The sequence below is a fragment of the Equus przewalskii genome, chromosome 9 (assembly GCF_037783145.1).
Source record: "Equus przewalskii isolate Varuska chromosome 9, EquPr2, whole genome shotgun sequence".
NCBI classification, from domain to species: Eukaryota; Metazoa; Chordata; class Mammalia; order Perissodactyla; family Equidae; genus Equus; species Equus przewalskii.
This window is the reverse complement of record NC_091839.1, coordinates 6645809-6712291: the sequence shown is the minus strand read 5'-3', so window position 1 is coordinate 6712291 and position 66483 is coordinate 6645809. Positions and strand designations below refer to the sequence as shown.

At 56.0% G+C, this 66483-nt stretch overlaps 5 protein-coding genes and 1 long non-coding RNA gene across 11 annotated transcripts; 4 read left to right on the top strand and 2 right to left on the bottom strand.

Moving 5' to 3' along the window:
* The first annotated feature begins 11793 nt into the window (after positions 1-11793).
* Positions 11794-24727, top strand: ATP4A (ATPase H+/K+ transporting subunit alpha). Its single transcript, XM_070557383.1, has 21 exons — positions 11794-11976; positions 12071-12130; positions 12560-12763; positions 13923-14036; positions 14276-14528; positions 14804-15072; positions 15696-15894; positions 16260-16369; positions 16447-16581; positions 17090-17282; positions 18284-18459; positions 19563-19699; positions 19786-19936; positions 20031-20199; positions 20289-20443; positions 21608-21731; positions 22086-22231; positions 23300-23433; positions 23829-23930; positions 24019-24110; positions 24290-24727. Exons 1-21 carry the CDS (start codon positions 11887-11889, stop codon positions 24316-24318), a joined length of 3042 nt encoding a protein of 1013 aa, XP_070413484.1. The 5' UTR covers positions 11794-11886; the 3' UTR covers positions 24319-24727.
* A 2783-nt stretch (positions 24728-27510) lies between these two features.
* TMEM147 (transmembrane protein 147) lies at positions 27511-29292 on the bottom strand. 2 transcript variants are annotated; one of them, XM_008533924.2, is made up of 7 exons: positions 29094-29292; positions 28956-29025; positions 28433-28492; positions 28213-28349; positions 27992-28076; positions 27793-27914; positions 27511-27709 (listed from the first exon to the last, which is right to left on the bottom strand). In XM_008533924.2, exons 1-7 carry the CDS (start codon positions 29168-29170, stop codon positions 27586-27588), a joined length of 675 nt encoding a protein of 224 aa, XP_008532146.1. In that variant the 5' UTR covers positions 29171-29292; the 3' UTR covers positions 27511-27585. The 2 variants fall into 2 exon arrangements, with proteins under 2 accessions (XP_008532146.1, XP_070413483.1); XM_070557382.1 differs by lacking the exon at positions 28956-29025 and having other exon boundaries at positions 29094-29266.
* A 17-nt stretch (positions 29293-29309) lies between these two features.
* Positions 29310-34639, top strand: LOC139073460 (uncharacterized). Its single transcript, XR_011522218.1, has 2 exons — positions 29310-29447; positions 29752-34639. It is a non-coding gene; the product is annotated as an uncharacterized lncRNA (long non-coding RNA).
* Positions 29449-40300, bottom strand: GAPDHS (glyceraldehyde-3-phosphate dehydrogenase, spermatogenic). 4 transcript variants are annotated; one of them, XM_070557381.1, is made up of 12 exons: positions 39149-39337; positions 37718-37945; positions 36479-36620; positions 35623-35719; positions 35324-35430; positions 32313-32403; positions 32111-32229; positions 31632-31713; positions 31182-31333; positions 30856-31018; positions 29749-29846; positions 29449-29667 (listed from the first exon to the last, which is right to left on the bottom strand). In XM_070557381.1, exons 4-12 carry the CDS (start codon positions 35680-35682, stop codon positions 29595-29597), a joined length of 945 nt encoding a protein of 314 aa, XP_070413482.1. In that variant the 5' UTR covers positions 35683-35719; positions 36479-36620; positions 37718-37945; positions 39149-39337; the 3' UTR covers positions 29449-29594. The 4 variants fall into 4 exon arrangements, with proteins under 4 accessions (XP_070413482.1, XP_070413481.1, XP_008532143.1 ...); XM_070557380.1 differs by lacking the exons at positions 37718-37945; positions 39149-39337 and adding exons at positions 38088-38202; positions 38521-38631; XM_008533921.2 differs by lacking the exon at positions 37718-37945 and having other exon boundaries at positions 39149-40300.
* Positions 40301-43122: 2822 nt separating this feature from the next.
* On the top strand, positions 43123-47738 carry SBSN (suprabasin). Its single transcript, XM_008533916.2, has 4 exons — positions 43123-45081; positions 46479-46541; positions 46648-46692; positions 47568-47738. The coding sequence occupies exons 1-4, from the start codon at positions 43219-43221 to the stop codon at positions 47589-47591; spliced, it is 1995 nt and encodes a 664-aa protein (XP_008532138.2). The 5' UTR covers positions 43123-43218; the 3' UTR covers positions 47592-47738.
* Positions 47739-53901: 6163 nt separating this feature from the next.
* Positions 53902-66104, top strand: DMKN (dermokine). Of its 2 annotated transcripts, none has more exons than XM_070557379.1 (18): positions 53902-54229; positions 54833-55012; positions 55116-55172; positions 55434-55484; positions 55653-56030; positions 57138-57200; positions 57423-57473; positions 58946-58990; positions 59138-59185; positions 59353-59400; positions 61640-61696; positions 62019-62066; positions 63519-63566; positions 63682-63723; positions 64014-64082; positions 65090-65113; positions 65221-65267; positions 65799-66104. In XM_070557379.1, coding segments are annotated over exons 1-18 (1383 nt in total). In that variant the 5' UTR covers positions 53902-54103; the 3' UTR covers positions 65800-66104. The 2 variants fall into 2 exon arrangements, with proteins under 2 accessions (XP_070413480.1, XP_070413479.1); XM_070557378.1 differs by having other exon boundaries at positions 58943-58990.
* The last annotated feature ends 379 nt before the right edge of the window (positions 66105-66483 follow it).

Genomic DNA, 66483 nt, shown 5'->3' with positions numbered 1-66483 from the left:
AGGCCTTCTTGTTCCCCTGGGAAACTTTGGACTGGATTTGGATGTTAGCGCCCTGCCCCTGCCCCGTGGAAGAAGTCTTCCCTCTGCCAGCACTTCTGAGTGCTTCTGAGAGCAGCACACATGATGCCTTCCACGGGGCTGCATGTATGTGGTGGTGTGTGTGGGCTATGCCCTTACATGGCCCCATGTACCAGCAGTTCCTGGAAGTATCCTGTGGGCCTCATCCTTTCATTCATTCAACAGCCCTTGTTGCACACTTTCTGCATTGTAGGCATTGGTCTAGGGCCTGAGGGTTCAGTGCTGAACACGACAGATTAGGCCACTGACTCACAAAATACATGCTATCTTGAGAGGAGCTAGAACTGAAATAGGAAAATGCAAATTAACAAGGTTGCTTCGGATCATCATAAATAATATAAAGGAAATAAAACAGAGAGGTTGGGGGATGGGAGGAGACACATATGATAATATGTTCAGGAAAAGCCTCTATTAGGAAGTGAGATTTGAGCTGAAGCGCGAGAAAACAGATCCAAGCAGACAGAATAGCAAGTGTCATCTTCCTGAGGTAAGAAAGAGTAGGAAAAGGAAAAAAGCCAGTGCGCCCAGAGGACAGCCATGGCACATGTTAAGAACGTGGAATTGTGCACAGGAAGCAGATCACCCGCACCATGAGGTCATGGTGTGTCCACGGCAAGGAGTTCGGGTGTTAAGTGTGAAGGGAAGTCATTGGAGACATTAATCAGGAAAGTGCAAGATCTGATTTTCATCTTAAAAGGTCAAAATTCCATACCTGCAGGACGTAGAATGTCATGGCAGGCCATTTTCCTTCCATAACAATTATAGATAAAAGGATAAATTAAAAATTCATATTTTAAAGGACTCTAAGAGCTATGAATATAAAATCTCAAGAAATTAAATTCCAGTGAGTGAAGGATCCATCTTAACTAAGCAGAAATCAGCAGTTTTCCTCCTCTCTGGGGATTTTTGCCAAATGTTGGCACAGGTGGATGAGGGACTTGGCCTGTGACTGAGGGACCGTTCTGGGGAGACAGAAAGCAGCAAAACTTTTCAAGGCCAAGCGGTGCGACAGATTGAAATCTGGAGTGCCCCCAAACACACAGCTGAAAGATACAGTATCTGAAATTAGGAAGTGTTTTGCTGGGCTTAACAGCAACCTGCATGCAGAAGAAAAGATCAGTAAATTCAAAACCAATTTAATAAGAATTATCCAGACTGAAACACAGGGAGGAAGAGGAAGGAAAGAACATAACAGACACTGTTGAATCGTCTAACAGAGTTTATAGTTGGAGTCCTAGATGTAGAGGAGATCCCGGACAGGATGGAGTCAATGTTTGAAGAGCTAAAGGCTGACAAATTTCCCCAAATCATGAAAAAATCATTAACTCATAGACTCAGGAAGCTCAGAAAAATCCAGAGAGAAAACATATATAATTTATATATGATGTTAGTTTTTCCAAAATTGATCTATAGATTCAATTGCATTCCAATAAAAATCCCAGCAGGTTTGACAAGGCAGTTATAAATTTTGTAGGGGAAATGCAAAAGACCTAAGTAAACAAAACAATCCTAAAGAAGAACACAATCAGAGCATTGACTCTGCTATGTTCAAGAAGTACTGCGAAGTTAGTAAGATAGCGTTGTCTTGGCATAAGGACAGATAACAGACCAACAGAGCAGAAGAGACAGAGTACAGCAAGAGATCCACAAATATAAGGTCAATTGATCTTCAACAAAGTCATCAATACATTTCGGTGGGGAAAAGAAGTTATTTTCAGTAAAGGTGCTGGAACAACTGGATATATATACGAAAACAAAATAAAACTTGACCCCCTGCCTCACACCATATATAATATCAATTTGTGTTAGTATAAGCTAAAACTAGAAAAATTTCTATAAGTAGTGTGATAGTATTTTCATGACCTAAGAGTAGGCAAAGATGAAACAGGATACACACCCTATAAAAATAATAAATTTTACTTCATCAAAACTAAAACTTCAGCTGATCAAAAAAAAACACCATTAATAAAATAAAAAGCAAATTGGCCATATCTGACAAAGGACTCATATCGAGAATATATTTCTTAAAACCTCTACAAATCAATAATAAACAGATTAAAAACTCAATTAAAAATGGGCAAAATACGTGAGCAGCACTTGGCGGGAAGATGAAATGGTACAAGCACTTGGGAAAAGTGTTTGACGAACCCAACACACATTTATCTTATGACCCAGTAATTACATTCTAGATATAAAACCAAGAGAAATGAACATACATATCCACAAAAAGATTTATATAAGAACATTCATAGCAGTTTACTTCATAATGGTCCAAAACTGTCAATGACCCAAATGTCCATCAATGGATAAGCTGGATAAATAAATTTGGGGATATTTGTTCAATGGAATATTACACAGCAATAGAAAATGAACTGTGGGCACATGCAACAAAATGAATGAATCTCACATAATATTAGGAGTGAAAGAAGCCAGACACAAAATAGTACATACTGCATGATTCCATTCTATCAAGTTCAAGAAGAAACAAAACTAATTGGTGTTTATAGCAGCCCGTATAGCAGCAAATTCTTGGGGTGGTATGGACTGGGAAGGTCATTAGGGAACCATACAGAGGCAGGAAGTGGAATATATTGATCTGGGGGGTGCTTATATGGGTGTAAATACACGAGAAAAAACATCGAGCTGTACACTCAAGAAGAGTACACTTTATGCACTCTACTGCACATGAGTAATCCATCCATCAAAAAAGGCAAAAATACAAAAATCTCTGTAACTGCCATGTGAAGAGTAAATTCCAGGGTGGGAAGGTGTCCCAATGTTGACGCCCATGAGGAGGCTGCCAAAATCTTCCAGCGGTCAGAGTGGCTTGGACCAGCAGAGAATGGGTGCGTATGGAGAGAAGTGGTCAGTCTGGAATCTGTTACAAGTTGGAAATGACAGGAAAGACTTCTGGATAACATGGAGTATTGAAGACAATAACAGTAAAGGAATTTTTTTAAAAGGCATAAACTTATGAGGACAAAGAGAACCAAGGAGGACAAGAAATGTCTGTATGGTTCGGGGAGCCGGAGACCAGAGATCTGAGTCGTAGCTGAGTCAGCACTCTTGACAAAGCTGATGTGCGAGCCACAGGCAGGAGCTGAGCAAGAACAGTGTGGTGGAGGGGCTCAGGCACAGCAGAGCCCATGTCCTGATCTTGGGCTGACTGTGGGGCAGTCATGCCGGGGTGGGCGTGGGGGTCGAAACTGAAACACAGGTGGAATATCTTAAAAGGGGCAGTTAGATTCCCCAGATTGCCTGTCCCATCCAACAGAGTCGGAATAGTTGTCACCCCATGCAGACAGAAGGCTCAAGTTTCATCTCCTGGAGGGGCTGAGCCTAGATCAGGCCTTGGAACAGGGGTCAGCTTAGCTTGGGGGAGGCAGGAATGTCACTTGACGACAGTTGAGATAACAAGCTGTGAGCTCCCAAGCATCCTCTTCCCCTTCCAGGATGTTGGGGACCAGGCTTGTATCCTCTGGTGGCAGCTGGAGTCTCCCCATCTGGGGAAACCGACCAGCCCAGGAAAACACCCACAAGCACTGACTTTTAGGGGTCTGCCACAGACAGACAAATACCAGCCCGATAAAACTACAGCGAAGCCCACCACTCACTAAGTTCCTGGCATATACACAGAGCTTTCCAGGCAACATCTGGTGCTTCTTAAGTATGAAAATATAGTAACTTATGAAAATCCCTAATATATAAAGCACGGAGTCCAAAACAACGAAATGAAAAGGAAGCAAAGAAGGGAGTGAAAGAGAGAATGAATGATGCAGAAGGCCGAAAAGAATACTTCTTTAAAAAATGTAATATCCTCAAAGAAGAAGAACAGATAATGTACCCACGGATGCAGAATAGGAGCCTGTGAAAATGGAGCACTCGGAGAACAGGAAAGACCCCATTGGAATGAAAAATGTGATGGCTGAAATAAAAATTTCAAGAGAAGTTTTTGGAAAATGGAGTTGAAAATATCTCCCAGAAGATGGAACAAGAAAGGCAAGGAGTAGGAAAAAGCTAAGAACATCGGGAGATCATCCCAGGAGGAACAGGAATCACAGAGAGAGAGAAGAGGGAGAAACACGGGAGATTATCAAAGAAACAATACAAGAAACCTACTCAGATATGAAGGATGTAAGTCACATGCCACCTAGGGAGGAACAAAACCAAGGGCAAAGCTAAATATACAAGGTCAAATGTCTGCGTAGAGGGAATACTCAATGCTCGTGAAGCAAATCAAAAATGAAGTTAGAAAAATCTTGGTCCTGGGGCCGGCCCGGTGGTGCAGCGGTTAAGTTCGCACGTTCCGCTTCGGCGGCCTGGGGTTCTCTTCTTATTGGCTGGACGTTGTAAGAACCTTGACCAAAAAAGGCCCATGCCCTCGGGATTTCGACTCTTGGATCGGATGACTGGATCAAGAGGCCTGCATCCCTCATCCTCGGCTTTTGGACCCCAGCCTGAGCTTTTGCATTCTTCTCCATCCAAGAATACCTTTTCTAACTCTCGTTTTCTCAAGCTTCACTGCCAGACGGGGAAGTTGGCTGCCCTAATCGTCAAATGCAGCCCTTAAATTCTCACGGTTTGTATCCAAAATCTATGTGAGTTTTGCCTTCCACTCCGCCATCCGTGCCTTCCTTCAGTAAATGGTGAAGCATCCGCTGTGTGCCAGGCTCGGGCCGGGCACTGGGGACACTCACAAACACCGCACGCTGCCCTCCCCCATGAGGCTGCCTTTGCCTCCGCCTCCTGAGCACCCCTCCCCCTTCCTGGTTCTTCTCACACCTCCCCAGCTGTGCTTTCCTCTTTAACAGTGTGGCTCCCAGCGCCTGGTCCCGGCCCTGCCCTCCCCTCCGCGCTCTTCTCCCTACCTTTGCCAGACGCTGTCTCACATCCCATAGCTTCAGTTTACATTTCTACCTGACAACACCCTCATCTCGGTTCCTAATTCTAGCCTCTCCAATCAGCTCCAAGACCCAGTTGCCCCACAGCCTCCCAGTGTCTCCCCTGCACGCCCCCCATTCCTAGATTGGCCTTAGCACTTCCTCTGACCTATCTCTCCTCTGGGGTCCCATCTCGGGAAGGCCTCCTCACCCCCAGGCCAGAGCCATGGGCCTCGGCTGGACCCCTCCTTCCCCAGCCTGTGTCCCCACAGGAGCACCCCTCCCCCCAGCTCCCCTCTCCTCGTCTCCCCGAGGTCCCTTCCCCAGCCTCCTCCCTGGGCTTCTAATCCTGGTCTCCCCCTTGATCCACCCTCCACCTAGCGGCCAGGGGCATCTTCTTACAGCTCAATCCTGCCCATGCCCTTCCCATGACCAAACCTCAGATGCCCTCAACTGCCCTTAGACTAAAATCCTAACGCCTCACCCCGGCCTACAAGGCCCTACGTGAACGGACCCTCCCTCACTAACCTCGCTCCAGCCTCCCCACCACCTCCTGGCTAGACCCTCACAGTCACCCTGTTCCCACCCGAAGGGCTCTGTGCTCGCCGGGCCTCACCTAGATGGCTCCCGGCTGTCTCCTCATCTTTAGTCTCGGTTCAAGCGTTCCTTCCTCAGCGAGCCTGCTCCCGTAGCCCGGGTAAGTCAGGTTCCTGCCTCTGCCTCTCTCCTTGAGTTCCCTATTTCCTTCATGTTCTTCTCACAATTTGCAGTTAAATATTTGTTTGTCTGATTACCGAGCACAAGCACCGTGGGCAGGACGTTCTCTGCAAAGCCCAGCACTCGGCTCAAAGCTTGGCGTCAGGAGATGCTCAATAAACATCCCATGAGTCATTGGACGGAGGGTAGTTTTAACATGAGGCTCTGCCACTGGGTACCTGGTGTGATTCTGTGCGTCCACAGCTCTGTGAGGACTCTCCAGCCAGGCTGCCTGGGTTCTAATCCTGACTTTGCCACTTACTAGCTGTGTGACCTTGGGCCAGTCATTTAACCTCTCTGCGTCTCAGTTTCTTCACAGGAAAATAGGAATAATAACGTACCTCCCTCATAAGGTCGTCAGGAGGATGAGATGAGCTCACACACATAAAGCACTTAAGACAGGGCTGAGCGCAGGAAGTTCTCCAGAAGTGTCAGCTGTTGTCACCGGTGTCCTCTCGTTGCGTCTGTGCGTGTCCATCCCTGTGTTTGTGTTGGGGTCATGCGTCTTTGGTGGACAAAAAGCTCCATCCCAAGGCAGGACTACATGTCCACCAGTACTTGTGGCTGTGATGGCCGCCGAGTGTCCCAGACCCTGAGGTTTATTCATTCAACAAAAGTTTACTGAGCGCCAACTGCTAGCTGTTCTAGGCACTAGGGATCTGTCAGAAACAAAACAAAACAAAGCAAAACAAAAACCAGGCAGAAATCCCTGCCCTCATGGAGCTCACACTTCTATCATGGGGTGTGAAATGTGAAACAAAACAGGGTGACTTATGTCTAAGGGCAATCAAATGGGGCCGGGGAGCCGTCAAGGAAACGGGTCTCATGCACGTCCTCGTCCAGGAGAACATGACCTTTTGAACTGAGTAACGCTGCAAGAATCCTGCAGCTCGGCACAGTGACAGACTTTTGCCTTCCTCTGGCAGCCGGAGCAAGCAGTTCTGTTTAGCCAAAATTGCTTCCTGAGCCAACCGCAATGAACATTCTCCGTAACACAAGCCCCCCTTCTTTGTCTATAAAACCCCTGCCTCTTACTCCCTCGTGGGACACTATTTGGGTTGCTACCTGGATCTGTGTGCCCCGAATTGCAATTCTTTGATCCCAGATAACTGCCTCACCTCTCTACCTCTCATTTTGGCTCCTTACTTTGAGGTTAACAGGTGATTCAGAAAATACACAAGAAACCCAGTGAATAAGAAAAATGATCGTGTGGTAGGTGATGGCTGCAATGGGGGAAAAGTGGAGAAGGAGAGGGCTGGAGCGCACTGTGGTGACGGTGCCCATGAGGCCAGTCGGGGAGGCCTCTCTGGGAGGCCGTCTTGTAAAGACCTGATGGGGGAGGGGGAGCCGCTCAGGTGTCTGGGGGCAGAGGATTCCAGGGCAGGAAACAGCAAAGGCGGGAGGCAGGAGGCTGTCTGCTGTGTCTGGGGCACAGCTGGGAGGCCAGTGTGGCTGGAATGGACTGAACCAGGGGACAGTGGGAGGAGGTGAGTTCAGGGAGGCAACAGGCCAGATCCCCGGGGCTTGGCTGCCGATGTGAGGACTTAGCTTTTACCTGGAGTGAGGTGGAGCCCGGGGAGGCCTCAGCCAGGAGGCCCTGACCTGATGTGGGGTTCACAGGCTCCTCTGGCTATGTGAGTGGGGAACAGAATGTGGGGTGTAGGGGGGCCGGGAGCAGGGAGACAGGGGAGGAGGCTGCTGCGAGAGTCCAGGCAGGAAGGGACGGAGGCTGAACCAGAGAGGGGAGCAGAGAGATGATTGGGTTCTGGAGTTGAAGATTCCCAGATAGGAACAGCCTGGCAATTTCCTGAGGACCTTTCCACGTCTGGACATAGAGGGGAGAGGAGCAGGACACATGAGACCTGGCTGCCAGCTCAGCCAGACCTTGCCCCCATCTTGTTGACCCACTGCCTGCTCCTATGCCAGCTTGAAGGGGTGGGAGAGGCAAGGTCCCCGCGGCCCAGCCCCTAGCTTCAATCTTCCCAGGGTCTGGGGCGGTGGGGGGCAGGGGGCTGACCTGCCCAAGAGGCGAAGGGCATTGCTGAGTCCACTATCTTATCAGAGAGACCAAACACACACCAAAAGTCAAGGTCACAATGAGTTCTTTCCCTCAGCAAACACTCCCTGAGGCCTGCCTGGGCTGGCCCTGCGCTGGGCAATGCAGGGTACACAGCGGTGACTGAGACATCCTGGATCCTGTCCTCACGACTCCAAGGAGGAGATGAAACGTCACCAAATAGTGACAGCCCAGGGTGGTCAGCCTTGTGATGCAGGAATCACAGGTCAGAGTGGTCAGGGCTGGGATGGGGAACCCCAGGGGTCCGTGGGAGCCCAGGGGAGGCACCCGACCCAGCCTGGGCCAGGGTGGGGGCCAGGGAGAAGGTTTCCTCAGGAAGTGCCATCTGCGCTGGAGCTGGAAAGATGAGGAGCAGGTGGACCCAGGGAGGAGGCCGGACGAGTGTTTCAGGCAGAGGACGCCGCATGCGCCAAGCTCTTGAAACGATCATTTGACAAACAGAAGGGCTGGGTGGCTGAACCCTGAGCAGGAGAGAGGAAGTGGCACATGGGAAGAAGGGGGGACAGCCGGGGTCTGAGCCCATCAGGCCTTGGTGGGTGCTGAGTCCCTAAGAGTGTGTGTGTTCACGATTCCAGGAGACTCGGGTTCAAATTCTCCTTGAAACCCACTCTGTTCACTATCCATTTAATTGTCTGTCCTCTGCCCTCTCTCTCCCAGGAAAAAAGAAAAATTCAATTCTGACTGTTAATTGTTCTCAAAAAAGTCTCCAAGGACCTGTGTGCCCCAGGCTCAGAGAAATCTTGCACTACTGTCACACTTACAACATTCTTGTGAGAAGTCTTCACCCCCAAGTCAAGCCAGGAGTTGCCCATCGGCCTGAACCAGCATGGCACACAGTGCCCCTGGCTCTGCTCCAGGGCGCCGATGCGGGCACACTCTGCTTCATCCGGATCCTGCCTGTGGGCCACGGCCTGTGTTCACCCCCCAGAGACAGGGCTAGGGTCGCTTGGACACACGATGAAAGATAAATGCATAACAAAGACCCTGAAAGACGTGGAACTTGAGTACCCCAAGGCTGCAATCAGAGGGCTGGTAAAAACCTTTAACCGTCAATGTGGCTGGGCACAGACGAGTCAGAGTGGACAAGGCCATGGGGCTGGGGCAGTGTCGCCTGGGCCAGCAGCCCCATCGAGTGGTCAGATGTGGAGCGTCTGGGGGCTCGGGCAGTGTTTCCTGACCTGAGGTCAGAGTTTCCACGACTTTCATCACCAGTACGGCTGATCGCCAGCTGTGGCTGTGACAGTATTTTGAATAGAAAATAAAGAGACCATAGAATAGCCCTTGGTCGTTCCTGAAGCCTCTTGATATGCCCCAAATGTCTCCCCTCTTCCAGACTCAAAAGTGAGCCCATCCTGACCTGACGCTCTGAGGACGCACCAGCCGCTGTGTTTCTGCCGCAGCGCACGGCGCAAATCCAACCGTGAGGAGCCGTGGGCAGCCATGCCAAGGGCAACCTACGGGATGACTGACCCTCCTCCAAACTCGAGGTCAGGAAGGACAAGGAAACGTCGCAGACTGCGGGAGATGAAGGAGAATGACAACCAGACGCAAAGTGTGGTCCTGGACCAAGAAAAGGGCACGAGGCGAAAAACCGGGGAAACTGAAATGAATCCTCTACGTTAGTTAGTAATGTCACATCAGCGTTAATTTCCTGAATTTGATCATCAGACTGTGGTTATGAAAGAGAGCGTCCTTATTCACAGGAGACACACACCTAAGCGTTTACAGATAAACAAGCATCGTCTCCAACTTAGTCTCAATGATTCGGGCAAAACTTTTAAAAAAATGTATCTATCTATTATTGATCTACAAACCACAAATGTGGTAAAATCGTTAAATTCAGGTGAAGGGTAGGTGGGTGCTCATCTTACTAATTCCTATAACTTGAAGGTCTGAAATATTTAAAATAAAATGTTGAAAATGAACATAAAATAGCTAAGAAATGAGAATTAAGGGAAAGCAAATGAAGCAGAGAGCAGAGGACAGCCCGTGAGCTCTGACTGAGGTCTGCACAGCGTCGTGGGTCAGCCACCTGCTGCCAGCGATGCAGCCTTGTCTCTCCTTCTGTGACTCAGGTTGGGGGGTTCCCTGATCTGTGCAGACACGACCCCACATCTGCCCCAGGTCCTGGACAGTCAGGGGTAGGGGGCTGGGGGGCCAGGGTGGAAGGGCTGGAGACAGCTCGGGGCCCCTGAGGAGTTCCCAATGACCGAGACTTCCTGACGGCCTGATCCGCGCTCCAGGCCCGTTAGTGAGTACTCCCAACCCCCCGAGGAGATAAATCTCGCAACCATCCCACAGCGTTTATTGTGCATCTACTGTGTGTCTGGAGGAACTGTTCTGGGTGCTCGGCATACACAGCAAACACAGCCAAGTCTTCCTTCTAGTGGGACAAGACTGACACCACAAAATTAAAAAAAAAATACAACATCAGGTTGGGATATGGGTGTGAGGGGCGCAAGTAGGGACATGGAGCCTGATGGGGTGCATATTACAACCGAGGACTCTCGGAAGAGGTGACATTTGAGCTGAGACCTGGAGGTGAGAAAGAGCCATGCAGATATCTGAGGCAGAGTCCCAGGCAGAAGGAACCACAAGTGCAAAGGTCCTGGGGCAGGAATGACCTTGGCCTGTACAAAGCACAGCAAAGAGGCCAGTGCCTGTGGATCCGTAGTAGAGTCTGAGCCAGGAGAGGTGAGCTGGGGTCAGATTTTGCAGGAACTATTGTGGAGTTTATTCTGAGGAAGAACGGAAGCTTTGGAGGGTCATCAGCAGGGGAGTGAGACAGCTGTGTTACAGGCGTGGCTCAGTGGCATGAAGTCCCCCAGTGAGCAAGGAGACTCATATAGGGGCAGTCAGTGTGCCGGCAGCACCCCCTGCCTCCTCTCTTGGGGTCTCCTGTAGAGGGGGTGACCAGCCGGGTGGGGGTAGAGAAGAGCTCAGGCTGATCAGAAGCTTCGACTTTCCCAGGTGACCTGCCCCAGAGGACAAGGACATCACCAAGGCAATTATCTTATCAATATACCCACACTTGCCCCTGGAGACACGTCCACCCCACCCCAGGAGGCTCAAGCATTCCACTGGGCCAGCCCCTGGCTGCTTTCCACAGAGGGCCCTGCCTGGGGGACTAGGAGGGGGTCCCTAGCCCTCAGACCTGGCACCAGGCACCAAGCTCCAGCGGAGCCCTTGGGCACATCTCCCCACTTTGCACCTTCGTTTCCCGGTCTGGGCAGGTTGGGGTGGAGACGGGAATGACCGAGCTATGGTGGTTCCGGCCGTACGTGTGGAGGACCTCTGGGGTCCTCCTTGAACCTCTCTGAGCCTCAGTTTCCCCCTCTGCACAATGGGAATGACAGCACCGCCTTCACAGGTCTGACCAAAGAGGTCACATATCAGCAGGCCTGGCACGTGCAGGCCCTGTTGCTGTGGAGTCTGAGTTTTCTCGTTGATGGGACCGCATGAAAGCCAGGCTCTGGGGTCACACCTGGGTTGCAATCCTGTCCCTGATAGTTAGTCCATCGCAACCTTAGGCAAAGTCCTTAGCCTCTCTGTGCCTCAGTTTCCTCATCTGTAAGGGGGAGGTAAGAATAGTACTCGCCTCAAAGGGTTGTTAGAGGTGAAATAAGTTAGTGCGTGAAAGCCCTCAGCACAGCGCCAGGCATGTCATGAGTACCACGTGTTTGCTGTGCCCCTCATTGCTGCGATGGATACTCCCAGTGGCTCCCTGACCTCAGTGGCAGGCTGAGACGGGGTCCAGGCAGGTTGGGGCAGTCCAGCAGGGAGTGCCCAAGCTGCCTGGGCCTGGAGGTCACCCCAAGGAGCCCCGTAATCAGCTGTAATCAGGCTGAGCCTGCTCCACCTCCTCCCTCCCCAGCTATATCAGGCCGGTCCCGACCCCAGGCTCTGTCTCAGCAAAGGAGGGCAGCCGCACGGGGCACCATGGGGAAGGCGGTGAGGGGGGCCCAGGGTCGGGGGTCAGGGGTCAGGGGTTGGAGGCAGGGATTCCAGTGGGATCTGATGCCGCCCCTGTCCCCCCACCCCTAGGAGAATTACGAGCTGTACTCGGTAGAGCTGGGTCCTGGCCCTGGTGGGGACATGGCAGCCAAGATGAGCAAGAAGAAGGCAGGCGGTAGAGGGGGCAAGAAGAAGGAGAAGCTGGAGAACATGAAGAAGGAGATGGAGATCGTGAGCAGGGGGCCTGCGGGCTGTGGGGGAGGCTGGGCAGGGGCGGGGCGTGTGAGAGCCGGACAGCGAGTGTCCTGTCCACCCCCCACCCTAGAATGACCACCAGCTGTCAGTGGCGGAGCTGGAACAGAAATACCAGACCAACGCGACCAAGGTGAGATGGGGGCAGAGGGAGGGGTGGGTGCAGAAAAGGGGCGAGGGGGAGAGGAGAGAGAAAAAAGGGAGGAATACATTAGAGAAAGGGCCAAGTGGGGAGAGAGAGAGAAAGAGAAACAGATACAAAGAGACAGAAAGACAAACAGAGGCAGAGAGAGGCAAAGAGAGGGATAAGAGAGAGAAGCAGGTAGAGATGGCAGAAAGAAAGAGACAGAAAGAAAGACGGGAGAGAAGAGAAAGACAGGGACACGGAGGAGGGAAGGGGCAGGAACAGACGTGAAGACGGAGAAAGAAATGGAGAGGCACAGGACAGAGGGACAGAGCGACACAGGGAAAGAGGGCAAGGAGACAGAGACAGAGAGGGCATGGGAGAAAAAGCCCTTAGCGGCCACCAGGCCACCACAGCCCCACCCGGCTCTGTCCCCAGGGCCTGTCGGCCAGCCTGGCTGCAGAGCTGCTGCTGCGGGACGGGCCCAATGCGCTGAGGCCGCCGCGGGGGACCCCGGAGTACGTCAAGTTTGCACGGCAGCTGGCAGGTGGTCTGCAATGCCTCATGTGGGTGGCTGCTGCCATCTGCCTCATTGCCTTTGCCATCCAGGCCAGTGAGGGTGACCTCACCACTGACGACAATGTGAGTGGTGGGTCCTGGGGGCAGACACAGGACACAAGGACCTGGGGAACAGAGGACATTGAGCATGGGACTCAGGACATGAGGGACATAGGCTGGGGATAGAGAAACATGGAAATGCAGTTCCTAGGCACGGGTCATGGGGGATGAAGGACATTGGGATATGGGACAGACCCAAGGACAAAGGTCAAAGGGGACATGGGGAGAATGTGTCTCAGAGATGGAGGATATAGGCGGGGCTAAAAAGACATAGAAATGCAATACTTAAGATATGGGACTTGGGAAACAGAGGACATGGGACAGACCAAGGACAGAGGGCACAGGGGACACTGGAACTCAGACATGGGACACAAGGGCATGGAGACACAAGGAACAAAAGACTCAGGACACAGTGCACGGAGAGACATAAGACATTAGACACAGCAGCACAGAGACATAAAGAAGACCTAGATGCGGGACAAGAGCATGTTGGATATATGACAGAGGTCAGGACAAGGGACATGGGGACTTAGGGACATGTGACATTGACAGGGGCACAAAAAGTCACAGGATATGTGACCTGGGAGGGGGATTCAGAAGTACACAGAAATGAGGAGACACTGGACATCGGGACTTGGAATTTGGAACACGGGACTCTGACTGCAGAGGACACAGAGTATGAAGCACAGGCTCTACTGCACACAAACCCATGGAAATGGGGACATGAGGGCACAGGGACATGGACATAGAGGATGGCACCCAGATTATGAAAACATGGAGAATGGAACACAGGGAGAACAGGACATGGGAACACGAGGAGTCACAGGACCCTGGACATGGGGGACACAAGACTTAGGGGAGGAGCGAAAGAGTAGACATACGACCAAGGCGCATGGTGACGTGGGGCACAGTCGTAGGGTGTGGGGACATGGGGACCTAGAATTCAGGGGCAAGAGAATTTGGGGTAAAGGGACACAGGGACACAAGACCCTGAGAATACATGACAGTCGAATGTGGGCTATGAAGACCATGGGGACAGGGGACACAGGAAATAGTGCGTGAGGCTTCCTAGTTGGAGGGGGGAAAACCTTGGCGGTGACCCTGGGGGCACCAGAAGATCAGGGAGCAGGCGGTGGCCTGTGCAGGGAGCTTCCAGCCCCTACTCATCAGCCCCCACCCCCAGCTGTACCTGGCACTGGCCCTCATCGCTGTGGTTGTGGTCACCGGCTGCTTCGGCTACTATCAGGAGTTTAAGAGCACCAACATCATCGCCAGCTTCAAGAACCTCGTACCCCAGGTGGGTCCCCCGGCCCCCCAGCCACTTCAGGTTCCAAGTCTCCACGACGGTTGAGCCAGGTTCCAGGTGTCCCTGCGGCCCCCTCCCCTCAGGCCCAACCTGCCCCTCCTCTGTGGCCTCCATCTCTCTCCATTGGTCCTCGGCTCTCCTCAGTTTCCACCTCCCCCCATCCCCATTGCGCTCAGCAACTTCCACCCCCAGCCCCTGCCCGCCTCAACTCTGGTGTCCCTGCCCCACAGCAAGCAACCGTGATCCGAGATGGGGACAAGTTCCAGATCAATGCGGATCAGCTTGTGGTGGGCGACCTGGTGGAGATGAAAGGCGGGGACCGAGTGCCAGCCGACATCCGCATCCTCCAGGCCCAGGGCTGTAAGGTGGACAACTCCTCGCTGACCGGAGAGTCTGAGCCGCAGACCCGCTCGCCCGAGTGTACACACGAGAGCCCCCTGGAGACCCGCAACATCGCCTTCTTCTCCACCATGTGCCTCGAGGGTCTGTGAGGCCCCTGCCCTCCCACCCAGCTGACCACACTGCCTCCACACTCCCCACTGTGCTCCACTGCTCCTCTTCTGAGACCCATGGCCCCCCTTCACATCACCGCCACCTCTTCAGGGCACACTGCCTCTCTCGCTCCCATTATTGTGACCTCTTCCCGGGTCACGCTGCCTCCACTGCCTTCCATTACTGCCCCCTCTGTCGGTTCACACCACTGTGCAGGCCCCCCACTGCCCACCCAGCCCTGAGGCAGCCTCTTGGCCCCACTGCAGGCACAGCACAGGGCCTGGTGGTGAACACAGGCGACCGCACCATCATCGGGCGCATCGCATCACTGGCTTCGGGAGTAGAAAATGAGAAGACGCCCATTGCTATCGAGATCGAACACTTTGTGGACATCATTGCAGGCCTGGCCATCCTCTTTGGCGGCACCTTTTTTGTGGTGGCCATGTGCATCGGCTACACCTTCCTGCGGGCCATGGTCTTCTTCATGGCCATCGTGGTAGCCTATGTGCCTGAGGGGCTGCTGGCCACTGTCACGGTGAGTTGGGGAGGCAGAGGAGGGTGCAGAGAGCTGAGAGGCCTGTGCATGTGCCTGTTCACTCAATGCACGCTTCCCTCCATCATCTCCCTACCTGTCCATCTATCCATTCACCTCCCACCCACCCACCTCCCTTCCCATCACGCATCCTCCCACTCTCCCACCCCCTATCTCTCCACCTATCTATCCATTCAGCAAACACTACTCTGGGTCATGTCCCGTCCACACGGAGGACTCAGAGACCAACAGGCAGGGTCCTCCACCAGAGGCAGCTGAGGCCCAGCGTGGGCAGCCTTCAACAGTCCACACCCAGCCGGAGACCTGCCCCAGAGGAGGCTCAGGGGACTTTTGTTTTCTCACTTTGATTGTGCAGATAAGAGAACTTAGAGAACCTCAGCTCTGGCAGCTTGGCTGTGTTTATCTGGGCAGATGAGGGGGGCATCCCAAGCACAAAGCACAGACTGGACAAAAGCTTGGAGGCAGGAAAAAGCCAGGCTTTTGCTGAGGAATGCAGCATCCGTGGTCCTGTGGCTGGGATAAAGGGTCCCCAGCGCTGTGCGAGGGTGAAGTGGACTGGAAGCAAGGACTGGTCCCCAGGCATGCGTTTCTCACCCTTGTCCCAGGTCTGCCTGTCCCTGACAGCCAAGCGGCTCGCCAGCAAGAACTGCGTAGTCAAGAACCTGGAAGCAGTGGAGACACTGGGCTCCACGTCAGTGATCTGCTCTGACAAGACGGGGACCCTCACTCAGAACCGCATGACTGTGTCCCATCTGTGGTTCGACAACCACATCCACTCGGCTGACACTACGGAAGACCAGTCAGGTGTGGGGCGGGAGGAGGCAGGGGCTGGGGCAGGCAGATGGTGGAGACCCAAAGGGCAGCTATGAGGTTACCCTGAAGGGAGCCTGGAGAGGGCTTTGCACTAACGGAGAAGAGGGTCCTCGGTCCAGGGAGGGGGGCTAAGCCGTGGGTCTGTGGGTCTTCCAGATCTCCGAAGGGACTTGATCTCGGGTCTCAGAGGAGACTTGATATCGGGTCTGGAGAGAAGGCTCCGTCCGGGGTATTGAGGAGGGGTTTGGCTCCCACCCAGGTCTGGGAGGGGATCCTGTCCTGCCTTTAGGGGGAGGGGCTCAGTTCTGGTATGGGAGAGTCCCCTCGCGGTCCCAGCTTGGACGCCTGGCCTCCAGGGCAGACATTTGACCAGTCCTCGGAGACGTGGCGGGCACTGTGCCGCGTGCTCACCCTGTGCAACCGCGCTGCCTTCAAGTCGGGCCAGGACGCGGTGCCCGTGCCCAAGGTGAGAGCCGGGGGGACGCGGGATCCCTGGAGCCTGGTGCAGCTGGGCTCGCCCCTGACGCCGGCCCCCGCTCCCAGCGCATCGTGATCGGCGACGCGTCCGAAACGGCGCTGCTCAAGTTCTCGGAGCTGACGCTGGGCAACGCCATGGGGTACCGCGAGCGCTTCCCCAAAGTCTGCGAGATCCCCTTCAACTCCACCAACAAGTTCCAGGTGCGCGCCCGCCGCGCCCGGCCCCGCCCACAGCAGACCCCGCCCACAAGAAGGCCCGCCCGCAGCGAGCCCCACCCACACCTAGGGGCGGGGCTTCCCTCGGTAGCCCCACCCCCACCCCCGCCCCACCTCTCCCGCCCAGCCCACAGCCGAAGCCCACCTATGGCCGGGCCGCGCCCGCAGGCCCTCCCCCGGGGGCTCTCCGCCTGCTCTCAGCCAGCAGGCCTTCGGTGGGGGATAGCTCGCCATCCAGATCCCGCCCCACCCCGACTCTGGATCCTAATTATGTCCATTCCCCGCGCCCAGACCCCTAACCATGCCCCTCGGCCCGCCCCGATCCTCAGCCTCTACAAGAACCTGCCGAGCACGCGGCCCCTCTCCTTCAGCCCCGACCTCACCCCGGCCGGCTCTCCGGGCAGCGCCCCGGGCCGCAGCCCTGCCCTTCCCCCAAGCCCCGCCCTCCCCCCCTTCCCTCGCCCACGACCCCGCCCCCTCCGCCCGCCCACAGCTGTCCATCCACACGCTGGAGGACCCGCGGGACCCGCGGCACGTGCTGGTGATGAAGGGCGCCCCCGAGCGCGTGCTGGAGCGCTGCAGCTCCATCCTCATCAAGGGCCAGGAGCTGCCGCTGGACGAGCAATGGCGTGAGGCCTTCCAGACTGCCTACCTCAGCCTGGGCGGCCTGGGCGAGCGCGTGCTCGGTGAGACCCCTAGAGTAGGGGGTAAACCAGTGTGCGAGGAGCTAGCACAGACCTTGCCCGACCTTCCGTGTCCAGCCCCGACCCTAACCTTTCCCAACCCTGGCTGACAGCTGACCGGCCCCAGTCCACACACACTTTTTTTTTCCAAGTCGGTCTTCCCTTTTTTTGTTTCCAAGCCAATGCTTTTTTGGTGAGGGAGATTGGCCCTGAGCTAACATCTGCTGCCAATCTTCCTCTCTTTCTTCTCTCCCCCAAGGCCCAGTACATAGTTCTATATCCTAGTTGCGCGTTCTTCTAGTTCTTCTGTGTGGGATGCCCCCTTATGAGCGGTGCGTAGGTCTGCGCCCAGGATCTGAACCAGTGAACCACGTGCGGCTAAAGCGGAGCCCACGAACTTAACCACTCGCCACGGAGCCGCCCGCACACACTCACCTTTGACTTTCCCTGTCTCAGTCCTGACCCCTGTCTAGCCCCAGTTCCTTCCTTGACCCAGCCCCTCCCGACCTGTCCTCGCCTGACTTTCCCCATCCTGACCTGACCTGTGATCCTTTGATTTTCCCCAGCTTTGCCCCAACTGATGACCTGCCCTTACTTTCACCTCCACCTTTTAGGGTCCCCCTCTTGACCCTTTGACATTCCCCAGTCTTTGCCTCAAGACTTTCTCCAATCCTTGTCCTGCCCTCTGACCTCCTCCAATTTTTGTCTTGATTCTTTAAAGTTCCCTAACCCCTGCCTCAACCCTGGAAGCCCAGACCTGTGGTCCAGTTCTGGATCTTTCATTTTACTTGCTGTGTGACCACTGGCAAGAATTATCCCCTCTCTAAGCCTCAGTTTCCTCATCTGCAAGATGAGCATGCTAATAGCCTCATAGGGGGTTGTGAGGATGTGAATGATGGACTCAGCACAGGGTCAGGCATCCATGGGTATTTTACTCCTCATCTGGCCTTGCTAGGGAGGGGTCTGCCCAGGATTCCTCTCTGAATTCCCTGTTTCCTTGTCAGGCTTCTGCCAGCTCTACCTGAGTGAGAAGGACTACCCACCTGGCTACGCCTTTGACGTGGAGGCCATGAACTTTCCATCCAGTGGTCTGTGCTTTGCGGGACTCGTATCCATGATAGACCCACCCCGGGCCACCGTTCCTGACGCTGTGCTCAAGTGCCGCACAGCAGGCATCCGGGTATGACACTGAGGAGAAGACTGGGCAGGGGTGAAAAAAGGATGGCAGTATTTGGGGAAAAGGAACCCTGTGACAGAGGCCCACCTGAAAATAGGTGGAACCAAAAGGAAATATATTGCTTCATGAAACTGAAAAGTTCTAGGGAATGAGGCTTCAGGTATAGCTGGATCCAGGAGTTTGGCATCATTAAGAATTTGCCTTTCTCCACATCTCAGCTCTGCTTTTCTCTCTGCTGGCTTTATTCTCAAGCGGTCCCTCCATTTTGATGGCAAAGATGACCACCCCTCAGCAGCTCCAACTCACGTCCCACCTGTTTAGCCACTCCACAGAGAGTGCCTCTTTTGCAGGTGTAGCAGATTGGGTCACATGCTCATCCTTGAACCAGTCACTGGCTGGGGGATGGAATACATTGGCCAGGTCTGGGCTTATTTGTCCAAACTTGGCCATGGACCTCACTCCAACATGAGGAGATGGATGGTTCCCTGCAAACAAATCAAGGGTGAGGGAGCCAATGCTGAGCAAGCAACACCCAAGTTCTTCCCACAATCTGAAAGGCCCTGTAAGATCCAGGCCCTGTTACCTTTCTAAGCTCATTCCTCAACCCTCCAGTCCTGCTGGCCTCACTGCTACTCCTCCAACAGTTCAGGCATTGTTCTCATTTCAGGGTCTTTGCATTGCCTGTTCCCTCTGCCAGGGACACTCTTCCCCCAGATCCCCACGTGGTTGACTGTCTCACCTTGTTCAAGCTTCTGCTCGAATGTCCCCTTGTCAAAGAGGCTTTCCCTGGATACATTTACGATCGAAGCACCACTTTTCCACCCGACATTTGCTATTCACTTTACCCAGCTTAATTTCCCCCCTTCCTTCTTACATGCTATATCGTTCATTTATTTATTTTGTTTCGTTTCTGTCTCCCAGACTAGAATGTCAGCTCCATGAAGACAGGGACTTTTGTCTGTTTTGTCCTTGCTATTTCCCAGGCATGTAGCAGGGGGTGATGATTGGTTGGATAAATGAATGAGTGTATCAGCAGACGTCCAGCAGAGAGGATGTGGAGAGTGGGCTGATCTGAAGGGGTCAAGGTCTGCTGGTCCCCTCCACAGGTGATCATGGTGACAGGTGACCACCCCATCACGGCCAAGGCCATTGCAGCCAGCGTGGGCATCATCTCGGAAGGCAGCGAGACAGTGGAGGACATCGCTGCCCGCCTCCGTGTGCCTGTGGACCAGGTGAATCGGAAGTAAGCCCCCCTCAGCCCTCCCTGTCGTTCTTCCCGCACCCCACGCAGACTGTGCCCCAGCGACTCCCTCCCACCTCCCTCCCTAGAGATGCCCGCGCCTGCGTGATCAACGGCATGCAGCTGAAGGACATGGACCCATCAGAGCTGGTCGAGGTGCTGCGCACCCACCCTGAGATGGTGTTCGCTCGCACCAGCCCCCAGCAGAAGCTGGTGATCGTGGAGAGCTGCCAGCGGCTGGTGCGAGCCTGCTGAGAAAGGGGGGCAGCTGGGCTGGCCTGGCCCTGGGGTGGCCTATCACTGACCACTCCCCACCTTTACCCACTCCCTGCAGGGTGCAATCGTGGCTGTGACAGGGGATGGTGTGAATGACTCCCCAGCCCTGAAGAAGGCAGACATCGGCGTGGCCATGGGCATCGCTGGCTCAGATGCAGCCAAAAATGCAGCCGACATGATCCTGCTCGATGACAACTTTGCCTCCATCGTGACAGGCGTGGAGCAGGGTCTGGGCCGGGTCAGAGACAGGGTGGGCAGTGTGGGCACAGGAGGAAGTGAGCTGCAAGGAGGCTGAGGTGCCTGCTGTACCCCACAGGCCGGCTGATCTTTGACAACCTCAAAAAGTCCATCGCCTACACCCTGACCAAGAACATCCCCGAACTGACGCCGTACCTCATTTACATCACTGTCAGCGTGCCCCTGCCCCTGGGGTGCATCACCATCCTATTCATAGAGCTCTGCACCGACATTGTGAGTCTGCAGCCCCAGCCCCCGCCCCCGACACACACACACAGTGCCCACAGATGTACGCCCATGGACACTCCTGGACAGAGTGACAAAGACAAGACATGTGTTCAACAGACAGCCCGATGGGGACACACAGGCAAGCAGGTAGACACAGACAGAACTCCAGACATGGACGCACAGGTGGACACTCAGGTAGGCACGGGCAGACCCACAGACAACATGGGCTCAGATCTGGATACACAAACAGAGATATTAACAGACACAGATGTCTGGCTAGATAGACTTGGATGACAGACAAACATCCCGCAACAGACATGGACAGATAAACCCCAGCAGATAGACCCCAGGCAGACAGATGGAAAAGAGCCACAGATACAGCCGCAAACGCAGCCAGATGCACGGCCATGCTGACACATTTATTCAGTATCATGCTGTGCCCACTCTGGGCCAGGCACACGTAATTTACTTAATTTTGTCCTTAAATGACTCTCTGAGATGGGCTTCATTTATTTATCATCCCCATTTTCGGGCTAAGCTATTGAAGCATAGACAGGTTGAGCAGCTTGCCCTAGGTCACATGGCTAATAAGTGGCACAGCTGGGATTTGAGCCCAGCTTCAGTACACTCTGCTGCCACTCTGTAGTCACAAATGGATGGGATGGGGGAGGGGGAGGACACAGAGTGACAGAAGAGACGCAGAGATAGAGTGACAAAGAGACACATAGAGACAGAGACACAAAAGCAGAGACAGAGTCACAGAGAAGGAGACCAGAGACAGGGACAAAGAAACAAAGAGAGTAAGGGACAGAGAGAGAGAGAGCAACAGGGGAACAGAGAGGTCAAGACCAGAGTCCGCAGAGAACAGAGAGATGGGGGGAGGAGGAAAAACGGAGGGAAACAGAGAGAGACAAAGAGAGCGTGCACAATAGTAGAGATAACTGCAGATGCTCTGATGGAGATGGACACAGATGTGGACTGGACATGCCAACACTCCCAACAGGGGCCAGCCAGATCCTGTCCAGGCAGGAGTGGCTGTGTGGTCACTGCAGGTCCTGTCTCCTAACCTCAGTCTGTCCCTGCCCACTGGCAGGGGATGGGGGGCTCTAGAAAGTAGGGGACAGGGGCTCAGGTAAACCCTTAACCGGGGTTCCTTCTGCTCCTGGCCAGTTCCCATCTGTGTCTCTGGCATATGAGAAGGCCGAGAGTGACATCATGCACCTGCGTCCACGGAACCCAAAGCGTGACCGCTTGGTCAACGAGCCCCTGGCTGCCTACTCCTACTTCCAGATCGGTGCGTGCCCGCGGGCCGGGAGCTGGGCCCTCCTTCACGGCTGCTCGGCTGCCTTGGGTGTCTAACTTGTTCTGGATCTCAGTGTCTGGTTTGCTCCTGGGTCTCTGTGGTCCCGTGTCCTTTCTCTCGCCCTGTTCTCCATGACCCTGTTTCTGGGTCATTGCCTCCTTGTCTTTTTTGGGTTCTCTGGGTGTGTTTCTGTGCCCTGTCTCTTGCATCCCTATCGATTATCTCTTGGGATCCTTGTCTCTGTCTTTCTCTCAATGTCTGTCACTGTCTGTGTCCCTGACTCTCTCCTGTGTCCCTGTCTTGTCTCCATTGCTGTCCCCTTGTGACTCCTTGCCTCTCCCCCAGGTGCCATCCAGTCATTTGCTGGCTTCACTGACTACTTCACGGCCATGGCCCAGGAGGGCTGGTTCCCACTGCTGTGCGTGGGGCTGCGGCCGCAGTGGGAGGACCACCACCTACAAGACCTGCAGGACAGCTACGGCCAGGAGTGGGTGAGCCCCGCCCTGCCCCACCCCATGACCCCCTTGTTTCCAATGCCGCCTACCCTGTATGGCCCACATTCACTCCTCCATGTTTGCCTGAGCTCAGAGCATCCCACTCTGCCAGTTCAGGGGTAAGGGGCCTTTCTCACCACTGTCTCGAGCTCCCAACTCCTGCTTCTGCCGATCACAGCTGCAGACGGGTCCTCCCTGCCCTGACAGTAGCAGAGCCCCTCAGGTGGGGAAGCAGGCCGTAGTGCTATTGTCCCTGCAGCATCACTTACACAGAGTATTTGTGTGTGGCCGACCTTAATGAAGGTTTGGGGCACGGAGAAGTCAAATCTGGCTAGCAGGTCTGGTTAGCTTGCCGCGTGGAGTTCCAGGTCAGGATATTCCCCTCTAGCACTACTGTCATGGTTAAGAAGGCAGAGCTGGGAGCCAGACTGCCGGACTCGTGGCCTGCCACGGCTCCCTGCCAGCCGGGGATCCTGATGCGTGCTGACATTTGAGTGCCACCCAGCTACCTCATGGGATCACTGGGAGGATTAACTGAGATAATACTTGGGAATCACTCAGTACCTGGAGCTTAGTAAGTGTTCCTCACACAATTAGCTAGTGTTAAAATAGTTATATTGAAGAAATGGACTGAATAGTAGCTGCCCCCTTTAAGTGGGGCATGTGCCCTGGTCCCCAGAGGCCTACCTGGCCCGCTCCACTCATTTTTGCCCTCTTCCCTGGGCCCCGAGTCACACTGGACTTCGCAAATCCTGCCTCAGGACTCCCACTCTTTTCCCAGGCGCCTACTTTCGGGTGCCCAGGAAACCCTCCATCCTTCCTCTCATTCTGAAAGCAACGCCTGCCCCACCATTGCCCAGGCACGGACGTCCGAGCTCTGCTGGACCCAGGTTTCCAGGCCCCACGCTCATGCAACCTGACAGATCCCGCGTCTCTCCTCTCCTCCCACCCCAGCTTATGTGTCAGGCACAGAGCAGTCAGGGGCGCAGGGCCCAGGTCTGGGTGCCAGCTGGCTGCAGGGCCAGCCCACCTGGCTCAGGCTGCTGTCGTCCCCTCCTCCCACAGACATTCGGGCAGCGCCTGTACCAGCAGTACACCTGCTACACGGTGTTCTTCATCAGCATCGAGATGTGTCAGATCGCCGACGTGCTCATCCGCAAGACGCGCCGCCTCTCGGCCTTCCAGCAGGGCTTCTTCAGGTGTCCCTGCTGGCCAGCCCGTCTGCCCTGCTCTGGTCTAGACTCCCATTAGACCCTGACCAGGGCTCACTGCGGCCAGCAAACGCCAGCACCACTGTGAGGATGTGTGGTGCCAGGGCTAGCATTCCTCATCAATAGCTAGCCAGGAGCTCCATCATGTGCCTCTCAGCCGCCCCTCCACGTTTCATTACCTAAAGGCGTGATGCTGACAGGGTGGGGACCCACTGTTGGAGGTGCTGGCCACGCCCGTGTTAAATGCTCAGAGCATCTCCCTGCTGCTGACATCTGACCTCCTTTGACCCAGTACCCTCATTTCCATCTGGTCCCCAACTCCTCATGGCCTGTCTTTGTCCTGAGCCCCAGTCTGAGCCTGTCTCATCCTGCCCCCGCTGCAGGAACAGGATCCTGGTGATCGCCATCGTGTTCCAGGTCTGCATCGGCTGCTTCCTGTGCTACTGCCCTGGAATGCCCAACATCTTCAACTTCATGCCCATTCGGTGAGGGCTTGTGACGTGTGAGCAGAGGGAAGGGCATGTGGGACACACGTGAGGACAGCCTTCACCTTGTCATCTCGCCTGTCCTCAGGTACCAGTGGTGGCTCGTCCCCATGCCCTATGGCCTCCTCATCTTCGTCTATGATGAGATCCGGAAACTTGGAGTTCGCTGTTGCCCAGGGAGTGAGTGTGCAGACTGGGGGGCGGGAGGCTGAAACATTCTCAGAGCAGCTGCCCTGACCTCTGATCTTCAACACTTGACCTCCAAATCAAACCTCCACTGATGCGTAACCTCTGAGCCCCAGGCCCCCCCTCCCTGACCCACACCCCCCCCAGCACTGAGTCTCCTCTCTCTCCCCCAGGCTGGTGGGACCAGGAACTCTACTATTAGAGGGACCGCTGCCTTCAAGCCATCCTTGCATCCACCACAGCTGGGGTGGACACATGGGACCCTCTGGATGGCCACCAAAACATCTGAGCAATTGAGTCCTAGCCCCACCTGTGTCTGTTCCTGTAGCCCACAGCACCCCACCTTGGAGGGACCCCATTCCCCTCCACCTTCCACAAGGTGCACCCCCTCCTGGAGGAGCAGTCCCTAGGTCAAGTCCTCTGTGCTGGCCTTGGGGAAGCGCCCTCCCGAGGGGGTGGGGGGCTTCGGTAGGGAGTCTGAGCTAGCAGCTCCTGTCAAGTGGGTCTGTCCTGAGGACTTCAGGCGGGAAGAGGGCTGCCTGAAGCCCTTCTTTGAAAACACTCACACCTGCATGATAGTAATAAACCAGCTCATACTGACTGTGCTTTCATTCAGTGCTCAAGTGTTTTTCCTGAGCCCCTGTGATCTCCCACAATCCTACATCTTAGGGCTGCATCTCCGGTTCCTAGAATGCAATGCCTGGCATACAGTAGGTACTCAATAAATGTTCCTTGGGGGACTGAATTCCCATTTCTCTGCCTCAGCACAGCATGTAAAGGGAAGCAGCATGTGGACACAGGCACGCTCCAGATGGTGCTTCTGACACACCACTGGTCTGCACACCGCCTCCGGGCCCTCCCAGCACCCATCCTCCCTCTCGGGAGGCTCCTTAACACAGGGTGTCAACATCTCTTCCACTCAAGCAGCCCCCGCCCCACCCTTCACAGGGCTCTCCGCTCCAATCCCACGTGCTCACTCCTTCGCGCTGCAGTGGGTGCCCTATCACCTGTCAGTCCCGACCAACTCCTGCAGGCTAAAGTCACAGTCCCCTCCTCACACCCTCTCACCTGAAAAATGAACCCTCCCCTGTCGTCAACCCATGCCACCCCGTCCACCCCCGCTCTGGCCATTCCTTTTCCCAGTCCTGTCTTGCCCCTCTTCCCCTTTCTTTACTGACTCTCTCTGGCTGGGCACCAGGCTTCTCCCTCTTTTCCAACAGCCCCCCTCTGCTGCCCCCACCTCAGCTGTTTCTGCAGCGACACCTACATCTGTCTCCAGCCCCCTCAACATGTCCGAGGGGACCCATGCTGGCCTCTGCATCCTCCTCTGAACCCGCTGCCATCCACTGTCCCATGTGTTTCCTTCTCCTTGGGAAACGTGGTGGGCCCTCGGGGGGTTTACAAGCCCAAACTTGAGTTACCCTGGACTCCTTCACTCTTTCCTTAGTCCTTACGCACCCGCCACCTCCCCACAGCCTGTCCCCCAACCCCTCAAAAGAAAAACAGCCCACTGGTCACCACTTCTCTACTCTGCTTCTGCCCATCAGCCCTGCCCTTGTCCAGACCTGGCCTTCTGGCCTGAGTCTCCCCATCCATACAAGAGCCATGGAGATCTTCCTAGAGCCAAGTCTGACCCTGTCATTCCTCTGCCTAGAACTCTCCATGGTTCCCCACTGCCCCTAGTCATTTTCCCAGCCCAGCCTTCAGAGCATTCTGTGATCTGACCCCTGCTGACTTCTGAAGTCTCACAAGCCCCCTCAAATTGTTCCAACCAGTTCTTATGTTTTCTTGGAAAGGCCAGGATCTCTCTGACCTCAGAGCCTTTACACAAGCCTTGACATCTGCTTTTCTCTTCTTTGCCCCACTAACTCACCCTTGAATCTCAGCTCACAGAGATTCTCTTCCAGAGAGGCTATCCCAACCCCAGCTGGGTCAGAGGGCTCCTCTGGGCCCCCTCAGCTTGTTTTCCCATCACAGTGCTGACCACTGGTCTAGCTCATCATCCTACCACTCCAACCCGGCTTCACCCATCACAGCCCAGATCCCTCTGGCCTGTCCTACCCCTACTTCAGCCCCAACCACTCTGGTCTCTCTGAGCCCCAGGAAAGCTGGGACTGTTTCACAGATAGTTGGCCACCAGGAGGGGGCCTGGCTCAGAGACCCCACTGAGCAAATAGCTGTTGAATAGTCATTTCTGCAACCTTCACTTGTCCCAGTACTTGTCAAGGCCTACGTGGGGCGTGGGATGGAGGTGTGGGAAGAAGTGATCCCATTACAGATCCAGCCAGTCGGGCTGGGGGAGTGCCCTGTCTACTCCCTCCTCACATCAACGTCAGGGTGACCAGTCAATCACTTGCCTCCCCAACTTTCCCCCAACACACCTGTGGACCCTGTCTTGACAAGGGACAACGAGGGAGCGGGCAGGCTAGATGGTGGCTGCCCCGTCTGAGGGTCAAGGGTCCTTCTGAAAACACCAAGACTCACAGCAGAGCTGTGCTCAGTGCTTTCCTAGGTCCAGGATTAAACAACATTATGGCGGGACCTTGACAACTGGGTGGAGGGAGGGACAGATGCCCTATCCCACAGCCTGGAGGAGCCCACTGGGAACACCAGGGTGGGGTAACACCTTCCTGGGTGGGCAGAATTTGCATCAAGGTGGAGCTTAAGTGTGACATTTAAACCCTGGCTTCTGACACATCCCTCTCAGGGAGGGGAAGGGCATGGGGCAGGGAACCAGCCCCACTAGACTAGGGGAGGGCTGAGGTGGAGGGTGGCAGCCAGGACAACAGCCAAGCTGGTGGGCTCTGCTCTGCCATTGGCTGAAGCTGTCTCTGTACTCCGCCCTGAGAACACTCAGGCCAGGATCTGATCTGAGGAACTCAGAATCACCAAAGTCTGCCTCCGAGGGCAAACCCAAGGGTCAAGTGGTTGGACTATTCAGTGTGCAACGGAGAGCCTGAGATGGGTGTGAGCAGGGAGTGTGAACTAGTGAGACTGGGGTTTCAGACAGGTCTCCTTGGCTGCCATATGAAGGATGGATCAGAGGGCGAGATTAGGGCCGGGAGCCTAGGAGGTGACCAGCCAGGGAAGAGCCATGTGGGAGAGGGCCAGGTTAAGGCTGTGAGGAGAAGCCCGCAAGAACCGTGTCCTGGATTCTAGCTCCCCTCCATCACCCGTTCCTTGAGGGCCCTGGTCTCTGCCACTACTCAAAGACAATAGACTTCAAGCCCTCGGTCTATCCTGGGAAAACAAGGAGCCAAAGAACCGCTCCAGGAACACAGGGCTAGTCAGTGCTGCCTAGTTTCCCAGTTCGTCTACCTGGCTCCACAGCCACGAGAGCCTCTGGGACCCAGGTGAGCATGAGACAGCGCCAGAGAGAGATGGAAGTTGAAACAACTTTCCAAACGTTGTTTACTTCACTGAAACCTGGAGACAGGGGAAAGGTATGTGCATGCCTGGGACACCAAGCCTAGGAGTGCACGTTGACAACAGCAACATACAGGGCCAGGGTGCTGAGGGCCAGCAGCCCTGTCACCACCGCTCGGGCCAGCAGTGCTGTCCAGCTGCCCAGGGAACAGATGTGGACGAAGGTCCTGTGGGGAAACATCACAATGAGGGAAGGAGAACAGATAACCCACCCCCATTTGGACCCAGTCTCAAACCCCACCCAGCTCACTCCATGACAAAGGCCTTGTAGACGCTAAGGAACATGAGCAGGAGGACTGCCGGCCGGAAAGTGTGGTACAGGTCGTAGCGTGTTATCATCCAGACCTGGGCAGACGCAACGATGTAATGGACCTGGAGGGAGGGAGGAAGTCAGGGCCGGAGTACAGCCACCAGCGAAAAGGCACGTGTGGGAGAGCAGGACTGCCTACCAGACTGATGTTGGAGTCAATGCTCATCTGGATGTATTTCCAGTCAAACTCAATGCCCCGGGCTCCAACCCAGAGGGGGATGCAGCTGAGGAAGGCAAACGGAGGGATTCTCCAGCACCAAGACACCCCCAGCACCCAGAATCTTAACCCCCGCCCTCCAGCAACCCCTGGAACCCAGGTGTCCTTTCTCTGGAATCTGGGCTCCAGGCTGCTGCACACACCGGGACATAATGAGCTCGGCGGTGGCCCAGCCCAGGGCAGCAACCATGATCTTGTACTCCCCCTTGCCGGCATTCCGGGACATGACAAGGTTTAGGCCTATCAGGTCTGCCACGTCCACGCTGGCCTTCATGAACTCCTGCGGGTCAGGGTGAGGCTTGAGTAAGCACAGGTGCCAGGGGGCCCCACTCCTGCACTATCCCCCTCCCTTGCCCCACTCACCCCAATGAAGTCATAGATGCCGCCTTCCCAGGTGGGAAAGAAAGTGGCCAGGAACAGCATCTGAGAACACAGAACAGAGAGGCCACCTCCAGGTAAGGGGGATCAACCACGTGGTCTTTGTGGGATGTTAGTGTGCATGTGAAGGGCAGGGCATTGGGGTTCTGGGGGCAAGACGACAGGGCCAGGGGAGATACAGGGTAGGGCCCTGGAAATCTGGGCTCTGGTGATCACAGGGGGCCGGGGTCAGGCCTGGAGGTGCAGGAGCTGCCTACCAGTGCAGTGTGAGCAGCACCGCAGGCACCCTGGGGCTTCATTAGCGGCTCTTAACGTACCTAGTACCCTCTTAACCATACAACGCAGTTTTCCCCGTTTCACTGAAAGTGCTATGCAAAAGTGCTTGCAGACCTCGCCTCAGGTCCCGCCCCTTGCAAAGTCCGCCTTCCGTGGGCTTCTGGGGCGTCACCCGGGGAGCCGGGCAGCCGGGCAGCCGGGCGCGGGCGGAACGTGGGTCCCGCGCGCTCACCTTGCACAGCTGCACGAAGAGGTAGGTGACCCCGGCCTGGACGCACTTCCAGAAGGCGTTGTACTCGGACCTGCAGGAGCGGGCGGTGAGGGCTGGCCCGGGCCCGCGCCCCCCGCCCCGCGGCCGCCCCACACTCACAGGCCGCTGCACTTGTAGGTGATGAAGTAGGGAAAGTAGGCCAGGGCGAAGCAGTTCCCGAAGTGGAATAGGGTCATGGCGCCTGCCGCCCGGCCCGCCGGACCGCGCTCTCCTCGGCCGGCCCGGCGCCCCCTCAGCCGCGGGCCGCGCGGCTTTCTGGGAGCGAGCCGGCCGGCGCCGGCGCGGTGACGTCACGCAGAGCGCGACGGCGGCGCCGGGACGGGCAGTGGGAGCCTGCGCGGCGCGTACCCGCACCGGGCCGTCTCGCAGGGGGGGCTCCGGCCGCAGGGCGCGGGCCGGCCGGGAGCCGGATGGGACCCCGCCGGGAGCGGCGCACAAACACGCGGCGCAGGCGTGAGCACTCCGGATTTTTATTTCACCGCTGGACCAGAGGCGGGGCCCCTCGCGTGGGCGCCCACTTCCCCGGGAGCCGTGCGCCGGGACGGGGGATACGGGTTCTGGCTCGGGAGCACAGGGGATCGGGAGAGGGGTTGTCCCGCTTCACTTGTCCCGGCTGAACATGTAGCGGAGGAGGTCCACCACCCGGTGACTGTAGCCATATTCGTTGTCGTACCTGGGGAGTTAGGAAGGGGGTCAGGGGCATCCTCCTTTTCAGCTCAGTCTCCCCCACATTCTCCGATCCCCTCCCCCGTACCAGGAAATGAGCTTCACGAAGTTGTCGTTGAGCGCGATGCTGGCGTTAGCATCGAAGATGGACGAGTGGGGGTCACCGAGAAAGTCCGTGGAGACGACCTGGACGTCAGAAGGTCAAAGATAAGTGTGGGTCACAGAACAGAGACCTTCAGGAGCGCAGGCTCCGACTCTCAGGCACACTGTCCATCCCTCATCTACTGTATCTCATGGGGCCTTGCTCTGTCTAGGTTCTGGAGGCGAGGAAGGCACATGGGGGCTTTGCCTTGGGTGGGGTGGGGGGTGCAGGCCAAAGGACACAGATGGCAAACCCTCCGGATGCTGCCGCAGGAAACATCACTTCCCGGGAAGAATGCAGGCACTTGGAGTGGGCCAGCACACAGGCCCTCTCCGAGGGAGGCAGGAGGCTGGGTCTGGATGACTAGGAGGAACTGGCCAAGTCAGCCCTGAGCAGTGCCTGAGGTGGAAGGACCTTTGGCACAGAGGCCCTGAGGGTTTGGCCCTGGTGTGGTGGAAGGCCAGCAGGGCAGTGGGGGAGATGTGATCTGATCTCATTACAGTGAGAAATCCTGGTGGCTGTGTGAGGGTGGGCCTGCAGGAGCTAAAGGACAGAGGTAGCACTACTGGGAGCAAAGGGACAGTGACTTCCATTACTCACAGGGAAGGCACCTGGCCATGGCCTGCCCCAAGGAAGTGTTGAAAAATGGGAGCCATTGTCGTGTTCACTAAGCATATTTTGAGCACTTGCTATGTGCAAGGCCCTGGGAAGCCAGCTGGAGCTATGGAAGTTGAAAGATGGTCCCCAGGTCCCTGCTTTCTTGGAGCACACATGCTAGCAGGGTCCACAGCTAAAGGAGCACAAAATGAACAGTTTGCTGAGAGAGGTGGAAGTAGAGACTGGAAGAGGTGAGAGCAGACTGTGTGGCCACCAGGGGGAAGAGCTTTCCCGACCAAAGGAGCAGCAAGTGCAAAGAGCCTGAGGCAGGCAGATCTGACCTTCCCAGTCTTGCAGTTCCTATCTTGATACATTGTGAGCAGCTTCTTAGCAAGTGGAAAAGCACACTGCCTCCCCAGAGGGCTCCTCCCAGGGTCCCTTCTCCTCAGCCCCTACCTCATCCTCCGTGTAGGCAAGGATGCCAGCTAGGGGCCCCTTGGCTGCTGCTTTTATGGCCTCCTTGATGGCTGAGTATGGGGCAGGCTGGGCTAGGCGGCAGGTCAGGTCCACGACAGACACGTCTGGGGTTGGCACCCGGAATGCCATTCCTGTCAGCTTCCTAGAGTGTCCCACATCAGGGCTGGGAGTTAGAACCCGGAGACTTTTCCATCTATCCCCCCTTGCCTCTGCTTTCCCCTCAGTAGACCCCTCAAGGATTGGGGGCCAGTCTAGTCCTCCTGGGGTAGGTCCCCCACCCTGGCTACATCCTCCTGCTGTCATACCCTTTGAGGCTTGGGATGACTTTGCCCACGGCCTTGGCAGCCCCTGTGGAAGCTGGGATGATATTCTGGTGGGCGCCCCGTCCGTCTCTCCAGGCCTTCCTTGATGGCCCATCCACGGTCTTCTGGGTGGCAGTGTAGGAATGGACTGTAGTCTTTGGGAAGAAGAGGGCTGAGGTAAGGCCTCCTCGCTCCCAAGCTCCCTGGCCTCTCTCAGGCCCAAGGTGGAGACCCAGCTATGGCAGGTGGTGGGGCTACCACCACAGACCCCGGAGGGGCACATGTAGGCATGGTCCAGCCTTGTCTGTGAACTGCACAGCGTTTTCAAACACTTCACCACTGCTGGGCCTCTCCTGAAACCAGTCTCTCCCTATGCAGTCCACACACTAAGCAAGTCCTGAGAACAAGAGAGAGTTTCCCTGCCATCCCTCCTGACCCCTCTCCCCTACTCACCATCAGCCCTTCCACGATCCCAAATCGCTCATGGATGACCTTGGCGAGGGGGGCCAGGCAGTTGGTGGTGCAGGAGGCATTGCTGCAAGGGCCCGGGGGGGCAGGGCTGTGTGAGGTGAGTCGCAGAGCCAGCCCTCCACCCTCACCTGTCTTTTGGGGTATGTACACAGGCCTGGCTTTGTGAGAAGTCAGGATGGGAGGAGAGGGGATCACTGGGGATGCCTTCAGACTGAGGAGGCACCAGAGGTCGGAAGCTGCCCGAGCACATTCTCCAGAGGTGGTGCATGTCTAACAAATAGTTTTAGGGTAACATTAACCTGATGGCTAAGGCTTGGGGGAGGGGAAGCAGATCCATGTGCAAGAAGCACCAGGGGTCCACTGGGAGTGGGGGCGGGGAGGGTGAGTCTGATCCCGCCCCACCACAGGCTGGTGTGTCCTCTGGGCACCACCCACACACTTCAGGATGTTGCTGCCCGTACCTGACAATTTTCATGGAGCCAGGGTTATAGTCCTTTTCGTTCACCCCCATGACGAACATGGGTGCATCTGGCGAGGGCGCGCAGATGACCACACGTGGGGCGCCTGCCTCGATGTGGCTCTAGGGGAGGAGCACAGGTGTCCTGAGGTGCTTTGAGTGCCACTGCCACCCCAGCCAGCCCTGGGCCCCTCTCCCCTGCTTACCGAAGTTTCCTCTAGGGACAGGTACGCGCCTGTGGCCTCCACCACAAAAGGGCTCCCGACAGACCTCCAGGGAATTTCTCTGGGCTGCTTGCTGGGGAGGGGTGGCAGCGCCGAGTCAGTCTCTCCCCAACATGGCCTTGCCCTCAGAGTCCACCGCTTTTGCCTTTCCAAAGGCTGACCAGACACCTTCCTGCCTGGCCTGCCACCATCGGTCCCTTCACCCCACGCACACTTGGCTGCCCCAGATGGATTCCACCCCGCTGGTCTTGCCTCAGCACTAACCCGCCTTGTGGGCCACTTCTTGACTGTACCACCCCTGCCATACTTGGGTACAAGCTGCCACCTCCCCAACTTAGGCCTCAGCCCTCCCAGGGGGACCATCCCTGACTCCTCCCAGCCAGGTCAGGCCCTCGGTTTGTATACTTCCCAGAACATGGACCCCAGGAGGGCAGGGCTTGCCCCGCTGCTTCTGGTCTGCAGCCCTGGCCACCTCACCACGGCCCTCCCAGTCCCTCTTATCTTTACTACTCAGTTCCTCCAATAGGGAGCCTGCTGCCAGAGGCCGGGCAAGTCCCTGGGGAAGACGCTCCCTTGAGAGAGCAGTTCCGGGGGGAGGATTGAAGTCTGGGGCAGCCCTGCGGCCAGCAGGGGCTAGTGGTGTACGCTGGGAAGGTAAAGGAGATTTTCTGTTTCCTTTTTATAAATTTACATTTTTACTTGATACTTGATCAAATGTTTGGATTTGAAACATATTAAACATCTAGTATTGCTGTCTTCTACTTGCCTTCAACAAACAAGCTGTAAATTAATAAACCACATACTAGTCTTTCCCTCACAAGGTTTATCACAAGTGCAGTGTTTGCTTCTGTGATCATTTGTTAGCATCTGTCTCATCTTCTAGGCCACTCTGTGGCAGCAGGGCTGGCCATTGAGCCTGTTCCCCGCAGAGGGGTTTGATCGAGGTTTGTGGGGATTTGTTTTATTAGCCATTCTACACACGTTTACTAAACACCTGCCAGGTGCCCATGCTCAGTGCTTTTTCTGCACTGAACTCAGCCCTCCTGGCCTGAGGGTAAGGGCTGTTTTTATTACTGGCATTTTCCAGAGGAGCCAGCGTCAGGGCAGAGGGGATGGAGGAGAAGGCAGAGCCGGCTGGGATCACAGGCCAGCTGGCCTAGGACTTGCACTCCTAGCCGCACTGCCAGAATGAATGAATGAATGAGCAGCTGCCCCTTTTCTCCCTGGGCCACCACACATGCTTCTTTGTCCCCCATCATCTGCTCTGTCAAGGGCACACTTATCATCTGGCTTAACCAGCTCTTCCCTGATGCCCCCCGTTTCCTGCCTTCCACGCTGGAGGGGCACTTCAACAAACACCTCCACAACAACTGCTCAGCTGGCATGGGGCAAAGAGTTGGCACCCCAGGAGACCCCAGCCCCTTCTCCAGGCTGTTGTGGGCCCTGCCCTCCTGCCCAGAGGGCTGTTTTGAGGATTCTGTCCACTCCTTCTTCAAGGAAGTGCTGAGTCTACTCAGAGCCAGGCCTGCGCCTGTGCCTGCGAGTGCCAAAGCAATGACGGTGACGCAAACCAACAGGGCCTGCCTGCAATGAGGGTGGGTATGACTAGCATTCCCACCAGATGCCCTAGGAAACTGAGGCTCGGGGAAGTCCCTCCCTTGCCCAAGGTGCCCAGCTTGGAAGGTGGAGCAGGTTAAGGTCCACACACAAGCAGCGTGGCTTGTGCCGAGCCCTGGAGAACGCCCACGGTGCAGTGATGGAAAGCAAGACGGGGTCACCAGAGAAGGCAGCACCTGAGTGGCACCACACATTGATGGACAGCTGTATGGGGACAGGGAAGGGGGGAGAATGGTCCAACGGGCAGGAATGATGGTGCCCAGGCTGAGGAAGGAAAGGACACGGTCTGTCTCAGTGATGACTTCTCTGCTGGAATTGTTTGTAGTGTCATGATTCCAAACTTGGGTCAAGGAGCTTCTCCCATCTCACCCACTCTCCGGTCTCCCGCTCCACCCATCCTGCCCCTCCCTGAGCTCACCCTGACCACCTCACCACCAGACCCCTGCCCTCGTTGTCACTCACCCCACTCCCAACAAATAAAAGGGGCTGGGCAGAGAGGACCTGCAGGGAAGGCTTGTGAGCATGCACATGCAAGTGTGTGCAAAAGTGTGAGGCGGCCATGGGGCCAGCAGTGGCTAATTATATTTGAAAGATAAAGTAGGTGTGCTGTTTCCTATTTTATAAGTTTTTGTTTTGATATCCTGAAAATGTTTGTATTTGAAGCTCATTAAACATCTAATGTTACTGCTTTTTACTTACAGATTCCAAACATCTCTCTAAATGAAGGAAGAGTATTAATACCAGTGAGAACTATGTGAAGTGGGTACTAAGGAGTCAGCATTGCTGGGTGTAAGAGGTGCTGGCTCAGGGTCCCAGGATGGGGATGCCAGTGTGGCTGAGGTGACCTGGGAAGGCCAGGAGGTGGGGCACAGAGTGGTTGGGGATCCCCTCAGCATCTGGGATTTTATTCGTGGGGTGAAGGGAAGCCACTGGAGGATTTAAGTAGGGGAGTAACCAGGTCCAGTCGATATTTTAAAAAGGCCTCTGTGGCTGCTCTGTAGGAACTGAGTGGAATGGTTGGCTAGATGGCAATGCCATTTCCTGGCAAGGGAGATGAATAGGTTGGGGGTTGAAGGAGAAGCAAGAGTTGAGTTTTAGACATGTTGAGCTGATATGCCTGTGAGAAAGCAGGCAGATATGTGTTAAATAAAAAGTATTCTTGAGTACAGTGGAGCATCTTTCTAGATTAGTACTTCTTAACCATTTTAGGGCTCAGGGTCTTCTCTGAGACCCTGTCTCCAAACCAGTATCTGGTGGCAGGCACATAGACAATTTGGAGGGTTGTGGACCCCACGTGAGAGGCTGATCCCATTTCAGTCATCTCTACATCCCCTGCATTAGTATGTCGCAGGTGTGCATCAGAGAGCCGCCCTTACCACTGGAAGACAGTGATCTCCTGCTTATCCACGACCAGCCGTCCATTCTTGAACTCCACATTCCCCTTGTATCGGCCGTGGGTGGAGTCGTACTTAAACATGTACACCTGCGAGACACAGAGGGGCTCATAGTCTTGGGGTGGCAGGACTGGGAGAGCAAGCATCCTTAGGGAGTTCCCACCTTGGTGAAGGTGCCTCTTTGCAGCTGGGAGTCTTCCATGGAGCTCCCCTCAGCCCCTCCCCACCAGACATGCCCCTCCCGATCCTGCCCCCCACCGCCACCCCAGCCTGCTGCTCACCATGTATTCTGGGTCAATGAACGGATCATTCACTGCCACCACCTTAACGCCCTTCTCCATGCAGGCACGCAGCACCAGGCGACCGATGCGTCCAAATCTGACCAGGGACAAGTGTTTTGGGGGTTGTCCTCAGAATCCTCAGCCAGCAGGCAGAGGAGGGGACAGGAGGGAGGTGGTAACAGAGGGGAGGCTCACTCAAGGGGACTGGGTGGGACTCCTCAGTCTGGGAAGAAGGCAACCAGCCCTGTGTGGGCCTCTGTCATCTGTTACCCAGGTGACCTCTCCAGCCTCCTAACCGCTTTCCCTGTTTCCTCTGCTCACCCATCCCCTACCCCTATTCCTACCCTTGTGCTGGGCGGATCTTGGAGAACTTCAGGTCATATTATCTTGGCCTGAAAACCTCCATGACTCTCTTATCAGTAAAGCCAGATACAAACTCCTCACCGTGGCCCTCTGGGGCTTCCACTGCCCTCCTCCTCTCCCTTGCTTGCCCCACACCAGCCACACTGACTTCCTGCCTGCCCTTAGCACACTTTTGCCTGCTGCACAGCTGTCACTCAGGCCTCAACTCCAGTGTCTCTTCCTAGAGGCCTTCCCTGCCCCCCGGGGAACACTGCCCTCTCCAGTCTTACTCTGCCCCTGAGTTCGATACTGTTCACAACACAGCACTGAACTGTCGTGTTCTTGTTGTCTTCCCACCGCAATGTGAGCTCTCTGTGGGGAGCCCTATCTGCCTTCTCCCTGTGTTTCTCCAGGGTGGGCAGAATGAAAGCACTGATAGAGAGGAGTGTGGAGAGGCCCTAGTTAGTAACTGAGGGGGGCTGGGTCCCAAGGCTTCAGGAACGGGCCCGCTCACCCATTGATGCCGACTGTCAGCTCCTGAAGCAGAGAAGCCTTCTTGGCTGGAGGAAGCACGACTTCCTCGACTGGCTTGGGCTCGGGTTTGGGCTCCCGCTCTGCCTCAATTCTGGGCTCCGGTGGGGGCGGTGCTCTGATCACTGTGGGGGGAGGGGAGCAATGAGTAAGAGAGAATGACCAGCTTTGCCGCTCAGGCTCAGGACCTGTTGCTGGCTCCTGGCCCCTGGTGGCCAACCATCTAGCCTAGAGTTTCCCAAACCTCCCTGATGCACAGAATGAGCAGGGGCTGGGCATGTGGTACAATATCAGGGCAGGGCCTCTTCCCTGGAGAATCCATCTCAGCAGGCATGTATTTTTAACAACTGCTTGGGGTGATATTCTCTGTGCCTCAGTTTCCTCCTCTAAAATGGAGATGATAGTAGTACTCTCGGAGGATCACTGTGAGGATTATGTGAGGTGATGTATGTGGGGCTTATGAGAGAACCTAGGGAACATTCCACATACGTAGTATTTCAAAGATCATTTCCCAAGCTTGTCTGATAATTGATCTAGCCCAGTGGTCCCCAAACTGTCCTGAGGATGAGAATCACGGGGAGGACTCTTCCCCGGGGGAATCTGACTCAGTAGGTCCCCACTGAGGCCAGGGGATCCTACAGCCTGCAAGCGCTCCGGGGGATTCCTACCCCGAGAGAAGTCTAGAAAACACAGGTGTATCTTAACATATGCAAGAAATGGAATGCCTTATCAGCTTCCACCGCTCCACGCACACACACTTCCACTCCCACACCGCGTTTAAAAGCACCTGTGCTTGGAGGTGTCTACCTGAGCTACAGATGGGGGGGGAGGGGGCGCGTGGTGGGGACAGCAGACAGGGCCCTGTCCGGCAGAGGGTTTCAAGCTGGGGATCGGGCCTGGATGTCAGCCCTGGCTCAGCCACCTGCCAGCTGTGTGGTCTTGAGCAAGTTAATAAACCTCTCTGGCCTGTTTCCTGGTGTCACATCTGACCCTCCACCTGGGGCCTGCTGTGAGGACAGTGAGAGCTCAAGGCCTAGTAGCTGCTGGTTTTAATAGTGGGGAGGAAGTCTGATACTAAGAGGATTCATGTGGAAAGGGAGAGGAGGGGGTCGGAGAGAGGTTGGAGGATGAAGGTGAGAGTTGTGTTTGACACCAGAATCAAAAGCGCCTTGGGGTAGGTGGGCTAGGAGCCGGGACCAGCTGGCCTGTCTGTCTCCCTGACCTCTCCGGGCTGCCACGGACGGACCTTGTGGCCTCAGGCTGGGCAGTGGGTGTTTCCATGAGCAGTCAAGTCCATAAAGGTATTAGTCAGTTTATTGGTGGCAGCAGCCTTGTGGTTATTGGTGGCCCGAAGGATGTCTGCATTCCTGGGGGTTCTGTTTCTACTCTCACTCAAGGCGGAGATTTGTTCTTCTAGGTTAAGAGTGGGGATCTGAGCCCAGTCGGAGACCTTTCGAAAGAAAACTCAGGTGGTCTTCCTTTTCCACTTCCCCCAGGCTCCCCTCCCCTCGAGGGGTGGGGTACAGGGGCTGGAGGACAGCTGCTGTGCTGGGAAGGAAGAGCCCGGAGGAGCTTCAGTGACGAAGCGTCACCTGGCAGGTGAAGCCAGGGCAGAGGAGCGCCCATTTCCCGGGCCGCCCCGCGTGGGTGCTGAGCTCCTCACGTGCATCAGCTCTGAGTCCCGGGAGGCGCGCGCTGTCAATCCACCTCAGAGGGGAAACCAGGCCCGCGGGCGCAGAGATAGTGCTGAGCACGACGGGGGCTTCCGGGGGCGCCGGCGTTACACTGCGTGCGGGGCCCCGGAGCCCCGCCCGGCCCCGCCCACCCCCGCGGGGCGGAGCTTCCGGGCTGCCCCAGCCGCGGTCGGCGCGAGGCCGCGGGGAGTGGGGTTGCCCTCCCGCAGACACAGGTTCGTCTGGCTGGAGTGTGTGTGTGCACCTCTGGCTGGGTGGGGTAGGGCTGCCCAGTGGCCCAACTCCACTATTCCCGTGCTGAGACCTGGGGAAATAGTTTGCGCTCTCTTACCTCTGTTGGCCACTCCGTAAGTGGGGACAGTAAATACAGTGGCCTCAACTGGTGGTCGTGAGGCTTCAATGAGCGTACGCCTGTGAAATGCTTGGCACTGCCCTCTCCTCGCTTTGTGCAACACAGGGAGGACAAAGCTCACCCACCCCCAAGCGGCCCTTTCCCACGGGTCGACAGGAGCGGCCGTTCACTTGAAACCCGGCTCACCGAGGATCTTCACCAACCAGCGGCTCTCCTCAGCGATGCCCCCACGTAAACCGGGCTCCAGCCTCGCTCCTGGCCCTGCTCCTACCCCTCCACTGCGCGCTAACGGGGCAAAGCCAGCCCTGAGGGCTGGGGTCTCCCATCCCTTCCACCATCGCCATCGAAACCACTTGGCCAGCAAATCCAGGTGGGGAAGGAGGGTGAGACTGGAGGGAGGGAGGGAAGCTGCTCTGGGATGGAGTAACCCACCCTGTAAGGGGCGGCAGCATCCAGGGCCTCCTGACTGCCTCCCTCGAGGACACTAGGCACGGCGCGCTCCCGTGGAAGGGGGCTCGGACCCTGCAAGCGCCCTGGGCGGCGCTGGAGGTGCTCCCCCCCCCGCCCTTTCTTCCCGTCCCTGAGGTCGCCCCGACGCCTCCCTCACCAGGGCACGGCTGTCGCAGCAGCTGCACAACGGTGACATTGGTTAGGATGACGTCCCGTTTCGACATGGCCTCCTAAGGTTTCATGGCCCAGATGTCCCTAGACCCAGCGGTAGTGTTACTGCGATGTGATGCGGGACGCCGGGGCTCCCGGGGCTGGAGCTGTTTGCGGTGACGTCACAGTGCCCAGTGACGTCACAGAGGCCCCATCCCAGTCGAGGCCTGTGACTTTGGCGCTGCTGTTCCAAGGCCACCCACCGAGGTCTAGAATGGAATCCAGATTTTGCGATGGTCCTCAAAGCCCTTTCCTCTCTCCTCTCTCTCCCTTGGCACACTGGCTCCGTGCTGCTCCTTGACCCTACTCTGCATAGTTACCCTAGCTGGCTCCTTTTGCTAGGAAAGCCCTGCGAAGCTCTTCCCTCAGCTGGCTCTTAGTTTCCCTGAGATGTCCCTTTCAGAGAGGCCCTCCTGACTCCCCATCGAAAGTTTTCTTCTTTCTCAGTCACCATCCGCTGACACTCCACCCACCTCAATCGACCCATCTTCCAGGAAGCCTTGTTTGACGTCCTGTCCTGGGTTACATGTTCCAATGTGCCACACCTCTCCAGGGTGACGGTCTCCATGTTTCTGTTTCCTCACAGAATATGTCTCTCTCGAAAACTCATCTTGTTTATTCATTTGTTTTCTTGCCAGTTGTCTCTGCCCACGGGCCTGTAAGCTCTGGGAGGGCAGAGTGCTTGTCACCTTCGTCACTTTTATGTCCTAGTGACTAGAAGGATATTTGGCACTTGGAGGGTGCTTGCTCAATAACTAATACCAGGATGAATGAGTAAATGTCGCCTCCTCAGGTTTCTTCTGACCCCAATCTTACAGCGACTTCCAAGTCCTAGCCTCTCACAGCGCCTCGTTTTTTCCTTGTGGCTTTTTAGGTAGTTTGTCATGATCTAGTTCTTGATGGATTTGTTCACCGTCTCCCCGGTGGGCTGTAAGCCACCAGCAGGGCATGCATTGCTGTCTGTTTTGCTCACCACTGGGCTTCCAGCACCTAGAACTGGGCCTGGCACAAAACAGGCTCTCACTGAACGGGGAAGAGCAAATGCTGTGACAGATGGCCCCCTTCCCCTACAGCCCTGGCGGTGGGGGCTTGCTTGCACATCTGTGACTCACAGGCAGGCACCTTCACCTGCAGGGCCAGGTGACACACAGCTGTGACCAAGATTTAGGGGATGTGGGGGTTAGGGCCAGGAAGGAGTCACCAGCCCAGAGGGAGTCGTGGAAGCAAGAAGGGGCAGAATGACATAACCTCTTCCTTCCCCAAACCTCCATGGGAGCTCAGTTCACCAAGCAAACAGATATTAATAAAACAAAGGGAGACAAACTTGACATGTACCATCAAGGAGGGGAGGACGGGCCACACGAATAAAACCAGGACTGAAAATGGGCCCATTTGGTACAACTTTACAATCATAGGTATGAAAAGCTAGATGCAATTAAAAATTTTCCTAGAAAATATAAAGGATCAAAACTGGTGCAAAAAGAAATGGCGAATCTGAGTAGGCCAGTAACAAGAAAGGAAGCCATGAGTGAAGATTTGTCCTCGCAAAGGCCAATTCAGATTCAGACGATTTCACGGGCAAGATCTGCCGAACCTCGGGAATGCGTGCCAGTCTCCAGGAACCGTGTGGATCTCCACCGGGGCTGAGCAGCCCAGCGGCAGCTCCTGGGTGAGAGGCTCTGGGCCGGCACGTGCTCCGAGGCCTGCAGATGGGCAAGCACACTGTGTGTCCTTAGGTCACTGTGATGGCTCGGCCACTGAAACCTCCCCCGCTCACTCTAGGGAACCGGCACAGCCACCTTACCACAATCAGCAGAGGATGCAAGGAAAGGACAACAGCTCCAGGCCAGGCTCACTTATGGAGCCAGATGCCAAAGCCCTGAGTCAAACAGTGGCAAATGGGAATGGGGGGAATGGGGAGAAGGCCTGAGGCAGACGGAAGATAGTCGGATGGGACAGAGAGGGCTGGAAGAGAGAAGTGGAGCACATTTCAAAAACAGAAAGCCACCTTGCAATCTTGGGGCAGATTAGGGTTCTGAAGCTCAGCCCCCACCCTTCCCCACCCCGCAATTGGGCATGGGAAACTCCCTCATTTAGGCACTGCACAAGGGCACAAAAGCCACACCCGAGGTTGCCCAGAGATTGCTCTGTCCCTGGAGTGTGAAACTGGGAAAGAGATTTGATGAGCTCAAGCTTGGAGCTCAATTAGTCACCCTCCCTAGGCAGACCCTAGAGCAGGCAGAAGCTCCTGGGTCTCTGGGCCTGGCTGCAGCCCAGTGTCCAGGATCTGGGGTGGAATGCTGGGTCCTGCAAGGGGAGTGGGCCTGTTGCCCTTGTTTGAGCAAAGCCTGATAACTTGTGCAGATTCTCACCACGCCTGGGCACCCACAAACATACCTCTGCCACCCCCACTTGCTCACACCCTACACATTCCTTCCTGCATGGCCCTCCCACCAGAAATCCCACCTCCACTCCATCTTTCAGTCTCTCCCCTTGGCACCAAAACCCAAATATCTTTCACCCTGCACAACTGAACCCACCCACTGGCTCTCATTCTTCTGGTCTCCACCTCCCTCTGAACCTGCTCCAGGTAGGGGTGCTGCCTCAGACCTACCAACCACCACCTGCCCTTCCTCATGATGCCCCTCTTCACACCCAGGCCAAACTGACCGCTGTTTCCCCCTCCAACCCGTGTCACTATGTCACACCTAGGGTCTCAGGTTGGAACCTAGGAGGCACGAGGGGGAGGAGGGCAGGAAGGGTGAGCTCCTGGCCCCCAGCCCAGACTCCGGCTGACAGTCTCCTGCTGCCCCTGATCTTTGGCCCCTCCCCGTGGCTGCCTCAACCGGCTTTTCAGGAGACACTGCGTCCTGTCCCAGCTCATGGCAATCAGCCCCCTGCCCTTGCCTGGGGGCTGGGAGGCAGGAGGCCAGGATTCTGTGATGAGGATGTGATCCTGGCCCTAGAATCTGCCACCCTCCCCAAGGGACCCTAGGCTGCTCTGGAGACCCAGGCGCCCTTCCCTCCAGCACCCAGGAGACTCAGGCTCAGGCCTGTCCTCTCCTCCCTTGGCTTCTTCTAGTCCATCCTTTATTCAATCTATAAATATTTACTGAGCCCCAGGCAATGTTTAGAAGCTGGGGATATAACAGTGACCAACACAGGCAAAGGCCCTGTCTTCTGGAAGTTTACAATCTAGTAGGTGAGACAGACAATAAAAAAGATAATTTGGGATTGTGGTAAGTGCTATGAAAACAACAGGATGATATTACAGGATATAACTGGGGGACGGCCAGGGAAGGTTTTTTGAGGAGGTGACATGTGAGCCAAGAACAGAATGAGGAGGAACGCATCATGTGAAGATTCGAGTTCTGCATTCCAGGCAGAGGACAGCAAGTCAAAGGCCATGAGGCAGGAATGAGCTTGGTGTGTTTGAGGACCAAGGAGAAGGCCTGTGTGGCCGGCGCATAGTAAGTTGGGGGGAGGCGGTCAACAAGAAGCATAAGAACAAGGTCTGATGACTCCCTCAACTCCCCGAGAGTGATCCCCTCCTGCTGACTGCGCCTCCCCTCTTTACAGACTCTCACTGCTGGGGAAGCTGGATCCCCAGATGCTCTGAGAGGAGTGAAGATGCTGAAGAACAAGGCCTGGGTCCCAGGGATGGGGGTGATTGAAAGTGGGGCTGGGAGAGAGGAGGCCTGGAGAGTGGATGAGGAATGAAAAGAGGAGATGGATAGAAGGGCAGACATTTGGGCTCCAGGGTGGAGGGCCCAAGCTGGGCAAAGAGCAGAGATACCATGTAAGTCTTCTCCATTCATGACTCACCCTCTCTTCCTCCTTCTTTTCATTGCTCAACCCCAAATCTCCCTGGGAAATACCTCCCCGACTAGGGACCAAGTCAGTGCCTCACAGGGGTAATTGAGTCATGAGGGGTGGAGAAGAGGGAGGGAGGCGGAGGATAAATAGCAGCTCTGCTTCCCTGGCTCCTCTCTGCGTCCTCCCTGCCCTGCCAACAATATGCGGCTTGCCAGTTTGGTCAGCTCCTGCTCCCTCCTACTGCTATTGGGGGCCTTGCCTGGATGGGCAGCCAATAATGATCCGTTTGAGAAGGTCATTGAAGGAATCAACCGAGGGCTGAGCAATGCAGAGAGAGAGGTGGGCAAGGCCCTGGAAGGCATCAATAATGGAATCACTCAAGCCGGAAGGGAAGTGGAGAAAGTTTTTAATGGACTTAGCAACATGGGGAGCCAGGCCGGCAAGGAGCTGGACAAGGGCATCCAGGGGCTCAACCACGGCTTGGACAAGGTAGCCCATGGGATCAACAATGGCGTCGGACAAGCAGGAAACGAAGCAGAGAAGTTTGCCCATGGGGCCAACCACGCTGCTGGACAGGTTGGGAAGGAGACAGACAAAGTGATTCAGGGGGCCCATCATGGGGTCAACCAGGCGGGAAGTGAGGCGGGGAGGTTTGGCCAGGGAGTTCACCATGGGGTCAGTGAGGCCTGGAAGGAGGCTGAGAAGTTTGGTCAAGGGGTCCATCATGCCGCTGGGCAGGCTGGGAAAGAGGGAGAGAAAATAGGCCAAGGTGTCCATCATGGAGTTAACCAGGCTGGGAAGGAGGCTGAGAAGCTTGGCCATGGAGTCCACCATGGAGTTAACGAGGCCTGGAAGGAGGCTGAGAAGTTTGGTCAGGGGGTCCACCATGCCACTGGGCAGGCTGGGAAAGAGGGAGAGAAAATAGGCCAAGGTGTCCATCATGGAGTTAACCAAGCTGGGAAGGAGGCTGAGAAGCTTGGCCATGGAGTCCACCATGGAGTTAACGAGGCCTGGAAGGAGGCTGAGAAGTTTGGTCAGGGGGTCCACCATGCCGCTGGGCAGGCTGGGAAAGAGGGAGAGAAAATAGGCCAAGGTGTCCATCATGGAGTTAACCAGGCTGGGAAGGAGGCTGAGAAGCTTGGCCATGGAGTCCACCATGGAGTTAACGAGGCCTGGAAGGAGGCTGAGAAGTTTGGTCAGGGGGTCCACCATGCCGCTGGGCAGGTTGGGAAAGAGGGAGAGAAAATAGGCCAAGGTGTCCACCATGGAGTTAACCAGGCTGGGAAGGAGGCTGAGAAGTTTGGCCATGGAGTCCACCATGGAGTTAACGAGGCCTGGAAGGAGGCTGAGAAGTTTGGTCAGGGGGTCCACCATGCCGCTGGGCAGGCTGGGAAAGAGGGAGAGAAAATAGGCCAAGGTGTCCACCATGGAGTTAACCAGGCTGGGAAGGAGGCTGAGAAGTTTGGCCATGGAGTCCACCATGGAGTTAACGAGGCCTGGAAGGAGGCTGAGAAGTTTGGTCAGGGGGTCCACCATGCCGCTGGGCAGGCTGGGAAAGAGGGAGAGAAAATAGGCCAAGGTGTCCACCATGGAGTTAACGAGGCCTGGAAGGAGGCTGAGAAGCTTGGCCATGGAGTCCACCATGGAGTTAATGAGGCCTGGAAGGAGGCTGAGAAGTTTGGTCAGGGGGTCCACCATGACGCTGGGCAGGCTGGGAAAGAGGGAGAGAAAGTGGTCCAGGGGGTCCATCGTGGAGTTAACCAGGCTGGGAAGGAGGCTGAGAAGCTTAGTCAGGGGGTCCACCATGCCGTTGAACAGGCCGGAAAGGAAGCAGACAAAGTGGTCCAAGGGGTCCACAATGGGGTCAACCAGGCCGGGAAGGAGGCAGAGAAATTTGGCCAAGGGGTTCACCACGCTGCTGGCCAGGCCGGAAAGGAAGCGGAGAAGCTTGGCCAAGGGGTCCACCACGCTGCTGGCCAGGCCGGAAAGGAGGCGGACAGGTTGCAGCAGAATGTTCATAATGGGGTCAACCAAGCCGGCAAGGAGGCCAACCAGCTGCTGAATGTAGGTGAACAGCGGTGGGGAGATGGGGAGAAGGGGCTGGGGAAGGGGGAGGTTAAACCCTTGGGACATCTTGGGAGTCCACATAGCCTTCATGTAGTGAAAGAAGCTTGGGAAGCTATGTAACCGTGTCCTCCTTCCTCTGTCTCCCTTACAAGGGAGCTGGTGGTCAGCTAATCAGACAGATCAAGCCATCTTATCCGCAAAGCCCTATATCAGACAGTGTGGACAGGACCCAGCCCCATCTTCAGGGAGCTGCCCTCCCAGTTAAGGAGGTCTACAGGGAGGCATCGGAAGCCTCTTCTGGGGAACAGGAAATAGTTACTGCGCCAAGATCTATTACAGTGCAAACAGTTGAGAAACCAAGAGCATCATAGTGAGCATGAGGAACAGCTTTTGGAGATAAGCCCTCCTCTGTCTAATTTTCATGACAAGCCTCTGAGGTAGTCAGGGCGAGGATGCTGACTCCCTGATTCTCAGATAAGGAAACAGAGTGCAGGGAGGTTGAAGGGACTGCCAAGGTCCTGTGGCCAGCACACAGCTTTGGCGAATCGAAGGTCAGGGTTCTTTCTCTTCCTCCACACTGCCCCATCAGAGGAGGTCTCCTGGAGGACTTCTGATCCCCATTTATGTAGAGGGAACAGATCCTGAAGACTGCAAGAGGCAAGCAGTGCCACACACAGCAGACCAGGCACCACGGAAGGGCTTGGGGAACAGGAGGTGACTCCTGCCTGCCCCAATTCCCCATCGTCCTGTCTCCATCAGGAGTCTTTGGGACACCATCTTGAGGACTGGCCCGGACTTCAAACCCATAGTCACATGGTGGTGGGTGGGGAGGAAGGGACCAAGCAGAAAGTGTATCCAGTAGGGAAGGGCTCGGAGTCAGAGCGCAGGATTCAGCGGGTAGAGGCCTGGAGAGGGCAGCTGTTGCCGGACTCCAGCTGGCGGCAGCAGCAGTGGGGGAGGCACTGCTGAGTGTCTGGGGACAGGATTAGTCAGAGCTGAGGGTCAGGCTAGAGTGCGTGTAGAAGGTGTAGCTCTGAGGTCAGGGCTGCGGTTACTTGGGTCCCGGTCCTTGCACTGGTCCTCTGGGCCCCTTCCAGCCAGGCCCCTTTGCAGTGACTGAGAGCATCTCAGGAACCGAAATCAAAGGGAATCGAGGGAACACTGGTCAGGAGGGGCAGATGTCCTTCGTGGCTTTTCTTCCCATCTCTCACAGAATTCCCACAGCAACATGCGCTTTGGGTTTTCTTTCTGGTCAGTGAGGGGGCCAGGGGTTAGCCGATGCCTCCCGCCCCAGCCCCAGTCACCCCAGAGGGCAGCAGATTGTTGGGGAAAAGGAACTTGGGAGACCCTCAAGGGCCGAGGCATTGTAACGACGATCTGGGCTTCATCCACAGGGCGGTCATCACGGCGGTTCCACCGGCCAGACCGGAGGGGCCGCAACCACATTAGCATCTGGAGTGAGTCTCTGGGGCACAGCATGAGCTCAGAGGTGGGAGAGTGGGCGCCCTCCTAGGGTGGGGTTGGACAGATGCTGGGGACTGACTCTCTTTCCTTGAATTCCAGGCCTCGGTCAACAAGCCCTTCATCAACCTTTCAGCTCTGTGGAGGGTGAGTGCTGCCTGTTTTCTACGTTCTGCTCTCTGCCTTGGGAGATATCCTTCCACCCCCTTCGCATGGCCGGTTCACAGACAGCTTCACTGTGGACAGACTCTCGGCCTTTGCAGAGACAATCTAACCCACTTCCCAGCTCTGGTTTTCCCTTTCTTCACCTGTTCTTTGCCCTTCGAATCCTGCTTTCATCTTTCAGGTGCTTTCCATTCCCACCGAGGCAAACAAGCTGGCAGAAAAGACCTCCCGGCCCACATGCATCTGGGCGCCAGGGAGGGGGGTGCTGCTGAAACATCCCCTCTGTGTGCCCATCCTCTCCTCGTCCTCTCCCCTCCGATTCTCATCCCTCACCCGCTGTGACCCCTGCTGCCCTGCAGCACTGTGCTGGGTGGCGGGACCCTGCAGCTCTGTCCTTTCCTGGGAGGATAGGGCTCCCCCAGGATAAATGCTCCTGTGGCGTCCTGGTCCTCACTCTGGGCCCAAAGTAAAGACCTAGCTCTTCTCTTTGCATTTAGTACATCAGCTGCCTGAGCCTGGGGCGGAAGGGTGAGGCTGGGTCACAGGCCCATAAACTGTACTTGGAAGCCAAACGCGTCCCCTCTTTTACTCTCGGGCTCTAGGGGACACTCTGAGGCAAAGCGGACAAGTCTTCTCGGTTCCTACAGAGACCCTGGCACCTCTGCCTGGGAGGGCTGGCTCCCTGTTTTTCCTGAATCTAAGTGCCACCTTCCTTAGGGTATTCCCCAGAACATGAGCAATTCCTGGGCCAGAGCAGCCCGTGTCCCTCTCCGTTCTCTAGGGGGCTTGAGGGCAGAGGTCTTGGCCCTCAGGACTGTGTGCCCTGCATTCACTCTCTCTCTCCTTCTCTCCTCCAGAGCGTCGCCAACATCATTCCCTAAATTGAGGTCCTGGCCTTCCTGAGCAGACACGTTCCTGTTGTCACATCAGTCGAGATGACCTGGAGGAGCTAGGGGTGGGGGCTGGGTTTCTGGAGTCCCCTGGGGGCTCTACTGAGACTTGTGAATAAATATGACACATGTACTCTCCTCATGGTCCTCTGTGCTCCCTAAGGAGGGGGCGTGGGGGAAGGCTGGTCTTTTCTCCTCCTGCTCCTCTGCCGAAGTTTCTGGGGGTCTGATCTAAGGCACAGGATGAGTCGAGCTGGAGACTTCAGGCTGGTCAGATCTAAGAGGGTGGTTCCAGGGACACGCCATGCCTCCCTGGTGTGCAAAGTTCCTGCTGGGCACCAGGAGGAGCATCGGGCAGGGCCAATCGTGGGGGCAGAAGCACCAGGGAAGAGAATGGCGGACACCTAGGTAGAGCCCGAGGGGCGGCATCCTCATTCGGGGGCATGGCCCCAAAGGAATGACAACAGCAACCTGTGTTTACTGGGCAGTGTCGGTATGCTGGGCTCCCTGCTGGGTGCTTCCCATGCATGATGTCACTGAAGCCTCCCAGCCACCCGGTTAGGTAAGAGGTCCTGTTCTGGTCCCATTTGATGGAGAACATATGGTGGCTCCCACAGGTTAAGAAACAAGAGCAAGTCACATAGTCAGTGAGGGGAGGGATTAGCAGCCTCAGAACTACAAAGGAGATGCCGAGACTTCTCCTGTTTGGCATCAGCAGGGAGGGGAGGCACGTGTGGCAGATCCTTGAGTGAGGAGGCCAGCCGATGGCAGCGGGGACAGCCTCTTTACGATGACAGGAATGGTGACGCCGCAGGCCTCGTTTTTGGATCTGTATGTGACTCGGAGCCCGAGGGATCCTGAGAGCCACTACTGTGTACCGAGGATTCCCTAGGTCCCCGGGACTGTGCGAAGAGCTGGTTCTGCTCTGTACCTGTGAAAGCCTCCCAAGCCCCGAAGGCAGAAGTCCTCTTATGATCTCCATTGTATGGACGGGGAAACTGAGGCTCAGAGGAGCCAGTGCACTCACCTGGGGTAACCCACAAGAGAGCGGTAGGCCTGACTCTCGCCAGAACCTGACGGTTCAGAGTCGGCTATAAAATCTGTAGAGTGCCGGCCGCACCTGGCCTGCTGCCGGGCCCGCATCCCACGCAGCACTGTGGGCCTGTGGGCGGCTTGCTGCCCCTCTTTGTGCCCCTCTTTGTGCCCCTTGGGGCCACAATTCCCTCCGTATAAAGGGGGTGGGGTGTCCGCAGGGGAGGAGTACAGCATGGCTTCCAGCTCCCAAATTCCATCAATCGTGGGACCAGAAATAAGAGACCAAAAATTGCCCTTGGGGCATTCACAGGCGTCGCAGGGAGACTAGGCACATAAACAGAATATGACAACAAATACAAAGTGATGCACCAATGAGGACCAAGGGACAAAGCAGCAGGGGCGGGGCCGGCTGTGCAGTGAAGGCGACCTTCCTGACACTTTTGTTCACTGTGTTTTTCCTTATTTGTAGAATACCATCGTTTTTATCACATATGTTCCTCCCCTCCTCCTGCAATATTTTAATTGGAAAATATTTCAAACATACCATAAAGATGAAAGAATTTTACTGTGGATACCTGCATACTGACCAGTTCAGAGTTTCCTGTTTGCATTTTGCTGTGTTTGCTTGATGAGGCATCTATCCATCTAATCACATATCGATATGTTTTTGATGCATTTCAAAGGAAATTGCAGACATCTGTTTCCGGCATTTTAATAAATAGAAGCATTCGATCATATCTCTCATTTGTCGAGGGTTTACGCTGTGTGGACATCGTTTCATACAGACTGGAGTCCCTTCTGAAAAGGGAACAGTCAAGAGAATTATTCTTTCATGAAGGAAAAGCTTTCATTGGTTTTATCTGTGTGCACGCTTTCTTGCTGGGTTTGCTTGGACGGGGGTCCTGGAAGTGCCAGAGAAATGGGACAATCATGTGTGAAGGGTCCATCCTGGAGGCTTCTGGAAAAGAAGAGCTTAGCTGGTTTGGAAGGGTAAATGGGGCACGGCTCACTCCTGCCTTGAGGCCCAGCATGCTGTCCTCTGCTTGGAATACTCTCCACGCCTCTCTGTCCCCGTGTCTGCTCCTCCTGACCCTTCAGGTCTCAGCTCCCTTGACCACCCAGCCCAGACAAAGGGCCCCCTTTGTTATTCTCTCTCCCCATACACTGGTCTTTGCCTTCACGGTGCTTATGGCAATTGGTAATTATGTCTTTACTTGTTTTATATGCATTTCCCCCTAGACTAAGAGGTTCAAGAAGAGAGGTCAAGGCAGGCACAAATGTCTGGTGACTGGCAGAGGGAAGGCCACTGACCTGAGCAGACATGAGAAAGGATGTGGAGTAAGTGTGAGGTGTGAGCCAGAACCAGGCCCCCGGGACAGACAGGTGGAGCCAGCCTAGGCAGTGAGGAAGACAGGACAGCCAGTCTCTCAGATGTGGAAGAGCAGGGAGAGGAGTTTGGGTGGGACCCTCACGGCTGTCTTTTATCGGGTGCGCGCTGTGTCTGTGCTGAGCACTTACAGATGTGATTCACTCCGTTCTCACAACTTCCCCATGAGGCAAGTTCCATGATTACCCCCTTAGAGATGACGAAGTTGAGGCTCAGAGAAGGAAGAAAGGTCCCTGAGGTCACCCAGCTAGTAGGCGGTGACGGCTGTCCTCTATTCAGAGCACTTCCCTGCAGTGACCTCTGCCAGTGAGGGGAACACTTCCCTGCGACCCTTGGGTAGGGGGCTACTTCAAAATAAATCCTGCTTTTGGCAGAAACTTAAGTTTCTCCTTCTGAAAGGAGGTGTGCGCGCATGTGTATATGACTCAGAATTGAACAACTGCCAAGAAAGTATGCCAACAATACCGACATGCCCAATGCTGCCAAGAACATGCAGTGAGCGCTCCTGTGTGCCGGGCACTGTGCTGAGCTCTCTGCAGGTACTGCCTCATTTAACCCTCACGGTCTCCCCTCTGACAGACAGGAAACTGGTGCACAGAGGGGTTAGGAGCATGTCTAGGAAGTGCTGGCATTAGGATTTGAACGTAGGCTCCCCGGTGGACACTGTGGACAGGGTGAGCCAGGAGATGCCAGTCTGAGGCCCCGGACCCCACAGAAGGGAGCAGAGACAGCACAGACCCAAGCCTCGTCTCCTCCCTACACTTGAGTCCAGCTGCCATCCTCCCCCTGAAGCCTCCTCCCTGGTCTCCGTACTCCCCCCGCCCCCTAATATTTCCCAGAGGAACCCTGTTGCCACCTGAGTCAGATCACAGCCTTCCCCAGCTCAAAGCCCTCTGCTGCTTCCACCCCATTCAGAGTAAAAGTCAAAGTCCTTATAATGGCCCCTAAGGCCCCATGATCCGGTCGATTACCTCTTTGACTTCAATTCCTCCCTGCTCTAGCCACAATGGTCCTCCCAGAGAGTAAGCAGGCTTCTGCCTCAGGGACTTTGCACTGCCGTTCCCTGGGCTTGGAATACTCTATCCCCAGCCTGTGGCTCACCCTCTCACCTCCTTTGGGTCTCAGTTCATAGGTCACACCTCAAAGAACCCTTTCCTAACCACCCTATTTAAAATGCCCTCTCCATCTTCTCTGTTCCTTCACCCCACTGTGTTTCTCTGCATAGTGCTCATCACCACCTGAAATGTTTATTGTCCAGCTTCCCCCACAACGAATGAGACTCCCCAGGGAGTGACTGTGATGATCTTGCTCTGTGCTGTATCTCCAGGGCCCAGACGGGCACAGCACAGAGAAGGTGCACAACAAATGCTTGTGGAGCGACTGAAGCAGCGAATTTGAGAGAAAAGCTGGGATGGGAGGGTCCTGGGCATGATGTGGGCACGTGAGACCCGTGGATGCGGTCACGCACAGGAACAATGGAGGCACAGTGACGCAGGAGCAAAAGCTGCTGGCAGTCAGACAGACCTGGGTCCAACTCCGACGGCTCCATTTTACGATGACTTTTCACGCAGACCTTGTGTGTGTGTAACAGCTCTGGGCCTCAGTTACCTCATCTGTAAGATGGGAATAATATCTACCTCTGGAGGTTATGGTGAGGGTTGAATGAGACCACGCATGTCAAAGCACCGCGGCTTCTACGTGGGTCACAACCGGCGTTTAATAAATACGCCTTAAGACTGAGTTGAGGTGAGCCCTCAGCTCCAGAGACGTCTGAGGGCAGTTTCTCCAAGAAGCTAGAATGTGGCCCTGCTGGTCACAGGGAGGATTTAGGTGGTTTGTGCACATGGCTTTGAATAAGTCTGAATCGCACAGTGAGAAACTTACTATTTTCTCAATTTGTTTTGGAAGCTTTCTGATTCTGTTAAAAAGGAAGACTCGATTTCTATGCTGGCGTGTCTTGAACATCTCTCTCATGCTTGCTAATCTCCCTTTTGAACAAGGAGGGCACAGTAATACCATGGTAAGAACTGTTGGCTTCTCACTATGTTTTTCTGGTACTTTCTATTTAGGGCAAGTGATGCTGGCTTTCCACTGACAGTAGAGATATCAAGTATTCTCTTAAAATATTCTTAAGCAAGTAAGCTGGCTTAAAGGAAAGCGTTAGTAACAGAGAAGGGCAGGGCAGACATACGCCATTGTGAAGGTGGTGGCCCCCGAGGGAGGTGAGTGTGGGAAGGGGTCTTCCAGTCGTGGACGCTCCACTTCCTGCCCTGTGGGAGTGGGAGGCAGCAAGCTTGGGCTGGGGTCTCCATCACCAATCCCATAGGCCTCGCATTTACTCCCGCTCCTCCCCTACACGGTCCCAGGGCAAGATCCAAACCAATCCTCTCCAGGGAAGAATGAGCGCATTTTGAAAAGTGGGAGGTTGGAGACAATGAGCTGACAGGAGATGCCGGGAGCCGGGGCCTGGGAGTGAGGCCTGCCTGGGCTTGGCTTTGGCTCTGCCACATCCTTACCATGTCCTCTCCAAGCCCTGAGTTCCCTGTCTACAAATGGAGGCATAATAAGACTGATCTCCCAGGGCTGCCTGAGCCTTCAAGTGCCTAGTCCCATACTGGGCCCACAGAAAGCCCTGGACCAACTGAAGCTTCATGATGAGGATGATTACCTCTGCCATTATTACCATCATCAGAGTCAGAAGTGGAATAACAGGGAGGCAGGAGCTGCGGAGGATAGACAGGGATTGTGTTTACCTGGTTAGAGGTGCTGGCTGTTACAAGTTGGGGTGCGGGTGTTGGGGTGGAGAGAGACTGACTGAGAGGCATTGAGAAAGGCGGATGGAAACTGGCCCCTCCTAACTGGGTGCTGAGTCCCGGTGATACGAGGCAGTGCCAAGTGGGAGGATCTGGGACTCCTGGCAGTGGAGAGCAGCCACGCTTGCTGAGCAGGGATGAGCCCTGGGGAGGATGACCGAGTTCTGCATCCTGAGCTGGGACAAGGAGAGAGCCGGGTGGCTGACCGAGAGCTCCTGCCTTTGTGCTGGCCCTGCTCCCTTGCTGGCTGCCCTGGCCCCTGGGGGATCTGGGGGCTGGGTGGGGTGAGCTGGTGCGGTCCCAGCCCTCACAGGAGACCTCGGGCTCACACGCATGCCCCCTCCAGCCGGGTAAACAGGATGGATGCCTGGGTCAGCTGCTCCCTCCCTAGGTCTCTCCTTCCCACTCATTCCCTGGGGGAGGCTGGCCCGCCCAGCTCCATGCTCCACGCCCAGCCTCCTCAGCTAGGAGCAGCCAGAATGCTAACCAAGACGCCCTGATGACCACTCTCAGGGTCGTGCGTGGCCACTTCCTTCCCCAAAGCCTGAGGTCCCCACTGAGGGCAGTCTCAGAGTGCCCGGGCTCTCTGTGGGCTGGAAGGTGTGGAAGAGTGTGAGGGCAGTCACCTTTAGGTGACAGTATGGGAGGGGAAAGACAGAGGTGGCAGAAACAGAGAGAGGCCAAGAGAGGCACCTGCCTCTCATTCTCGTGCCCCAACCCAGGCTGGCTCACGCCTAGGGTGGGTCTGTTCCGCCGGGGTCCCTACTCTTGCCCCCTGGTGGGATCCTGCCTTGACTCCTCTCTCCTAAGTCCCCCCACCTGACTGCCTCAGATGCCCTCACCCCCACCCTGCACCCCAAATTCCTGGGGTTGGGAAATCGGAACATTTTTGCACCTGCCTCATCCCATTTCTCCCTCCCTTCCTGCAGCTCAGGCTCCCTCTGTTTCAACACAGACTCTCAGACTCACAATTACAGCTCATTACCCTATCGGTGGCTGACCCTGAGTCACTGTGGGGAGGGATTCTGGGCTGCCCAGCCCTGTCACCTTCTCCCAAGCTGCAGTATAAGGAGTCGTGGCAGGAGGAGGGCTCCGGAAGGCAGGGGAGTCTGGGACAGGAGAGAGAAGGCTGCAGACCTACAGGGAGGGAGAAGAAGAGTCAGAAGGAAGAAGAGGACGGAGGAGGGCGCGCCGAGGAAGAGACAGGGCAAGAAGAAGTAAAGTGGGCCAGGAAGAAGACACTTAGAAGAGAGAGGAGCAAGGCAGAGATGACATTACAGGGGTCGCTGGCCTGTCTCCTACTGGCCCTGTGCCTGGGCAGTGGGGATGCTGGCCCATTGCTGAGTGGAAAGGAGGATGCTGGAGCAGGTGTTGGGGAGGCCTTCGGACACTGGGTAGGAGAGGTCACTGGACATGGGGTGGGAAGTGCCATTAACTATGGAATCGAGGAGGCCATTGGCCACAGAATTAAGGAGGCCATGGGCCAAGGGGCTGGAGATGCAGCCAGCTATGGCATCAGGGAGGCCAGGAGCCCTGGGGTGGGGGAGGCTTTTGGCCATGGGGTTGGGGGGGCCATCAACCATGGGGTTGGAGGAGCAGCCCACACTCTAGGAAACCCTGGGAGTGAGGCTGGCAGACCGGCTGAGAATATAATTTGACCTGGAATAGACGCTGCCCACATCTCCTGGCAGGGGATGCTGGGCAGTAACGGTGCTTGGGTGAGCGGCTGGGAGCCCGTGTGGAAATGGGATGCTGCAGGCAGCTGGGTTCAGAATCTTGGGAATCAGCTGAAAGGATGGAAAGGTCTCTTATTTGTGGGGCTGTGTGGGGCAGTTTCCTTCCATGTTGTGCATCCTTCCTCCTCCACCTTGGGGCCTCTCTCTAGTGCCTCTCCCTGTGTCCTGCTCCGGCTCCTCTCTGTCTTAGTCCCTCTGCCTGCGCTCTCCATCACAGACTGAGATGGTCACAGACTGAGTGCAGGCATGTGGTTCTTGTAGGGAACCAATGGCCAGCCCCCACCTGGAGGCTACAGCCAGGGCTATCCTGGTGGGCCTGTGACTCCCTGGGGCCAGGGACCCTTTGGAGGTGCGGATGGCAGCTCTGGAACCAACTCTCAGGGAGGCTCCTGGGGCCTCGGAGGCAACAGAGAGCCATCCACCTCTGAGGCCAGCGCTCAGGTAGAGTAACAGCCCCAGCCCTGACGCCTGCCCCCTTCAGGCCCACGCTCTCCGCGTCTCCCTTGTCCTTCTGGAGACCACACTCAGTTCATCCTCCCTGCAGGGAGCTGAGGCTCAACCTGGTCCTGGCTCAGTGAGAAGCGGCAACCCACATACAGAGGTGAGAGTGAGGGTGTGGGGGAGGAGAGGGTGTCTGGGTGCGTGGGAGACAGAGGAGACGAAGGTGGGCGCTGAGGGAAGAGTCAGACTGGCTACAGAGGAGCCCGGCATGGAGAGGGCTCGAAGAGGGGAGGGAAATCAGCCAGGGATGGGGAGCAACACGCTGGGAAAGAAAGCCAAGCCACAGGGAGCAGGAGAGCCTTGCCCATGGTGAGGGCTTTGACCGAAGCCGTGAAAATCACCTGTCCCTTTCCTTCCACAGTGCACCAACCCCCCACCATCTGGCTCTGGCGGAAGCTCTGGCCACTTAGGGGTAAGAGGGCGGGGTACCTGAGGACTTCTGCACAGGAAGGGAACAGAGAGACCGCTCCCCACAGCCTGGGACGGGGAATCTGCCCGCGCAAGAGAGGAAGGAGCGGGAGGGAGGCAATCTTGGTGTTCTCATCTTTAGTCCTTGCTCTGGTTTCCTCTTGCCCCACAGGGAAGCAGCAGCAGCAGTGGCAGCAGTGGCAGCAGTGGTGGCAGCAGTGGCAGCGGTGGCAGCAGTGGTAGCAGCAGCGGCAGCAGTGGCAGCAGTGGAGGCAGCGGCAGCAGTGGCAGCAGTGGTGGCAGCAGTGGTGGCAGCAGTGGCAGCAGTGGTGGCGGCAGTGGCAGCAGTGGTGGCAGCAGTGGCGGCAGCGGCAGCAGTGGTGGCAGTGGCAGTGGTGGCAGTGGCAGCAGTGGCAGCAGTGGCAGCAGTGGCAGCAGTGGTAGCAGTGGTGGCAGTGGTGGCAGTGGCAGCAGTGGCAGCAGTGGCAGTGGCAGCAGCAGTGGTGGCAGCAGTGGCAGCAGCAGCGACGGCAGTTCTGGGACCAGCTGGGTGAGTGCTGCTCTTTTGTTGAAAGCAGAGGTGGGCCTGAGGCCCTTGTTGGTCCCTGCTTAGCAGACACACTGCAAGGTCTTTCTGAAAGTGGCCAGCCCCGGGGTGGGTGGCATCACTGGCAGCGTCCTCCTCAGCTTCCGTTCCCCGCCTTCCCCGTTCCACCGCGCAGTGCTGCCTACATCTACAGTCTGACTGTTCCAGAAGAGGTGCTCTGCCTGCTTCTGCTCCTCTGTCCCTTCTCTCCGCTCTGTCACAGCGGGATGCTCTATCTTTGTCTAACTGTGTCTGCAGTCATGCCCACTGGCAAATCTGACTAGAGCTGGGGGTGGCGGGTAGAAGAAGAGAGGTGGGCACAGAAAAACATGACACTTGTTTGGGAAGCTCCCAGGAGAATGGGGGCAGGCCTGCACACGTGGACAGTTAAGGACATTTACAGAGCTGTGATGTAGACCAACTAATAAATACGGTGTACACATGAGGCCCCTACACGGTGGGTGACAGGGCCAGCAGAGGACCACAACTTGGCAGCCGGCTTAGGGTGGAGCTCCAAGAGAGGGGGCCTGCAGAGAGGAGCACAGCTGGCTTCCTTGGGCCTCTGGGAAAGGTGTCAGGCAGAGGAGGAAAGTAACTAGAACAAGTCAGACATCATAAGCTGCATGGTACTACCCGCTTTGCCCTCCAGCTAGGACAGACCCTAGAAAATTCTAGGATTTTGATCAAAGCAGCTACTTGGGCTCCCAGGGAAGGATGCTAGGGATCCCTTCCTCTTTCTGGGCTCCAGGAAGAGGGTGAGGGGTGAGGAGAGGCAGGAGGAAGGCAGAGCGAGCCCAGGTGCCAGGCTCTGATGAAGTTAGGCCCCACAGGGCTTCCCACCCCTGGCAGGCGGTGGGGAGGGGGGGCCAACTGTCCCACATTTCCAAATACACTGGGCCACACCTGGCCTTCTCTGTGTTCCGAACAACTTCCCTCAGTGACTGAGTGGCAAGATGGGAAGGTAAGGAGGTTGGGGAGAGGGGGTTAAAACAATCCTAACCCCGCTGGGAACTATTTGGCCCCTCCCAAGTCCCCTGAAGGCCCCACAGGGACTCTTGCTTTCCCTTGCAGGAATACAACACCGGCTCTTCCCCTGGGAGCGACGGCGGAATCAGAGGTGGAAATAAGCCTGGGGTGAGTGTCTGCTGAGCGGTCACTGCACTGACCTCCATCGACCTGTGGGAGGAGAATGAGAGGTGCTGAGGCCCCTTGGATGATGTGGAGGGACAGCTGGGGCTGTGGCAAGGACCTAGGCCGGCCTCAGCACACGGCGGGTGGGGAAACGCTGCAAGCTGGAGGCTGGAGCCCGTGCTGGGTGGGGACAGGGAGGAACGCCTCTCTTTCTCTCTCCCACAGTGTGACAACCCAGGGAACGAAGTGCACGTGTCCGGGGGATCCGGGGGTCAGGTGAGAGCCAAACTTGGGGTGACCGCACCTCCTCAGTGTGGCGGTGCCCCCTCCTCGTACCCCACCTCTGCTCGGCCCCGCTCTTAGCGCTAGCTCCATCCCAACACCATCTGGGAAATTTACAGCTAAGGGGGAAGAAGCTAAATGCATCTTGTAAAAATACTAACAACCTCCAAAGGAACAAGTCATTGCAAATCCTTAGGGGACATACCTCACTTGGTAGTAGAGATTGGGCTGCAAAAAATCATATGAAAATGAGCCCTTTTAGAAAGCTAATTGTTTCAAATGTCCTATACCCAGCCAGTAAACAGAATCTGGTGACCTCTTTGACAGAGTTTGGAAACAGTGTTTGGAAGGCGTACATCTCCCTCCTCGTTATTCTGGAAATCTGGGCTCCTGTCAGCACCCGCAGTGCTGACAGAGGCTGCGTTACGCGAAAGTCCACAGGAACCTCCTAGAGGTCTTGTGAAAACGCAGGTTCTGACTCAGTAGGTCTCAGGTGGGGCCGGGAATCTGGTTTTAACCAGCTCCTGGGTGAGGCTGGTCCGGGTGCCGGTGTGAGTGTGGCCCACAGGGCGAGGAGTGGGCCTGAAGGGCAGAAGGCGGCAGTGGGTGGTGGCGCTCCTTGAGGAGGCTCTCTGAAGAGTTCCTGCAATGTCAGGGACACTGACCTTTTACGGGTAGACAGGTTTAAGAAAACTCCCAGTTTGTAACTCTATTTCCAGGTTTTTACATACCAAAGTCTTAAATATGCAGTGAGGGGAAAACCAACAAAGAGAACAGAATGGTCAAGGGGATATGTCACAAAGCCACGCTTAAGAAGGCAGTGTGGAGAAGTGGGAAAGTACTTAGAAGTTAGAAGAGTTAGAAGGTGAGGGTTCAAATGTCAGCTGTCTCACTTGTCATCTGTGCATCTCCAGGCAAGGCAGTTGACCTCTCTGAGCCTGGGCTTCCCCTTGGGTAAAATGAGGACAGGGAAGCCTAGCTTGCTCACCTCCCCCAGGTACTGCTGAGCTTTCTGCATTGTAACCAGACCAAGGTGGTTCAGAGTGCAGACAATAGAGTCTGACATGGAGGCAAGCTGCCAGGCAGCTCTCAGATTCCCTTTCCTCATCTGTGAAATGGAGACATCTCCACACAGAACATGGCAGGATACGGCACAGTGCTTGGCACATAGTGGGGCTACACATTAGCTACCAGCAGTGTTTTGGGGGCAGAGTGTGGGAGGAGGCAAGAATATCAATATGATTGAAGGGACTGGGTAGGGTTAGCCTAGGAGGAAAGCGGCACGTCATCCCAGGAAGGCTTTCTGGAGGTGGGGTCTCAGGTGCCATGTAAAGAAGGCAAGAAGGTGGCTTTAGAGAGAACACACAGAGCTGGAACAGAGGCAGAGACGGGTGGGCCAGGAGCAGGTGGATGACAGGATGCACGAGCCTTGAACATCAGTCCCTCTCTTCACCACTCGGCAGCAGCAGCCCAGCGGAGGAGGTGAAGCTGTCAGCGGAGTCGATACGCTGGTGAGTGGAGGCATCACGCCGCCTGGGGCAGGGACTGGGGTGTCCAGCAACGCCTGCCTCCCCTCCTGACACCCGCACCCCCTGCTGCACCTGCTGCGTGCCACAAAGTGGGTTCTTACTTTCGCCCCTTTCTCCTCGGTTCCTCAGAACTCTCAGACGTCTCCTGGGCTCTTCAACTTTGACACTTTCTGGAAGGTGAGTTTGCAAGACTGTTCCGTTCACCTTCTTTTGGGAAACCGAGTCCCTGCCCCTTGGCCTCGTTCTATGATGACCGTTAGTGGCGGCCCCTGACCTCTCATCCTGAGGCCCTGAGCCAATTATGTTTTAACCCACTTTGGCCATTCTCCTTTTCTTCTCTGCAGAATTTTAAGTCCAAACTGGGTTTCATTAACTGGGACGCCATCAACAAGGTAAGGGCTGGCAGGTTGCGCCATCCTGATCTCCGTGGGCGAGGGACAGGGAGAAGCAAGTAGCCCTCTGCTCGGTGAGCCAGGCAGACAGTGAGGGTGGCTATGAAGACAGCACTGAGGCCAGTGCTAGAGAGAAGAAGGAAGGATCAAAACAAGGAGGAAGGACAGCAGAGACTGAAAAGAGAGGGAGAATTTGGAAGCAGCTGGGAGTGGGGACTGAGAAGAATGGCCTTTTTCACATCTCGGGTCTGAGGCTCAGGTTCCCCTTCGAGACCTGCAGGGTAAGGGGAGAGTAAGCGGGCCTAATCCTTGGGGAAGCAGAGGCCAGGGCAGGGGACAGACTGAACAGTCAGGTGGAGCTGGCAGGCCACACGAGGAGTGACCCCAGGAGAAGGGAGGGGAGGTGAAGACCTGCGAAGCGCACGATGGGGGCCAGGCGTTAGTCTGGGCCCGCACACACACCGTCTTAGCAGACAGCTGGGCCGAGAACCCCTTTCTCCTTCCTCCTGGCCCACCCCTTCCTCTTGCGGGGAACCCCTGGAAAGGCTGACTTGACACCAGAGTAGCAGAGGCACGTCCAGAGTCGAAGTGGACTTTTTGAAGGAGGGGATGAAGGGCAGAGAACGATCCAGACAAGGACGGAGGCAGAAGTGGCAGCTGGGGGCCCGCTCCCCGGCTTTGTTTGAGCCATTCTTTTTGTAAACACTATGAATTAGCTGCCAAACTTTAAAAATTCACATAATGACTTAGATTTCTGGCTTCTCTTGGAAAATTTGGCAACACTGGTTCCCCTCTTCCACGGGGCTGCAACAGACGAGTGCTGAGTAGGGCTGCTTCTTGCCAGGGACTTGCTCTCCAGCCACCACACTCCCCCTGCCCACTGCGGTCATTTTAGCACCCGACTGGCGCCATGAGCAGCTGAGTTTCTGACCCTGAATGTAAAAGAATGAAGACTAGAATCCCTGCCATCTGCCACTTGTCGGGGAAACGGGGTGGTGGTAGGTGGGGGAGGCGAAGAGACAGCCCAAACCTCAGGAAAGTCAAAGTCTGCCCTTCTGGGGACGAGGCGGGGAGGGACAGACAGGAGACGCAGAGGTCCCCGCTGCACGGGATTCTGGTTTGGAGAGCCAGATGGACACAGCAGACTGTTTCTGTGGTATACAGAACTGTATACAAGTGCTGCGGACCACCAGGTGGCCAGGCCCCTGAGCATGGGGACCTGGGAGTCTGATGGCAGAGCCAGGGTACAAACAGACGCTGCCCAGGGGGTCAGCACAGGCAGCCATGCAATTTTGCACATCTAGGGGGCAGGAAAGCGATTGCTCACAGTTAGTCTGGGGTCGCTTCCTGCTTTCGGGAGGAGCAGATCTAGAAAGGGGGGGGGGCAGGACGGAGACGGGCAAAGAAGAGAATGGAGCCTTAGCTCCTTCACAGCAGGGAAAGGAGCTGAGGAAGAGTGGCAGCAGGGGCACTGTACCTAACATTCTTGGCAAGTATGGGGGTTTTCAAACCCATGTCAAGATATCCGGATTTGACTGGATGACAGCCGCGAGCAAAAAGGTGCCTGCAGGTTTCTGGAGCAAGGGGTCCAATCGACCCTTGCCTTGGCCCACCGCTCTCTGAATCCCTGTTCCCTCAGCTCCCCCTTAGAACTTATTTCTTTGCCCAGGACCAGAGGAGCTTTCGCACCCCGTGACCTCCAGACACGGAGCTACCAGATGGATGGGAGCCCCCCACTCCTTCTTAAAACACCACTATCTCACCACTAATCCCAATCCTTGCCCTCAAAATAAATCTTAGTGCTCCCACTCCTGGTCTCTGCTCCTTTCTTCCGTCTCCACTGTTGGTCCTGGGCGGTTTGAAGGGTTGACTCCAGCCCCACAGCTTTGGGAAGCAGGCGGGAGGGCACACGGCAGGTGAGAGGCAGGGAGCTCTGGGCAGCTCCTGGTCCCGAGGTTTTGCTACAATTAAGTTCTGCCGGAGGCTGGGAGACTAGGCTAGAGAAGAACGCTGCGAACGTGCTGGGGAGGGAGGGCTGGTCAGTGGCTCCAGAGATCCAGCCTCTCTCTCCCTCTGTTTCCAAAAATGGTTTTCTAGAGTCCTCGAAGACCCCCAGCTTTCCTGCAAACCTTAGTCGCGGTGAAATTCTGAAGGCTGAGGGATGGTGGTAGTGGGAGTAGGGCTTGAATGAGCAGGGGTCCGGCTCCCCCCTAACCGGCTCCCCACCTTTCATCCACAGGGCCAAGCCCCAGCCCCCAACACTCGAGCCCTCCTCTACTTCAGGCGACTCTGGGAGGTAGGAGCATTCTCGCTTCTGGAAGAACTGGGGATCCTGGTCATGCCGCCCCCTCCAGAGCTCCCTCCAGGCAGCCACCTCGGCTCCAGCCTACCCACCACCTCTTCTCATTCTGGAGACCAATGCTCTTCCTTAAGTCTCATCAATATCACCATCCCACATTTTACCCCTCAATCTCCTGCAGCTCGTCTCCATCTAACCCCAAACCACACCCAGGCTCCAAAGCCCACTCTTGCCCTTGAAGCTTCCCTGACAAGCTGCCACACCTGACCCTCTGCATTCTGTCTCCCGGTGGCCCACTCATCTCTCCTTCTCCCTCCAGGATTTCAAACGTAACACTCCTTTCTTGAACTGGAAAGAAATTACTGAGGTAAGGGCGGCAGAACCTCTCGTTTTGGGGTCAGGAAGCTCAGCTCTGGGGACACGGGGCTCTGGGCCCTAGGCAAGGGCTTGCAGATTCTATCCCATTTCCTCACCCTCCCTGCTGGGGGAGGGTGCCTCCCTCCCTTCCCACTTTCCTCCTTTGTGCAACACTAAGCGAAGGTGGGGTGGGAGAGAGAAGCTGTGAGTCACTGAAGGAGGACAGGGTGGGAGGTCCTGCCGAGGATAAAAGCCGAGCCTGAGGGTTGGGGCCTCCCAGGCACGGGAACATGAAGCCAGCCACTGTCTCCGCTCTGCTGCTGTCCCTGCTGGGCTTGGCCTGGCTTGGGGGGAGCCACAGCTGGGTGTGTACTATACCGCGGGGTGAGCAGGTGGAGGGGACCACGAGGGCAGGAAGAGGGAGGCACCTGGAGCTGGGGTCTATTCTCCGGACTGGAAAGGGGGCACTGGGAGGAAAGCTGAAGGGAAACAGGAAGGCAGTATGCATGGGGGGAGGGGTCAGGTCACTGTCAAGGGCAGACAGGTGCAGAAGGCCTGAACATCTGGCTTCTGGGAAGGATGAGCAGGCCCTCTGGGTCCTGCAGGAGGCCCCACGGCCAGTGGCCTTTGGGAACCAGGCCCCATGGGCACTGAGGCAGGCTTGCCCACTCACTCGTCCATGTGGGCCAGGCTTGGGAGGCTGGACAGGCGGGGTAATGCGCAGGGGGAGGTCCAGGGCCCCCAGCTGAGTTTGTCATGTGCTCACATAGGACCAGTGTGACCATGTCACCTGATTCTTTAAGAAAACCTAGAAATTTGATTTTCAATTGTTTACAACCAATTTAATGATAAAATGCAGACCAAGCGAAAAATATTTGGAGGCCTGTGGCCAGTCAGTTTGTGATCTCATCTCAGTTTTAGGGCTACTAGTGGGGTTAACATGCAAGGTCAGGTAAGGGTAAGGTGGAGCTCAGTCAGTCAGAAAGAACATCCCAGGCCTGTGTGGTAGGGGTGGGGGAGAGCGCTCAGTGGAGAAGCAATGATGGCCTATGAGGGGAGCAGGGGTGAGTGCTGGCGAAGGTGGGCTGGGGCAGAGATGCCTGGGTCTGCGCCCGAGAGTGTGTGTGGGCACCACTCAGGTGTTGTTCCAGCTCTGTCTTAGGCCGGCCTATCACGGCTCCAGGTGCATGGGCGGGGGTGGTGTTGCCCAACCCGTTCTCCACCTGCGCTCCCCAACACCGAGTGTGGAAATATCTGTCATGTATCTGGGCCATCAGTTTCCTTGGGGCTCACTGCCTTCTCTGTAGGCAGTGCTCATCACAGACCAACAAGAGGGGCGCGGGGGGGGGGGGGGTGCCAGGCTGGTGCTCCAAAACGAGGGCAGAGTCCAGGCAGCAGGGTGCTGGGACCCGGCAAGGCTGGTCACGCCTGAAGGGCCACAGAGACACCCTCTCCCCTCCAGGGTGCTGACGTGACCTCGCTCCAGAAGAGGGCCGGCGGCGCAGGTCAGGTGAGTCTCTGCCCTCAGGCGGCTCTCAAAGGGCCTGGGTCCCTCTTGGTCTCGTTCTGGATCTGCCCAATCTGAAATTCTCTTTCCTTCACCCCCGATTCTGCGGTTTGCTCAGCCCGGCTCAGGATGGCAAGACGTGGCAGCCGTAACTTCTAAGGTGAGATACCCTCCCTGACCACCTGGGTTAGACTTCACCTCTTCCCTTGGTTTCCTTCCCTCACCTTCCCAGGACACTGAGGAGGTGGGTGAGGGGCCCAGAGAAGAGGAGGCAGGGCCCGTAATGCGGGCAGAGGGTGCTGGCTCTGGCTGGCAAAGGAGGTGACCCAAGGAGGGAGAAGAGCCGAGAAGGGCCAGCCAGGGCAGAGAGGCGGGTGTGTACTCCACAGCAAAACGCCTCCTCCTTTCTCTCTGGCCCCGACTACCCACGCCTCCCACTTTCTTCTGCAGAACAATTATAACCAGCAGGCATATCCTACAGTCCCTGGTGGGCAGTCTGCCGCCAAGATCCCCCCTAAGGTAAGACTTGCAACTGTCCTGTTCCCCGGGTCTGCACGGGGCGGGAGGGGAGCTGTCACTCCAGGGCCTCTGCACAGGTCAGCTGAGGCCGAATCCTGTTCCCTTTGAGAGGTGTGCCTCTCCCCCCTTCATAGGGAGCCCCAGGTTCCCTGAGAGCAGTTTGGAAGTAGAGGGGAGAATGTTCTAGGTGCTTCACACCCACCCAAGGTTACAAGGGAGCAGTGGCCGCATCACCTGCCACAGAGAACACTGGGGACCAGTATCCTCTCATGGGGAATATATAGCTCCAAAAAATCACAGGACACATGACAAACAGCCCTTCATAGCATCCGTCTCCACCTCTCTAACTGCTGACCTTTGTGGGGGCGGGCTGGGGGACAGGAAGGCACACTAGCAGTTAGGGGAAGCTGGTCCTGGAACTCCTGGTTGGTGGGAAAATAAATGCTTCCTTCCACAAAGGGAATAACAGGAAAGACATTTGAGAATGTCTTGTTCCGTTGCGAAGGCAATCTTATAAATTCAGTAAATGAATGCGCCAAATACTATGAGGCTGGTGAAGAAGACAGGACGGTATTTCCCTCCATCTCTCAGCACAACAAAGCCCTGCCCTGGGGACGGGCACTGAGAGAGCAGAAAGCATCCAGTTGGCTGAGAAGCAAAGATGTAGCTAACACACCTAAGGGATCCACTGGCCAATCATTTGTGGCCAATGTCTATCCCCCCAGCAGCAAAGGGAGACCCACCCACCCTCTTGCCCTCGCCTTGGTCAGCGTGTGCTCAGGGACCACATTCAATATCATCTTGGGTAAAATGTACTTAGGATGATAAATCTGCTGCGAAAACAAAACCGTGGGCTCCATGTCCGCAGCCCGACCAAAGGGCCTTTGGGATACTCCTGGTCTGAGCCTGCCCGTGCCACAGGGCCCCTCCTGAGCCCTGAGGCCATGGCAGAGTACACAGAGGTCACTGGAGCCCCCGCATCATCTGCTCTGATCTTCTCTTTACAGGGGGGAGCCACGATTTCTTCCTCGGTAAGTACTGGGGCAAGAAAATGCGGCTTGTGGGAGAAGGGGTCTGAGGCCAGAGGGTGTGCAGGGGACAGTGCGATGTCCACTCAGACATTCTCCTTGCCCTGCAGGCTTCCCGGGCGCAACCTGGCATGCTGCAGTGGGTGAAGTTTTGGTGGTGAGTGTCGGAGTGAGCGGGGCAAGGCTGGTCCCAGGGGCTGAGGCACCTCGCCCCTGAGGGCTGGGGTCCTTGCTCTGGGTGATGCTCTCAAGGTGTTAAGGGGGAGGGCACCCCAGCGTGGAGAAAGACTCATGAGGAAATGATGGAGGACACTTGGAAAGCACACTCTGGGTGCTGGGTGAAGGCCCGACAGAGGAGGGACCACGCACAGACAGCTATGAGGAGGAGAACGGCGGCGCTGGGCTAAGGAGGCGGGACAGGAACTGCATGGGGGACGGAGGGAGGAGAGCCTGTCAGCGGTAAAGGCTCAGGGGCAGGAGGAAGGGAGCGGCCAGTCGGGGAGAGGTAGCAGATTAACCCGGCAGAATCACAAAATCTGTTTCAGGGAGGAGAAGTGAGGGGAAGCGCAGCTGCAATGGGTGGAACACGAAGAGGCTGTGGGGCACAGAGGCCAGATGAAAGGACGCTTGGTCTCAACAGATTTGGGAGTGGACACATTCTACCATTCGCTCTTTTCTTTTCTTCTAGAAAATTATCTCCAGTCATGGCTGAGGCCCTGAGAAACAGCAGTCGGCTCTGCCCCTCGCCCAGCTCTCTCCCTGTGCCCCGCCTGGTCTGGGTGCTGACACCTGCTTTCTCTAGGTTGGGGACCTGGCCCGTCTGTCCCTTGTTTCTTCCTACCCCACTGTGTCTCCTTGACTACCAGCCTCGTCGGACAAACCGGCCACTTTCTTCACCCACTCTGTTTGTGACCTGGAGTCACTGTGACTTTCTTCAGGAGCTTCCTATTTTGGAGTGTCTCTGTGGAAATAAAAATGAACCCTGTTTCCCCAAGACTTTCTCGAACTTTATTATTTATGTTGGTGGCCTGGATCGGGCAGGATGGAAGAGTGACTTAGGGCAGATAATTCGCCTTCCTCCTGGGGTTGGTGAGGGCAGAGAGAGAGCAGGCCTGCGTAGTCCTGATGAGAAGTAGCTAGCTCGCCCCCCTGGGCCTGTGTCTCTCCCTGTAAAAATCATCTCTGCCCAACCCACATCTGAATACCATGCTTTCTGGAAACAGTCAGAGGTGCTCTGGTTGCCTGAAAAAGCCACGAGGGAGGTATTCAGGTCAGGAGGTGGGAGTGAGGAGGCTGTTCCAAGAGAGGAGACCAGCCCCAGAGGCGGGGGAGAGGGCAGGGACCCGGAGCAGGGGCTGGGAGAGAAGGCCCCT

Bases quoted from the DNA above. Each gene is read 5' to 3' on its own strand.
- ATP4A (XM_070557383.1), top strand. From the start codon at position 11,887: ATGGCAGCCAAGATGAGCAAGAAGAAGGCAGGCGGTAGAGGGGGCAAG. The intron at 20,200-20,288 runs GTCTGGGCCGGG...TGTACCCCACAG, and splicing joins CGTGACAGGCGTGGAGCAGG to GCCGGCTGATCTTTGACAAC. The intron at 24,111-24,289 runs GTGAGTGTGCAG...TCTCTCCCCCAG, and splicing joins AGTTCGCTGTTGCCCAGGGA to GCTGGTGGGACCAGGAACTC.
- TMEM147 (XM_008533924.2), bottom strand. From the start codon at position 29,170: ATGACCCTATTCCACTTCGGGAACTGCTTCGCCCTGGCCTACTTTCCC. The intron at 28,493-28,955 runs GTGAGCGCGCGG...CTGTGTTCTCAG, and splicing joins TCTTCGTGCAGCTGTGCAAG to ATGCTGTTCCTGGCCACTTT. The intron at 28,350-28,432 runs GTGAGTGGGGCA...CCTGACCCGCAG, and splicing joins GCATCTATGACTTCATTGGG to GAGTTCATGAAGGCCAGCGT.
- GAPDHS (XM_008533921.2), bottom strand. From the start codon at position 39,215: ATGTCGAAACGGGACGTCATCCTAACCAATGTCACCGTTGTGCAGCTG. The intron at 35,720-36,478 runs GTGAGCGGGCCC...GTCCCTGGTCAG, and splicing joins CTGACAGTCGGCATCAATGG to ATTTGGACGCATCGGTCGCC. The intron at 29,668-29,748 runs GTACGGGGGAGG...CTAACTCCCCAG, and splicing joins TTCGTGAAGCTCATTTCCTG to GTACGACAACGAATATGGCT.
- SBSN (XM_008533916.2), top strand. From the start codon at position 43,219: ATGCGGCTTGCCAGTTTGGTCAGCTCCTGCTCCCTCCTACTGCTATTG. The intron at 45,082-46,478 runs GTAGGTGAACAG...CTTCATCCACAG, and splicing joins AGGCCAACCAGCTGCTGAAT to GGCGGTCATCACGGCGGTTC. The intron at 46,693-47,567 runs GTGAGTGCTGCC...TCTCTCCTCCAG, and splicing joins ACCTTTCAGCTCTGTGGAGG to AGCGTCGCCAACATCATTCC.
- DMKN (XM_070557378.1), top strand. From the start codon at position 54,104: ATGACATTACAGGGGTCGCTGGCCTGTCTCCTACTGGCCCTGTGCCTG. The intron at 61,697-62,018 runs GTAGGAGCATTC...TTCTCCCTCCAG, and splicing joins ACTTCAGGCGACTCTGGGAG to GATTTCAAACGTAACACTCC. The intron at 63,724-64,013 runs GTGAGATACCCT...TTTCTTCTGCAG, and splicing joins TGGCAGCCGTAACTTCTAAG to AACAATTATAACCAGCAGGC.